The sequence below is a fragment of the Chenopodium quinoa genome, unplaced genomic scaffold, assembly GCF_001683475.1.
Source record: "Chenopodium quinoa cultivar QQ74 unplaced genomic scaffold, ASM168347v1, whole genome shotgun sequence".
In the NCBI taxonomy this organism is placed as follows: Eukaryota; Viridiplantae; Streptophyta; class Magnoliopsida; order Caryophyllales; family Amaranthaceae; genus Chenopodium; species Chenopodium quinoa.
The window spans coordinates 1,182,219-1,254,307 of NW_018745470.1; the positions used below are offsets into that span (position 1 = coordinate 1,182,219).

General features: G+C 33.8%; 6 protein-coding genes and 2 pseudogenes across 7 annotated transcripts in view; 3 read left to right on the forward strand and 5 right to left on the reverse strand.

Annotated features, from left to right (window-relative positions):
* Positions 1-8,270: 8,270 nt before the first annotated feature.
* Positions 8,271-11,243, reverse strand: LOC110715141 (annotated as a pseudogene).
* Positions 11,244-11,701: 458 nt separating this feature from the next.
* On the reverse strand, positions 11,702-17,237 carry LOC110715142 (annotated as a pseudogene).
* Positions 17,238-24,104: 6,867 nt separating this feature from the next.
* LOC110715143 (cellulose synthase-like protein E1) lies at positions 24,105-27,695 on the forward strand. Its single transcript, XM_021893714.1, has 8 exons — positions 24,105-24,347; positions 24,748-24,846; positions 25,180-25,320; positions 25,432-25,644; positions 25,838-25,943; positions 26,107-26,288; positions 26,603-26,950; positions 27,144-27,695. The coding sequence occupies exons 1-8, from the start codon at positions 24,105-24,107 to the stop codon at positions 27,693-27,695; spliced, it is 1,884 nt and encodes a 627-aa protein (XP_021749406.1).
* A 341-nt stretch (positions 27,696-28,036) lies between these two features.
* LOC110715078 (24-methylenesterol C-methyltransferase 2-like) lies at positions 28,037-29,735 on the forward strand. The gene has a single exon (XM_021893653.1). The coding sequence runs from the start codon at positions 28,575-28,577 to the stop codon at positions 29,664-29,666; it is 1,092 nt and encodes a 363-aa protein (XP_021749345.1). The 5' UTR covers positions 28,037-28,574; the 3' UTR covers positions 29,667-29,735.
* A 2,521-nt stretch (positions 29,736-32,256) lies between these two features.
* Positions 32,257-34,659, forward strand: LOC110715028 (50S ribosomal protein L34, chloroplastic). Its single transcript, XM_021893597.1, has 2 exons — positions 32,257-32,516; positions 34,218-34,659. Exons 1-2 carry the CDS (start codon positions 32,321-32,323, stop codon positions 34,478-34,480), a joined length of 459 nt encoding a protein of 152 aa, XP_021749289.1. The 5' UTR covers positions 32,257-32,320; the 3' UTR covers positions 34,481-34,659.
* A 382-nt stretch (positions 34,660-35,041) lies between these two features.
* On the reverse strand, positions 35,042-47,199 carry LOC110715027 (uncharacterized protein YNL011C-like). Of its 2 annotated transcripts, XM_021893595.1 has the most exons (14): positions 46,837-47,196; positions 44,371-44,487; positions 43,801-43,933; positions 43,316-43,412; positions 42,339-42,382; positions 41,292-41,448; positions 40,325-40,396; positions 39,474-39,557; positions 39,009-39,110; positions 38,220-38,267; positions 37,927-38,052; positions 36,813-36,905; positions 35,790-35,936; positions 35,042-35,677 (listed from the first exon to the last, which is right to left on the reverse strand). In XM_021893595.1, the coding sequence occupies exons 1-13, from the start codon at positions 47,066-47,068 to the stop codon at positions 35,844-35,846; spliced, it is 1,398 nt and encodes a 465-aa protein (XP_021749287.1). In that variant the 5' UTR covers positions 47,069-47,196; the 3' UTR covers positions 35,042-35,677; positions 35,790-35,843. The 2 variants fall into 2 exon arrangements, with proteins under 2 accessions (XP_021749287.1, XP_021749288.1); XM_021893596.1 differs by lacking the exon at positions 44,371-44,487 and having other exon boundaries at positions 46,837-47,199.
* Positions 47,200-49,501: 2,302 nt separating this feature from the next.
* On the reverse strand, positions 49,502-55,273 carry LOC110715069. The gene is made up of 2 exons (XM_021893644.1): positions 54,488-55,273; positions 49,502-50,556 (listed from the first exon to the last, which is right to left on the reverse strand). Exons 1-2 carry the CDS (start codon positions 55,006-55,008, stop codon positions 49,701-49,703), a joined length of 1,377 nt encoding a protein of 458 aa, XP_021749336.1. The 5' UTR covers positions 55,009-55,273; the 3' UTR covers positions 49,502-49,700.
* Positions 55,274-68,566: 13,293 nt separating this feature from the next.
* Positions 68,567-72,089, reverse strand: part of LOC110715052 (ubiquitin-like modifier-activating enzyme atg7) — a 6,084-nt gene continuing 2,561 nt past the window's right edge. Inside the window, exons 6-14 of the mRNA XM_021893625.1 lie at positions 72,077-72,089; positions 71,858-71,963; positions 71,598-71,742; positions 71,342-71,500; positions 71,022-71,210; positions 70,232-70,417; positions 70,008-70,123; positions 69,592-69,751; positions 68,567-69,015 (exon numbers count right to left, since the gene is read on the reverse strand). The exon at positions 72,077-72,089 is cut by the window's right edge and continues 174 nt beyond it. Coding sequence (XP_021749317.1) covers positions 68,842-69,015; positions 69,592-69,751; positions 70,008-70,123; positions 70,232-70,417; positions 71,022-71,210; positions 71,342-71,500; positions 71,598-71,742; positions 71,858-71,963; positions 72,077-72,089 — 1,248 coding nt within the window. The 3' untranslated portion in view covers positions 68,567-68,841. The remainder of the gene's footprint in view (positions 69,016-69,591; positions 69,752-70,007; positions 70,124-70,231; positions 70,418-71,021; positions 71,211-71,341; positions 71,501-71,597; positions 71,743-71,857; positions 71,964-72,076) is intronic.

Below are 72,089 nucleotides of genomic sequence, written 5' to 3' on the forward strand. Positions count from 1 at the left end.
TGACTGCGTGAAAGACTGAAAGTGTGAGGAGTGAGAAATTGAGAATGTGAGTCTAGGGTTTTTAGACAAAAGACCAGTAGACTACAAATTAGAATTAGTATTTTAATTTGAAAAAAAAACATAATTTGTTCATTTCAATCTAACTTTTACATAAAAAAGAATGTCTTAAATTTTACACATTACAAATATTAATTTTTTTTTCAACATTCATTACAAATATTAATTATGTTATTTGTGTAACAAGAACATAATTTTAAAATTGTGTAACTAAATTATTTTGTCATTATATATCATATTTGTCTAATATTCAATAATAATAATAATAATAATAATAATAATTGGTCTTATAAGTATGGAGTAATAGTCATTAGAGATTTAGATGTAAGTTTTAAGAATAGATCTCGTGAATCAAGGTAGTCCACATTGTTGAAAACTATCCTAATTAACTATAGATCGATAAACATTATGCTTCGTTGATTGAGTGATCGACTTTATAGATATAAAATAGAATTAGTAAAAAAAGTTTATATTTTTGACCGATTAACAATGTTTGTGTTATTGTAATTTACTGCGGTGTTAATTGTTTGGAATAAAGATCGATTAACATTATACTTCGCTGATTGAGTGATTGACTTTATAAATATAATAGTGAATTAATAGCTTTAACTATGTTTGTGTAACTATGAATTAGTAAAAAGTTTAGAATTTAGACCGACTAAGTGTGCTATTGACTTACTATGAATTATTAAAAAACTTAAAACATTTGATCAAGACTAAACTATGAATCAATTAACATTATATTCCATTGACTAAGTGATTGACTTTATAGATATAAAGTACAATTAATAATTATAAATAGTTTGTGTTAGTATGAATTAGTAAATGTTTAAAACTTTTGATCAAGAATTAACTATTGATTGGTCTCCGTCGATTGAGCACGTGATTGACTTTATAGTCTTATAGATATAAAGCTGAATTAATAGCTTTAACCATGTTTGTGTAACTGTGAATTAGTAAAAAGTTTAGAATTTAGACCGATTAAGTGTGCTATTGACTTATTATGAATTATTAAAAAAGTTTAAACATTTGATCAAGACTAAACTATGAATCGATTAACATTATATTCCATTGATGGAGTGATTGACTTTATAGATATAAAGTACAATTAATAATTATAAATAGTTTGTGTTACTATGAATTAGTAAATATTTAAAAATTTTGATCAAGAATTAACTATTGATTGGTATATGTTGATTAAGCACGTGATTGACTTTATAGATATAAAGCTGAATTAATAACTTTAAAGATATATGTTTATGTTTATGTTTTTGTGAATTAGTAAAAACTTAAAGTTTTAAATATTGATTTTTTTTTAAAAAAAAAAAAATTAAAATATAAGGGACACACCAGGAAATGACACGTGTCATTGTTAGTGTGTCTTTTAGTAAATATAGTATTGATTGATGATTGATGAATCATATAATGTGACGCAACTAAATTGTGTTTATACTGTTGATTCGTAACAATAAAGAGGTATTACAATAAATTAATTATATCCCTTCAAATATATATATATATATATTATAAATTAGAGTACACAATTACACAAATCCCAAAAAAAATTGTATATAAGTCAGAGTCTGAGTCGGATTACGGGTCGGATTATCTCGGAGTCGGAGATCCGCCGGTGTCGGATTTTTTTCTCGGATTTTTTGTAGGATCCGACTCCGATTCGGATTATTTTATCGGAGTCGAACTCGGATTAATTTTTCCTCGAACTCGGAGCGGATTTTTTGCCTCGGATCGGGGCGGAGTAGGGTCGGATCCGGATTGAATTGCCATCCTTAGTTATTGCTCATGAGTTGCATTGGGAATTGGGTAGGAAAGATTGGCTTAAAAACTTCCCTATTAATGTTGTTTCTACTTTGATATGGACCTTTTTTTTTTTATAATTATTGATTATTAATATTTGATGTATTAGAATAACCAAATATTCTTGTACTTGTATATGTTTCCAAAAAAAAATAAAATTATATCTTTTATTTTACGGAGTAGTTAGTTGTTGTAGACACCCATTTGTGTCTCCCCAAAACCAAACCCAGTGATGAGTACCTTTCACGTCGAATCATAACCGAATGAAGCGAAAGTGTGGAAAGTTTAGTGTTGCGGATAGTTTTAATTTATTTTCTCTTCTTTCTCTTTTTAAAAACTTATTTTAACAAAACAATCAATCCAATTTGATTTGGATTTATAACACATTATATTATAAATCCAAAAACAAAACTAACACCTAACGCCAAACATTGGCGCTTGGAGTTAGGCCTGGCGCTGGCATTGGCGCCAGCTCTGTTTTTGGTGCGCCAGATGCTCTGTTTTGATATTTTATCTTTTTGGCTGATTTTCTCTATAAATAACGTATTAAAAACTCCGTTTTCGATAACCAGGTTTCATCAACAATCAGTTTTCAATTATATTCACCTACAATCAGTTTTAACCAGATTTCATCAACAATTAGTTTTCAATTATATTCACCTACAACCAGTTTTCATTCACAATCATCAATTCTCTCTATCAATTCTCATAAATTCTTATTCTTTTCTAATTCACCAACTCTCATCAAGATTCTCTTGATTTCTCTCTCTCTCTCTTTTCTAAACTAGCCTTCTCACAAATATAAAAATCCTGCATTCATTAGATTTAGAAACACCTAGCCAAATTCGAAGTTGCCTTCGTCCTAGACGTGAAAGGTTTTAATTTCCGAGGGTTTGGTTCCAAATCTCTCTTTTAATAATTATTTAATTTAATTGTTGTTTATTATTTTCCTTGAAGTTACTAACGTGTGTATTTTGTTGTTAGAAAGGGATACGAGGCATCCAATTAAGTGCTTTAATTGATTTATTGTTATAATGATATAGAAATTATGTCTAGGTTGTTATTATGATTCCTAGCGTCATGTTAGGGCGTTTTGATCTTCCTAATATTATGTTTAGGGTAACAACTATACTTTCTAATATCAAATATGACAATTGTGTTTCCTACGATGCTTCCTATTTTCTTTCCTAATATTCATGTTAGTATCATGTTAGGGATAAAACTTTGATTTTTATTGCTTAGTGACATGCTAGGGTTTGTTATTAATCTTATTAGTATGATGCCTAGGATCTTGCTATTAATATTATGCTTTAACATGAATATTATGATTATTATTTTTATGATTATTATTATTATGTTGCTTGATATTTATTGTTATTGCTTGATTACGCCTTTTATGCATGATTAAAGGAAATTTGTACTTGTAATCACGCTTAATAAGATAATTAATAATCTTGTTTAGGGTTAATTTGATTATAATTCAAGTGATCGCCAATAATAGGTTTATTTGTGCATTAATATTCAACCAACATAGATAAACAGGTTTAGGGTTAATCCCATTGATTGCATGTTAATTAGAAAGCGCACATGAATACGATCTGAAAAAAGTAGAGGCCTATTATTAGGGCAGGTTCAATCCCTTTTAGGTTGGATTTGTACCTTCATCCCCGAACCCTTTTTTGGTTCTAGACCTTATGGAGTTGACGATCTCTTGGATCGTTAAGGGGTGTAACCTTCACCCTGAACGGTTTACAAGTTCCTAAAACTTGTTGGCGACTCTTTTGCTCTATCTTCTTCCCTTTTGGACGCCACCGTACTTTAGTGTATGATCACAGTGGGGTTCAAGCTAGAGGTTAACGCTTGAATATATTCCCTACAGTTGTGAATCTTGTGATACTTTGTTGGAATATATTTGCATATATTCTATAATTATTGTATATATCTAATATTGTTATAATATCTTGTCAAAAAAAAAAAATGTTATAATAGCTAACTAATAAAAAAAAAGTTTGACCACTACAGTTGGAATATACTAAAAAAAAAAGTTTGACCACTACAGTTGGAATATACTACAGTTGGAATATACTAAAAAGTTTGACCACTACAGTGATAACCTACTTGTTATCCTTAATTTTTTTTAGTATATACAAAAACCTACTTGTTATCCTTAATTTTTTTTTTTACAAAAATTTATCACTGTTATAATTACAAAAATTGTTGCTATTATGGAAATAAGGAGTATACTTTTATTATATCTAAGAGTATCTTCAATTTCCTTAAATAAAGAGCATATCCACATCTCCAATGGTGCATTATTTTTTATGACTGGAGAAATAAATCATTTTTTTATTAAAGGAATAAAGCAAATTTTGAAAAATTACAATTATTGATTATTTTTTACGGAGTAGTTTCCATCAAAATTAGTAAATTACTGCTTCTTTTATCTGAAATAATAATAACCAAAAAAAAATAAAATCAACTTAATTATTTTTAATTTTTTGAACAGAAAAAAGGCATCTTAATTTAACTATGATGAGTTCCAGAATGTTATACAAGTCATACGAATGCCTCAAAATAAATAAGAGTTAATTTAGGAGAAAAATAAATTAATTTATTTTGTCATATATTGCTTGATTGCTTCCCCTAAATAAGGCCTCTTCCAAAAAAGTTATTTATTTTTTATTTTATAATAAAATTGAATATATATTCTAATATGTTACCTAAAATTATGTTCTTACCTTAATTCACGATTATAATAGTTGTAAGCTCCATCTTTAACAATGGCATACTAATTTGAGAGCTTTAACATTCAACAATGGCAAGTACATAAAAATAGTCAATTCAATCAATACGAAACATGAAATCCTAAAATATAATACATTATTTTTTAAGAAAAAAATGTTTGTAAAGATAATCAAATTGATTAACAAATTGCTGAAGTTAATTTTCATTAAAAAAAATCCCCGAAATTAATTTATGTTTTCGTGTTTAATTAACTTAAAATTGAAGAATAATTATGAGGATTATATACTTAGGTAATTTAAGGATGACTTTTGAATGAAGGTTTAAGGTTGAAGATGAAGTGCACCAATGAATAAGGTTGAAGCTATCATGATTGAGATGAAGCTTTTAAAATGGCCGGGGTACATATGTGTGTGAGGAATATAGGAAAATATATTATTGTGATATATTTTCCATATATATCTTATGATATTATATTTAGGATAATAATATATCTTAGTGATATTTTAAGATAGATTTATGGAAGTTTATATGATAGAGTTTATATTGTGTAGGTTATCTTATGTAGGCTATAAATATTAGCCAAGATCATCAATACAATTCAAGCTATTCTCTCATAAATAATTTGTCAATGTGTGTGTGTGTTTTTTTTTAATTTATTTTGAACTTTTACCAATTTTATATTAAATTGGATTTTTATTTTCTATTTTATTATTTTTTTATAATATCATAAGTTGGAAAAAAAATTACCCTATAAAAGTAAGAAAACAAACAACATTTTACTGACTAGGCGCTGAGTGGTCATGACTTAAATGAGGTGTAAATTAGATTTTATAATTTTTTAAAAATGTAATATTCAAAGGCTAAGATTAAGCAACAAAACTAATAAACGGTTTAGATTTAATCTTTTAACGTAGTTGTCCTTAGTCGTCCATAGTCGTCCGTAGTCAACGACTACGGTAGAATCATCCTTTAATCAAGGGAATGACCATATATTGGTCCAAAATTATGCAATAATAGCACTATGTTTCTTTTAGAGGTGATCGTTTGCGCGCTTGGACGGGAAACGGGCCGGGCTTATACTTCATTTTTTGTCCAACGGGCTAATTGTAGCTAATCCGAGCCCTTTTATACGGGCTTGATAAATTGTCCAAGCCCGCTCTATTAACGGGCCGTGCTTGCCCGCGGGCTCACGGGCCTAAAATATTTGTTTTACATATATTTAACACTAATTATTTTTTTTATCATTTACATATGTTAATATTATTTTGATTTAGTTATCTTAAAAATTTCTTGATCACTAATGATACTAGAAAAAAACATATTTAACTTGTGACATATGTTAGTGAAAAAAGGAAAGAATGAACTTATTTAATACAAGTATAATGATTAAATATAAAATTGAAATAAATAGTTGTAGCTAATAATAGGTTAGAGTCCAATATAGTAACTTTGTATTTATTTTCTAAAATATACTACATACAATAATCAACTAACTAAAAAATCATTAAACTATTACTTTTTTAAATAAACGGGCCGGGCGGGCTAGCCCACGGTACATATTGTCTTGTACGTGTCCGCCCATTTATATTAATGGGCCGGGCCTAGCCCGCCCAAATTAACAATTTTTTCAAAATGGTTGTCCAAGCCCGCTTATTTTGCGGGCCGGGTTGGGCGGGTTTAGCGGGTTGACCCGTCCATGAACAGCTCTAGTTTATTTACAGTAAAATAAAGTACTTTCTCCGTTTCTTTTTAGTTGACATGTTTCCTTAGCGACGTTTGTCAATGCACAAATTTAATTATTAATATCTTTAATTACCGATAAGCAAAAATTATAAAAAGTTGATATTTTGAAAATATATATTATGACGAATCTAACAAGATCCCAATTGACTATATTTTTTCATCATGTATAAATCACAAAGCATGGTTAAAGGGACATATGTGAATAGTGCTAAAGTCAAAACATGTCAATTAATAAAAAACGGAGGTAACATGTACTTGTATTTTATTTTATTTATTTATTTTTTTTTTGGGTGGGGGGGGGTGGGGTGGGGGAGGAAGGTACAGTGTGTGTTTAAAGGCTATAATAGATTAATGGCGAGTTACAAAAGGGGTTGTTTCATTAGCACGTAGGATTGTTACAGTGGCGATTCCAGTATGGGTTCAGTGGGTTCAACTGAACCCATACTAGATTTGGAGAAAAACTAATTAGTTTTTAAAATAAATAAAACTAGTCAATTAGTTAAATAAAATAAAACGCAAAAATACTTGTTATCTGTTGCAGCAGCGTAGCGGTAGGAGCATTGTTTACTAAACTCACAGGTCGCGAGTTAGAATCCTGACAAGCTTTTTTTTTTTGGTTATTCTTCTTTAATGTTTCTATTTTTTTTTCTTACATAATATACCCAATCACCTATTTACCCAATGTTAACCTTTTGAAATTTGACAACATTCTAATAGAATCCATTCCTAACATCTCCTGCCTCTCTCTCTCTAATCTATTTTAAAAATTTATAACTTTTAGTCCATAAGTTTATAATTTTTGTTTAAAGAACTTCCATGATCGTCGTTGGCTTCAAATTATAATTTTTCTTAAATTGTATTTTTTTTCTTAACATGTGCACACCCGTATTTTTGGTTTGTATGTTAGATTATGCTACTGTATTAGATTTTACTACTATATATAATATATTTGTACATGTGTTTAGTGACTTCGAACCCATAACGAACAATTTCTGGAATCGCCACTGGATTGTTACAACATTGAAAGAAATATTAGAATTTACTCCCTTCGTTCCTTTTTGATAATCCATTATGGTGAAATTTCACGTCAATTAAGAAACTTAAATAAGAAGTATTAAAAGTAAATTGAAAAGTTAAATTTATATGAGGTATGTAAAAAAGGGGGGAGAGAGAGACTAATAAAGTATATTCAAATGCAAAATTTACATAGGGAAGCTAAGGACTTGTTTGACATTTTTTTTTTTTTTTTTTCAGTTTTTAGTTTTTTAAAAACAAAAAATAAAAAACAGGAAATAAGAAAAAGGTGTTTTCATTAGTCTGTTGTTAGTTTTCAAAATTATCACGATTTTAATAAGTGACTAATTTTTTTTATTCATTATATGACATATATCATACTTCATCCGTTTTTATTTTATTGCACCATTAAGATTTTTACACTATTCACTTAATGTTCTTTGACCATCATTTGAGATTTATCCATTTGAAAAAACATAGTCATGAGAAAATCTAGTTAGAGTCGTCTCGAAATCTTCTTTTCAAATAACAAATTTTTATAATTTTTACAAAAGTATAATAGAAGATATTAAAGGCTAAAGTAATGCATTACTTCCTTTGATCTATTGGAATATTATACTTATTCGAAGGACACTACTTCCTTAAGATTAATTATAATCTATGCACAAACTAGTTTCACAGCAAGTCTAAATTTGCAATACGGCAATTGATGCTAAGCCTTTGATCTTGAAGGCACATAACACCACTTTCCTGGCTTATCATCTAGAATGGTTCGTAAAAGTTCATTTATAACCAATCTAAAATAACTTAATTATAAATCACTGTTTTTCAGGATTATTGGTGGTACATAAATGAAGATAAAATGGCAAGCATAGTAGCATTAGTATCACTACGTACTAGTAAAGGTTGTGAGGAAGGCGATGTGTGAGGACAACCTCAAGTGGTGTGGCTTTCACATTGGTTAGTCCAAAACGCTCAGTCATGTCGACAGGTTCATCTGATGAAGTCGCGATCTCAAATCCATGGAGTAAACTAGCAAGCGTAAATTGCATTACCTGAAGAGCAAAGGATATACCAGGACACATCCTCCTACCACTTCCAAAAGGCAAATATTCATAACTTTGGCCTCTAACATCAAAATCCTTGAAAGTCGTTAGAAATCTTTCAGGCTCAAAGTGTAGAGGATGTTCCCACACTCGAGGGTCTCTGTGAATTTTGTAAAGATTAACGAAGGGATGAGTACTTGCTGGCACGTGGTAACCGTTCACGGTGCAGTCTGTGATGGCTCCTCTTGGGACTGAAAGCAACCCTGCAGGGTAAAGTCCAGTGGCGGAGCCAGGATTTGTAATCCGGGGGGACAATTTTTAGATGTTTAATAATCGACAATAATTATAAGAAAAAAGAAATTGATCACATAAATTGTTTAATATATATTTGAAATCGCTTATGAGATATGACAATTATTCTTATATGGTGAAAGAGGAGTTGTTAAAAAATTAATTGCATATTAAGAAATTTATTAACCAAATTTTTTTTTATGCTGGTAAACCCCAATTTTAAGGTATGTAATCCTTAATAATCGATAAATATGATTTATCAAATGATAAGCATTTACACAAATTGATAGTAGATGTAAAGGGATTTGGGTTACATTTTAAAAAAAAAAAAATAATAAATAAATAAACTTTCTTTGACTAAAAATAAAATTGGAAACTTAGTTCCAAACAAGCTAAAAAAAAAATAGAATTTAGGCACACATAATTAGAGAGATAAAAAAATACGGAGACATGTGTTCATTACAAATAGTTTAATAACACATTAGTAATCACTATCAACAAGGCGATACTTGATTAAACAGTTAAATGAGAGTAATTAGAGGTTTGAAGACTTATAATACTTTGTATATATAAATTACATACTATATAATGAAATTTAAAAACCAGTAAAAAAAAATGGCAAAATCCAAAAACAAGAAAAAGAAGTTAAATAGGAGCACTTTGTATAAACTATAAAATGAAATAAAAATAAAGTCCAAAAATAGCAAAAAGAAACAAAAAAAATGATCGGGTAAAGAATCGAACCTAGGATCAAAGAGAAATACAAGCTTTACTCAAGCCCATCAACCACCAGACCAAATGTTGTCTTTGTTATATAAGGTATACATGTAAGGTATTTATTCTTATTTACAGCATTTATTTAAGCTAACATAAATTAAATTTTTTTTTGGAAAAATGGGGGGACAACCGTCCCCCCTTGTTCCTACATGGCTCCGCCCCTGGTAAAGTCGCATTGTCTCTTTGAGGACTGCTTGTAAGTAGACTAAATTCTTGAGGTCTGATTCGTCGACTTGTCTTTCTTTACCCACCACATTGTCTAGTTCTGCTTGAGTTTTCCTCAGGACGTCTTTATTGTTGAGTAGCAATGACAGTGCCCATGTTAGTGTTACTGATGTCGAGTCTGATCCCGCTAAAATCAATGTCTAATCAGTCAAACAAAAACAAATTATGTTCTTACTCTGTTTCGCAAAAACATCAAATTTTAATTTATTAACTAATTAATCATATGAATATGAATGAAAAAGTTGTTACCATGGAAGCAGCTTTAATGATGGTATCTTCATCATATTCGGAGAGCTTTTCCTGTTGAGTCTCGGAAATTCCAAGCATCACATCTATAAAATCCTTTTCTTTAGCCACATTAGAGATCCTTGTCTTATGATCCTCCAACCACATTTGTGCTACTTGATCAATCTCTTTTGCAACCTTGTTCATTTTTTTTTGGTACCCTCCGATATCAAACCTTCTTAGAAAGGGAAGTGCATCAGCAGGAACAAATGCACCCGCCAATTCGAAGAAATCCCTGAATGCCTGACTACACTCATTGCATTTCTCAGCTTGGTAGAATTCCTTCAACAACTTCCCCGAAATCAGTCTTACCATAATGTTCAAGCTTATGTCGTTCAACCATAGATTCATTTCAACTAACGAACTTCCCTTGATCCTACAATCATCGAAGAGGACTTTTAAGGCTGATTGTATTACAGATATTCTGACATCTTTGAACATCTCAATCCGATGATTGGATTAGATCTCGATGGTGGTGATCTTACGCATCTCACGCCAGTACTGGCCATATGGGCTCATACCCCATATAGCCGATTTGTAACTCATGAGTTCAACAAAGATCTTCTGAGGCCGGCTTAAGAATACTTTGTCATTCGTACCTAAGCACTCTTTAGCCGTCTCTGCTGAACTCACAACCAAGGCTCGTGTGAAACCGAGCTTGATCATAAAGATTGGACCATATTTGTCAGCTAACTTTCCCAAGGTTACATGAGGAAGTTTTCCTAAAAGTAGTAAATGGCCAATAATAGGCCATGAACCTGATGGTTCAGGTGGATCAAATTTGGTATTGTTATCGTTGCATTTCCATCTTACTAGACAGTAAAGGACTAGTATGAACGCAAGCACGCCTGTGGCGGCTTCAACCGAGAACTTGATGGGGTTGTGAAACTCCATTCAGAGCTTATTTCTATTTGGTTAGTTGTCTGAAACTCTGAATTTAGATTTTGGTTGTCAATAGTTTTTTTCAGTCTTTAACAAAAATGTGCATTAACAACCACATAGCAAGAAATATCATATATACTTGGTTGCTGATATATTTTGAAGATTTTTCCTAGCTTATCTGTAATTTGCTGTTCTTTATATTATTTGATTTAATTGTTAGTGGGGTTATTTGTTGGTGATATAGTATAGTTTTCTGGAAAACATGACATGATTTTATTCACGTTTTTTGCAAGTAAAATTGAATAGCTAGAGGAAGTCACTTAATGGTTCGCCCTGCCGACATTTTGTCTACTATGCCATTGATCTAATAAGTAACTCAGATTATTTCCGTTAAAATATATGGACCAAATGTAACTTTTTCTATTTTACATAGGATTGATGTATGTAAAGGGACAATGATTTTGAATGCTCTTAAAACTTAAAAGTTTTATGTTCTATTCATAAACATTAAAGAAAAAAAAAACAAATCTGTAATCATAGAACCAACATTTCAAATAATTTATTCAAGGATGGCAATCTTAAAAGATCAAAAACATAAAAAAATAATTTATCAATAAAAATTATAAAGAACTGATACAGAGTATATACGTCATGGATATTAATTAAGGTGATTTTTGTTATTTTGTTAATTTTAGCCAAGGTCAATGAATTGAAGACATACTTTATTTTATATATTAACAATTCAATTTAAACACAATCCTATTGTAATTACATAAAATCAGATGACTAACTGATTTTATAAGAAACAATATGTAGCACATATACTCTATACTAAATTCATATTGCACTTCTAAATTCATATTGCAGAAAAACGAACATGAAATCCATCAGGAAACTGTAAGCCTGGAGTCCGAAGTATGTTCCCTCCTTTTATTTGTTGCCATCTGAAATTACAAACGCGTTATGGACCTTAAAACTTATAAATTATTCAATCAATCAAAGCCTTAATCCCATAAGTGGAGTCGGCTACCTTAAAACTTATAGAGACGAGTAATTTATATATACAAGTATAAGTTTGCCTTTACCTGCAGTTGGTAACTAAGTAGTGTAGAAACACGGCCATTTGCACCTTGCTAAAATCTGCGCCGATACAAAATCTCATACCTCCTCCAAAAGCCATGAAATGTTTAGATGCTCCATTTATTTCTCCTCCCTTTATGCCAATATAGTTGATGCTTTATTAATATTGTTATTAGCTTTCTAATAAATGACAGTAAGAAATTGGTACATGTATGGTACGTACCTCCCATCTCCATGGATTGAAATCGAGGGGTTTTTCGTAAATATCAGGATTTAAGTGTACTGCTGGGGGACAAACCATCACAGCCCAACCCGCCGGGATTGTACAGCCTAAGTTATGTAACAGGGTATTTCGATTAGCCTGTATTAGTACATTTATCTAATTACTAATGAAGGTTGGTAGATTTGAACGTGTGACCTATTATTTCTAGTGTTTTAGGGCGAATTTACATATTAGTCATGCAAATTAATTACTGACTTATAATCAATGTCACAAAATTTAATTGAACAATTACAAAACATTTCAGAAACATACCCTTGAAGCTCACATCTTTTAGAGCTTTTCTGAAAATTCCCGGTACTATGTTTCCATGCCTTACTGTTTCATTGATGAACTGCAAATAAAACATAAAATTCAGCCAATCTAATATAAAGTATGTTTTATTAGGCTTTCATGGAAATTAAAGCATGTTTCAAATAAAATTAAGAGGCCTTAACAAACCTTAAAAGTAAAAGTCATTGAAAGACATTTTCTTAGATAATTCCTCTAGGACAAAATCAAAGAAGTCCTTATTCTGTTTTCTTGGGTTCATCCTTCTTTCTTGAAGTAATTTTTTCAACATTTTCATTGCCTTTTTTCTTCCCTATAATATAAACATGTAAGTTTATTTTAAAGTTTGTAAATATTAATTATTTCTTTAATTAGTTGGAAGATTTATATGAAAGACATTTTGTGAAATGTAAAATTACTTGTAAGAACTTGTGGTATGCTGTGCCAGGAATGTTTATGGGAAAGGATACAATCCCTGCATAAAATCGACAAAGTTCTCCCTTAAATCCTCTGAAGAGCTTTCGGGATCATGATTGATTAGCTTCTCCGCTGTCAGATTAAATATCATCTGCATACATAATATAAAAACACAAACTTAAACTGATAAAGAATATCTATAGAATATTCTCCTCCTAAGTTTAGGATATATTTGGTTCAGTATTCACGTGCCAGTGTAGAGACTTGGAAGTGAGGAGCGAGGAATGTTACAAGATCCTCACCCCCCGAGTACTGTAGTTGGGATGATTCAACCTAGCTTGTGACCTCAAGGTTACAAAGAGAATTGTCAAGATAATCTCCAAATCTCTCTCTTCTCATTCATCCACAATCAAATATTTATACAAATATATTAGAGACCTAATTATCATAGGAATCTAATTAATCTTATCTTAGGAAATATTATCCTACCTAAAGATAACACAAGATAATCACAATGATATAACAAATATATTCCCTAAGATATACTATCTTATCTTAACATCCCCCCTCATGTTGGAGCATGTAGATCTCGAATGCCCAACTTGGAAAGTAACGTCTCAAACTGAGCCTTCCCCAAGGCTTTGGTAAAAATGTCTGCAAGTTGCTCCTTCGTGGGAACATACGAAGGTGAAATAATTCCCTCCTGAATCGCATCTCTAACAAAATGCAAATCAATTTCAATATGTTTCGTTCTTTCATGAAATACCGAATTTTTAGCAATGTACAAAGCTGACTGGCTATCACAAAATAACTTCATGCCCTACGGATGTTGTACACCCAAAGCTCTTAGTAGTTGTTTCAACCACTTTAATTCACATGTTGCAGCCGCCATTGACCTGTATTCCGCATCTGCAGATGATGTAGCAACCGTGGGTTGTTTCTTGGTCCTCCAAGATACTGGGGAAAAACCAAGCAACACAAACCAACCTGTCAAAGACCTCCTAGACAATGGGCAACTAGCCCAATCAGAGTCACACCAACCCTCAAGTTGCAATTCACTATCCGAGCGAAGAAGTATTCCTTGCCCTGGGTGTTTCTTCAAATAACGCACCACTCTAAGTGCGGCCTCCCAATGTGCTTCCTTCGGATTCTGCATAAACTGTGATAAAATATGAACAGAATATGCAAGATCCGGCCTAGTTACACATAAATAAATTAGACGGTCGACAAGTCGTCTATATTTCTCCACGTCCTCCAATACTCTGCCTTCCGCAAGAGCTAATTTATGATTTTGTTCCATCGGGAAATCTGCAGGCTTAGCTCCCAATAATCCAGTTTCAGAAATAATATCCAACGAATATTTTCGTTGACAAATATAAATTCCCTGCTTACTTCTTGCAACCTCGAGCCCTAGGAAGTATTTTAATACTCCCAAGTCCTTCATCTTAAAACAATCTCCCAAGTATGCCTTAAATTTTGATAAGGCTACTTTATTGTTCCCTGCAACAATCAAATCATCAACATATATCAACACATTCAACTGCAATGTTCCTTTGGTCAATGTGAACAAAGAATAATCCGAGTAGGATTGTTTAAATCCATATTTCTTCAAGGCTGCAGTTAATTTTGCAAACCAACATCTGGGAGCTTGTTTCAAACCATACAATGATTTCTTCATCCTGCACACATAATCAGAGTTATTTTTATTGAAACCTGGAGGAATTTTCATGTAAATTTCCTCCTCCAAGTCTCCATGTAAAAATGCATTGTGCACATCCATCTGATGTACTTCCCAATTCTTCACTGCTGCTACCGCGAGGAATGTCCGAACTGTAGTCATCTTTGCAACTGGCGCAAATGTCTCATTGTAATCAAGGCCTTCCACCTGATGATTGTCTAATATTACTAATCGTGCTTTCAATCTCAACAAGTTCCCGTGCTCATCACGTTTTTCTGTATACACCCACTTACTTCCCAAGGCTTTCTTCCCTGGGGGAAGTTTCTGAAGTACCCAAGTACCTTGTTCTTCTAAAGCTTTTATCTCTGCAGCCATTGCATCTCGCCAACCTTCATGTTTCATTGCCTCTTTGAAAGATCTAGGCTCATTCCCTGCCGTTATAGCTGCAATATACTTTTGATGTTTCTCAGAAAAACGTGAACAATCAAAAAAATATGTGAGAGGATACGGAGTACCTGAGGAAGATGATAATGTAGATGATGTGCGTGATGATGAACTGTATTTCCGTATAGTATGCGTCACAAAATCTCGATATTTTGTGTTCGGGATTTTTGGTCTTTTCCCTTTCCCGAACCCATATGCTTCTCCCTCATTCTCACACCTGGTCTGCTGAGTTGCAGCACTCCCCCCTGCATCCTCTAACACTGATGCGTCAGGCTGGGAAGTGCGCTGCTGCTGCTGTTCTTCTCGGCGCCCAGCACCGTGGTCAGGGGGTTGCTGCTGTTCAGCTCGGCACCCAGCATCCACCTGGTCCTCAGCGTGGTGGTCAGGGACAGCCTCGATGTGGGGTTGCAAAGCATCCCACTCCTCATCTTCGCCCCCAATAACCTCACTCAATCCCCATATACTCAGGTCCTCTGTCAAGGCTGTCTTGGATGCCTCATCAAACGGGAAAGTAGTCTCAAAAAATCTCACATCACGAGTGATGAATATTTCTTCGATGTCTAAATCTAGCACTCTCCATCCTTTCTTACCAAACGGGTATCCTAAAAACACACACCGTCTACTCTTACTAGTAAAAATGTCTGCAAGCACGGGGATGTTATTGTTGGATAATAGTTCTTCCCACCGGTGGGTTTAATATTCTAACACACCGGCAGGGGGGAAAATTTTGTGAACACTCCCAAAATCTAACCCGCTCTGATACCATGTCAAGATAATCTCCAAATCTCTCTCTTCTCATTCATCCACAATCAAATATTTATACACATATATTAGAGACCTAATTATCATAGGAATCTAATTAATCTTATCTTAGGAAATATTATCCTACCTAAAGATAACACAAGATAATCACAATGATATAACAAATATATTCCCTAAGATATACTATCTTATCTTAACAAGAATCCCGAACCAACTACACTAAGCTTGCTTGGTTATAATATCACAACTTAATTAATTAATTACCCTCGCAGTTGCATCTTTGAGTTCAACTGAGTCCATTCTGCACCTCTGATGCATATGTTTAAGTACTGCAACTTCGACTTCAGATATCATATTCTTTAAACTTTCTGTACCAAACAGACTCAGCACCATGTTTTTCAGATATTTGTACATAAATCCATCAAGGGAACCAATATTTTGGCGTCCGAAAATTTCATTAAATGTGTCTGGATACCAACTTTGGAAAGATCGACCTTCTTGCTGGAATATAATGTAGTTCAGCTCTTGATCTGCAGACACTATAAGTGGGTTACCCACTATACTGGTTTTGAATATAGGTCCATACCTGAATATGACATAGTTTAGTAATAAAATACAGAGGGAGTATGTCATTTAGCAAAGGATGCAATATTACTAGAACGGAGAAAGTATAATTAAGTTTAGTGTTTGCGTTGATATGTGTACCTGATCATCCGTTGTTTGACAAAAGGAGGTATGTCATAGGAAGAATCAGGGCTAAAAAATTGTAAACTTTCACCAATAAGAGGCCATCCCATCGAACCGGGTGGTAGATTGGGTTTGTGTTTTGGGTTCCACCATTTATATAGCAGCAGATTTGTGATGCTAATGATGATTACTGTCAACAGGCCAAGTGCAAACAGAGACATCAAGGAAGATTATTTCTTGTTGTTTCACTGTGAAACTTGAGAGCTTTAGATTTTTGGTGCTTTTTTTTTTTTTTTTTTTTTTTTTTTTTTTTTATTAAATTTATTGAGAGAGTGTAAACTAACAGAGAGTTCAATTCACCAAAAATACAAGCCTTATATATAAAGGATGCAAAGGCTTGTTGATAATGTTTATTGTTTTTTCTAGTTATTATCGGAGAAAAAATGGAATAATTTGAGGAAACATGAAATTTGTTCATTCATTGAAAGGTTGAGTTTAGAAGAGCAACTCCAAAGGCACCAAAACTACTGATAAAGGACCAAATTCAATTAAGAAAAAATTGTAACTTTGAGGTTGTAGTTTAAATAGTGAAAATTTTATAAAGGATAAAGATGATTATATCATCATTATCATTATTAGTTATTGTTTAGAATATGTAAATCCCTTGATTTACTCCTTAATTTTAATAGTCAAAGTATATCCCTTATAATTAGCTAACGTACCTAGTCACATATTGTATCTAGTCTTAGTTTGGTATGTTCAATGTTCTAATCTTGTACTATATATACTCGCGTATATTCATCAATATAATTAAGCTTTCCAACATTCTCTTTCTCATAACTCTATCATGGTATCATGAGCTTTTGATCCATATTTTCTTGCTTCCGCTACTACCATGGTTACACTATCAAAACCCTTTGTTGATGCCGACAAATGATGGTGGCCATATCAAACTTTCTTCTCGGAAAGCTTCAAACCAAAAACACACTTTTCGCTCAACTCTTTTGGCACCCCGTATTTCATATACCAAGAGATGCCATTGACATATATATATATATATATATTTTTCTCCAAACCCCTTACACGGAGAAATAAAGCTTTTTCGATATCCCGAATTTTACCTACCAAGTGTTACCATATACGAAATTCTCTCCAAAACCATTATGGAGAAACATAACATTATGTTCTAAACCACCATTACAATTTTTCTATTTCGCCTTCAATGGTGGTCAAGGAACCTCTATATTTTTTTCCCTTCCATTTGTTGCAAGCATACGCTAGCCAATTTGAAATTTCTTTATTTTTATTTTTTTTTGAATATTTACAATCAATGGTTCATGTGTTTAAAAACCGTGAAAAACACCCATTAAACAACTTCTTAATCTCTCTCTATATATACTATCTTTTAACTTCTTCACGCAACTCTTCCATCCAAAAAAAAAAAAAAAAAAAACAACTCCTTTAATACTCTTCCTTTTCTTTTTCTTCTTAGCAAAAAAAAAAAAAAAAAAAAAAAAAAAAAAAAAAAAAACCTACTATTGCTCCACTCCCTCTAGACCTTATTGGAGAATCGCAATGCAATGCAACCTTTCTCACCACCACTTCAATTCCTACATTGAACAAGATTTGATATCTTATATCCAAGATCGGTCTCTCGTTCCAAACGTCCGTCTACGGGGGCGTATAAAGGATAAAGATGATTATATCATCATTATCATTATTAGTTATTGTTTAGAATATGTAAATCCCTTGATTTACTCCTTAATTTTAATAGTCAAAGTATATCCCTTATAATTAGCTAACGTACCTAGTCACATATTGTATCTAGTCTTAGTTTGGTATGTTAATGTTCTAATCTTGTACTATATATACTCGTGTATATTCATCAATATAATTAAGCTTTCCAACATTCTCTTTCTCATAACTCTATCAAATTTTACAGTAGTCATTTGAAATATGACTAGCATAATGTTTTCATGATTACAAAGTTTATAATTGATATATTTTTTTTCAGATAATTAATTATTTTACTTAATTTTAGGTATAAAGTAGTATTATCAAACTTTTTTTTATTTATCAAATTTTTAGTAATATTTATGTAATTTTTATTCTTATTTTATAGTTTCTCGAAAAAAAAAATTATTATATATTGGATTAAAATTTTCAATAAATATATATGCATAGTAGATATAATAAGACTAATTGTGACCATTTTTTAAGGTGAAAAAAATAAACCAATGATATTGTATACTATTAAAATAATATGGTAGTCATTTTTCAAATGACTATTGTAAAATCATCCCTTAAACAGGCTATATACTAACTTGATTAAAGAATAACTGCACTTAGAGTGTGACATTATTTGTAACATAAAATTTATGTTATGAATTTTAAATTGTTGACATGCTACATTATCTAAAGCTTAAAATTAACATACTTTGTTCTAGGAATTATTTGTAATTTAAAAGGAAGATGCCTCAGTTTCTCATGGTGAGAAACAAATTTTGATTTCGTAAATAAATTAACAACTTTATTCAACTGTGGAGCCCACAATAATTAAAAAGTTGTTGATATATATTCACGAAAATGACCTCATGAGAAACAAATTTCATTTCGCACTGTGAGAAATAGGAAATTTCCCATTTAAAAGTAGACGGAGTAAGGTAAGCTACAATACCTTATAACTTACCGTTTATAATGTTTTAGTAATTAATTAAGTTCAATAAAAGAATAAGAAAAATTTATAAGCTCATATTGTGATTATTGTCCTATTATTTTTTCCCAAACTAGATCATTTGATAGTTGTGAATTGAGGCATATACACTAAAAGAATATGTAGTTAGTTGTAGTATAACTTCAAGTAAAATTGTTACCCCACAATTTTCTCATTCATTGGTTTCTCGCTTTGTTCAATTTTTGAGTAAGCGAAACGGAACTTACAAACAATTCCAACTAGGGGTGAGCAAGACCGGGTACCCGGTCATATTTGTAATACCCGGATCCGGAACCGGTTATAACCGGGTCCCAAGAATTGGAACTGGTCCCGGAACCGGTTAATACCGGATCCAAATTTTTTGGAACTGGTCCCGGACCCGGTAGGAACCGGTTCCAAGACCGGGTACCCGGTATTATTCAACGTAGTAAAATACTGTTTTTTTCTTTATAATTGTTATATAATATATTATTATATATAATGGAATTTTGCAGGCTAGTTATATTAACATAATAATATCCCTAAATTAGTTTTGGAGGCTAGCAAAATACAAATATTTCAAAATACAAATATTACAAACTAATAAGCCAAAAAAGTACCAATTCAACAACCTAAAATATCAGTACAACAAACTTCAACAATGCTGCAAAGTCCAAACATCCAAACATAACCAAAACAACTACTTAAATAAAAGTTCAGAAAAAAAAAGGGAAGAAAAGGAAGGGCAGCAACAGGCAGCAGCTGAGCACACCATCAGCAGGCAGCAGCTGAGCACACCATCAGCCAGCAACAAGACCAGCAGCAAGTCAGCAACCATCTAAGCAACGGAGAAAGACAGCATACAGCAGACAACAAAGCAAAGAGGCAGCAGCCAACAAGGAAGCACAAATTCCCTATAAACAAAAGCCAAAATGTCCTTAGAATATTTGTCATTTGATATCTTTTCATACAATATAATTAAGAATACAATTATACAAACCTTTGTCACATCAATTATTTCCAACAAATTCATTAACTTGTGTGATGCCAGTGTCACTACCATCCAATTCTAAAAAAAACAGTAAACAATATAAGTAATAAACTTAGAGAAATAAAATAGATAAATATACAAAATAATAGAAGTATTAGTGTATTACCTTCTTCATATTTTTGAACATCCTCAAGGAAGCGCTCAATATCAATGCATACATTTGACGCCCTTAACCAATCTTGAGTACAAACTAAAGCTTCCACCATATTTGGCCCCAAACTACTACGAAATTGATCAAGTATGCGACCCGATGTACTAAATGCGGATTCACTAGAAACCGTAGAAATTGGTATAGCCAAAATGTCCTTAGCCAATGTTGACAATACTTTGTATTTGTCACTTTTTTCTTTCCACCAACCCAAAATATCAAACATTTCCCCTTCAACCCTTCTCTCCCGAGCTTCTTCAAGATAATAATCCAATTCACTTTTTTCAACAATAAAATCACTTTCTTCCTCATCAAAATCATCATAAAACTTTTTCATTTGCTCACTATTTGAAGAGCTCAAGTTTTCAGAACCATTATCCACATTGGCAACATTAATATTACGATTATTCTTGGAAGAGGAAGAAGCAATAATAGCATCATAATGGTTAAATAACTTCTGAACATTGTCATACAAATTGTCACAAATAACATCGACTTTGGCAAAGTCGTTAGGATAAAGTTTTTTAAAAGAATACTTCAAAAACCTAAGCTTATATCGAGGATCTAAAACAACCGCAACTAACATCATGATATTAGTTTTACCGAGATCCCCATAATACTTATCAAACTTTTCCCTCATTTGTCTACCCATAATACGAATATCCATATTTGTAGAGTTTTCCCATTCTATCAAACAACTTAACACCTCCAAAACCTCGTGAAAATACAAGTTTGTAGTAACATATAAACTACCCGACATTTTCTTTGTAGACTCATAAAATAATTTCAAACACAAAGACAACACTTTAGCATTTACCCAATCTTCTTGTGTAGGTACTCCATCCTTGAGTTCCCTACTAAAATCAGGATCATCTTCCGCAAACCTATTAAAAGCTTTTTCAAATTTCAATGCGGTTTCAAGCATGAGAAAGGTAGAATTCCATCTAGTTGCCACATCAAGACAAACTGAACCTTTACAAGAAACTTTAACCAACATAGAAGAGTGTGCAAACAATTTAGCTCTAGAAGGTGAACTCCTCACATATCTAACAGCAGCACGAATTCGAGCAATCGAAGACTTCACACTAGATAAACCATCTTTCACAATCAAATTTAGAACATGACAAGCACATCTCATATGAAAAAATGAACCCTCCAAAACAAGTTTATCATGAAAATGTGTTTTCAAATATCCAACCGCCACATCATTTGAACTAGCATTATCAACAGTTAAAGAAAACAATCGATCCTCAATCTCCCATTTAAGAATACATGCCTCCACAACTTTTCCAATTTCCTTACCTTTATGACTATCCATTAATTGAAAATTTAAAATTCTTTTATGCAACTTCCAATTATCATCAATAAAATGAGCAGTCAAACAAAGATAATTAAAATTTTGAATGGAGGTCCAACAATCAGTTGTTAGTGACACTCTCGATTTCAAACACCCAATTAATTTCTTTAATTTTCCACTTTCACAAACAAATATATTCTTCACATCTCTTGCAACTGTAAAACGTGAAGGTATATGAAATTGAGGTACAGCAACACTACAAAAATACCTAAAACCTTCACGCTCAACAATAGAAAATGGTTGTTCATCAACAATAACCATTCTTGCCAAACCAAGTCTACAAGCAGTTTCATCAAATTTCCAATTAGAGACTATAGTAGCATCAGATTCAGGAGACTTGTAAACAGAAATGAGTTTTTGCTTTTTGTCTACATTTGGAGGGTATTTTGAACATGCACCAAGGTGTTTCTTTAATGAAGAAGTTCCATTATTAGTATTACCTGTTAGCATTTTCTCACAATATTTGCATTTGACTTGAACAATTTTTTTGGTTACTGGATCTCTAAAATCCCAAAAATGGTTCCAGTATTCAGACTTCCTCTTGTCACCAACCTTGGTTGATTTGGTTGTTGCATTCTCGTTTCCAACCTCACTTTCATCATCCATAGGGACTGACGAATTGTCGGTATTGCTCATAGTTCTGAAATAGGAACAAATTAAACTTTAATAAGACATAAACATTACACAAAGTACTATTCTCATTAATCTGCAAATTGGGCCTCATTAATCAACACACTAAGTCACTATTCTCACTAACACAGCAAGCAGTGCAAATTAACAAATATAACAGCAAACAAATTTAGTCCAATTCATACAAAGTACAAAGTCTACAAACCAATCCAAATCATACAAACTTAAGTTTTCAGTTTAAATAACAAACTAACAAAGTATCAAATCAAACCAATCAATCCATACAAACTCAAATTAAACAAGTTTTAACAGAACTACTTAAGTTAAACATAACATGATCAACATTCAGCAACATTACAGCCAGCAGAACAGCAGAACAATAGCAGCAGCCAGCAGAATAGATCAATCCAGCAGGCAGCAAAGCAGTAGCAACAGAACAGCAGAACAGTAGCAACAGAACAGCAGAACAGTAGCAGCAGCCAGCAGAACATCAAAACAGTAGGCCAGTAGCAGCAGATCAACACAGCAGTAGCAGCACAGAGCAATCACTCAAGTATTTCGACCACTTCATCAATTTTAGCATCACCAATTGCCATATTCTTCACAAATTAAAATGTAGCAAGTAAAATCGCAAGTTAAAATCGCAAATTAAAATCGCAATTCACAATTGAACATGCAGTAGCAACGATTAGTATTTAGTACTTTAGTAGGAGAAGACAGGAGAGAGCAAGTAAGTAGAGAAACGATTAAAATCGCAAATTGAATTCGCAAATTGCATATTTCATACCTTAATTAGTAGGAGAAGACAGGAGAGAGAGAAGCAGGTGGACCGTTGACGGTGGTCGCCTGGTGTCCTGGTGTACTGGACGGTGGTCGGAGACTCAGAGGAGACAGTCAGACGAGGGAGGACGAAAGAGTGGAGAAAGGCTGAGAGCGTGAGAGGTAGTGAGAGGATTAGAGGAATTAGGGTTTTTTTATTTTTTCATTATATACCTAGGGTATTTAGTTTTGGGCCAGATTGGGCTTATAATTCAGTTTGGTTCGGTTTTGTTCGGTTCCGGTTCCGGGTACCCGGATTGTCTGGATCCGGGACCGGGTACCCGAAACTGGAATTGGTTTAAACCGGGTACCCAGTGGGTACCGGGTCCGAAATTTTAGGACCCGGTCCCGGAACCGGTTACAACCGGGTCCGACATTTTGGACCCGGTCCCGGAACCGGTGGGACCAGTTCCGGGTCCGGACCCGGCGGATCCTAACCGGTTCCGGGTCCGGTACCGGGTACCCTGGGTCTTTGCTCACCCCTAATTCCAACACAAGATAAACATGATACTTGAAACGTGGAATAATTGTTACTTGAGTTCGTTCAACTTTCCAAAATTGTTTTGCTAATTAAGATGTTTTTATTTTATTTTTTATTTATTTTTAACTAGATAATCACAAAGTACTAAGTTGTTAACCTTGGAATAGTTCTTATTTATCCTTTTAGGTATTTTATCCTTATTATATCTTTATTAACTTTATTCAAGGAGCAAGCTAAGTACACTCATGTTCTTCATCCAATTTTAAAACCTAATCAAATGGCGAACACTCAAAATCACCCTCTTAACCAATGCCATGTTTACAAACTAAGGGCAATCCTTAATCGAACATATATCATTTTTCATATTATAGCCATAATATCCATTTTCTACTATAGAACAACTTTTTTTTCAACAAAATGGTGCACCAATGTTACCATGGACTGTTATATTTTCAGCCGAGGTTATGTTCTCATTCATGTGGATTCTCAGGCAACCCTTTTACTGGCGGCCAGTTACTCGAACGGTCTTTCCCGAGAAGGTGCCTAAGGATGAGGACTTACCTAGACTCGACGTGTTCATATGTACTGCTGATCATAATAGAGAGCCTACTTTTAAGGTTATGAACACCGTTGTATCAGCTATGTGCTTAGATTATCCTAGTGAAGAGTGTGTACTTGTCTGATGATGGAGGTGCATCTATTACTTTGAATGGTATGAAGGAGGCTTGGGTTTTCGCGACTTGGTGGCTACCATTTTGTAAGAGGTATAATGTTAAGCAAATATGTCCTCAAGCTTATTTTGAGGATTCACAAGAATTAAGTCTAAGTAAGGAGTTTATTGAAGATAGAAATTTAATTAAGTTTAGTTCTTTATTTTAGGGTTAATTATAATTTTAAGTTTTCTTCACTAATAAAAAAGAATTATATTATTATATATGATGATGATGATGATGAGAGTGAAGGAGAGCACAAGTGATTAGAGTTCCCCTTTTAGTTTTTGGTGATCATGGGATTGATTATAATATGACGTTGATTATTATTATGATATGATGATCTGATATGTATATGTAGGATAAATATGAGAGTTTCAAGCAGCGAGTGGTCAACTGGAAGGAAAGAGGTGACAATGATGCTAAGGGAAATGCATTCGATCATCCAGCCGTTATACAGGTTTTAATTTATCGTCTTTTCATTTAAATCATTTAGCCCTTATATATATATATATATATATATATATATATATATATATATATATATATATATATATATATATATATTTCGCAAATATAATGTATGAACATCAAGTCTAAAACTAAAGAACATAAGGTTTACAAAAAAAAATCCAATGAACATAAGAGTAATAGCGTAGCTAAGATTATGATATGTTCATTGGAGTTTATGTTGTACATGTTCATTAGATGTGCATTGTGCTTTAAACATGGACCGTCTCAAAATTATACGAAGTAAATCTTAATTTGGAGAAAAATTCGAATTACATGTCAGGTAATAAATGAGAACATCTTAGAAGATGATGCAGCAACGATAAATCCAGAAAGTATACGCATGCCTCTACTTGTTTACCTTGCTCGAGAAAAAAGACCAACTCAACCACATCACTTCAAAGCTGGAGCTCTTAATTCTCTGGTAAAATAGCATTATAGTTGCTTATTGAATTGTTACTTGCATTATTATAATAACAATCATATATATCAATGCAATTTACACAATTTTTTTGTGTTTGTGCATGAATTAAAGCTAAGGGTTTCAAGCACATTGAGTAATTCTCCCTACATCTTGGTTCTAGACTGTGACATGTACTGCAATGACCCGATTTCGGCCCGCCAAGCAATGTGTTTTCACCTTGATCCTAAGAGTTCTTCTTGGTTAGGTTGGGTTCAATACCCTCAAAAATTCCATAATATAAGTCAGAGTGACATCTATGACAGTCAGATGAGAGTAGCATGGCCGGTAAGTAGATCGATCTAAATTTACCTTTTAATTGCTCCCTTGATTTTTTTGGTTATGTAGATCACTTACAATTCATGGAGTCAAATTTATGACCATATTTTGTAATTTACATATTGTATGCCAGTATTATGTAAGATCTTGTTAGATTGATCCATTTAAATTTAATCGAGCTCAATGGTATATTATATTATAGGTACTTTGGTCAGGGATGGATGGACTTCAAGGGCCAACTCTATCTGGTTCAAATTTTTACATTAAGAGGAAGGCCTTGTTTGGCGATGACATTAACGTAATACATGGTGTGTTTGTTTTTTAATTTCTTCATCTTTGTCAAAATTCATGATATTGTTTACCATTATAAGAATACCTATCTACAAGGTGGTTTTATGATGATAAGACAGTCTTATTTAAAATTTGTACATTATTGTTCAAAAACATGACAATATTGTTTATTTCTTAAAGGTAATGACATCAAAGAATTGAAAGCGATTTTTGGTCCTTCAAATGAGTTCCTTAAATCTCTTGGAAAAAACTGCAAGCCAAATGCAATCAAAGAAAAGAAGCAAATTTCCTCTGTTTTTCTGCAAGAAGCTCAATCCTTAGCCTCTTGCTCTTATGAAGAGAGCACACAATGGGGTAAAAAGGCAAGTTATGTCACCATAAAATGTAAAACTTAAAAAGTATACAACTTTTTATTTTACTCCGATCCTATTACTCCATTTTTACATCTTACATCTATTCAGAATTAGTTGTCACATTGTCCAACTTGATTATGATATGCCAATTTTTCACAAAAATGACACTCTTTTTTTAATTGTATATAATACTCCATAGTTGTGATAGATGTAATGATTTCTTTCCTTAATGTTACATACATGTGGAAAATCAGGTAACATAATTAAGTTCAATCATTCATTGACAAAACTATGCTATTTGGCTTTATTATTGCCGTGTGCAGATTGGGTTTAACTATGAGTCAGTAGTAGAAGATGTGATGACTTCTTTTATGCTACAAAGCAAAGGATGGAGGTCTGTTTACTTGAATCCATCAAGGCCTCAGTTCTTAGGTTCCGCTACAACGAATCTAGATCAAGCACTCATTCAACTCTCCAGATGGACTGCAGGGCTTCTTCAACTTGGTCTGTCCAAGTATTGTCCTCTTTTTTACAGTACATCAAGAATGCAAATTTTTCAGCAGATGCTGTACTCGTCGATTTCATTCTTGTCCCTTGAATTTCTGCCGGTTTTATGTTTTGCTATCGTTCCCCCTACTTGTCTCTTCTATGAAATCCCTTTATACCCTAAGGTAATTTAGCAGTCAAATTAAATTTAACAGCCTACCTCAATTTCATATTATTTGCAACGATTTAACATAAAGTGTGTGTAACAAATATGTCTAATCGTTGCAAATAATAAGAAAAAGAGGTATATTACTAAATATCTTAGGTAGAACACACCAATATACTCATTTTGATTGCTCATATCATATGTGAATGTAGGTTTCAGATCCATTCTTTGTAGCGTTTGCTTATGTATTCATATCATCACAACTGAAGCACCTATATGAGGCTATTATCCTTAGCAGAGGCTCAATAAGCTCTTGGCTCAACGAGCAAAGGATATCGATTATAAAAGATGTAACAAGCTATGCTTACGGAACTCTAGAGTGTGTCATGGCAAAGTTGGGAATCCGAGAGGCAAGTTTTATACCTACAAATAAAGTTGAAGATGATGATACAACTAAATGGTATCAACTCGGCAAGTATGACTTTCGTACATCATACGTGTTTCTTGTCCCGATTGTGACCTTAGTTACATTAAATCTCTTCTGCTTTGTTGGTGGACTAGCAAGAGTCATTGTTGCTCGAAGTTGGGATGCATTGTTTGGTCAAGTGTTTTTCTCATTGTACGTGTTGATCATGAGTTTTCCGGTGATTGAGGGTATGTTGTTAAGGATGGACAATGCTAGTGTTCCTATATCGGCTACTTTGATATCAACTTCATTGTCTTCGATTGTCTTGAGTTTAGGATGCTTCATTTTTTTGCATTAGAAGGATGGACTTTAGCTGTTGATACGGCCTCTTTTAATAGGTCTGATTTGTTGAAGCTTTTCTTGAAATTTGTTTTGTTATTAGTCTTAATTAGGATGGTAATGTAACGTAGGTCCGTCATCACTAACTACAAACTTTGTACATTGAGTAAATTGAGTTTTCTTGAATTTGTGTACAACCTTGTTTAATCATTTATTAGCATGGAGATCCTTTAATATTGTATGATTGATTTTGAGGATGAAAATAAAAATTTGAGGTGATTTTGAGGGTGAAATAAAAGGAATATGGGTGATTTTGGAGGTAGGGGATTGTATTTAGGGTGGTTTCGGGTCATAATTAACCCTAATGATTGAGTAATTTAATAATTATTAATCATTAAAGGTATATGGTAATTTTTTGTGAAAACTCGGGAATATATGATAGAATTTTAAAAAGGTTAGGGGTATATGATGAATAAATAAATAAAAAAAACTCAAGATATATTGGTGAAAAATCCGTACAAACAGTCTCGAGCTAGCTGAATTTGCTCTAAAAAAATATTAATCAAGCATATCATGTTTAAATTTCATAGTCAAACCATATTTTAAAAAATTAAAGTAAATATAAGAAATGATAACCAAATCAATCTTTATCTTTCATAATTTCATGGACATCAAACAAACATATTTACAAGATTAATCCTACAAAATTGAAAGGCTAAGATTTACCCCTATAACAATGGCTACATTTTGTAACGGTTGACTTTTTACTCTTTACTAAGTCATAACCAAACCCATATTTTACTCTCCCTAAACTCTTCTTATTCTCACATACGGAGTAGAACACTCCATATCTCAATTTTCCTCTCATTCACTCTATTATCTCTACAAAAACACCACCATGGATTCCACAACACTACTTTGCACAGCCGGGCTCGTCTTCGGAGCACTCTACTGGTTCATACACATCCATGGAGCAGCTGAACAGAAAGGCAAACGACTCATCCATCTAACCGGCGGCGCTATCTCTGGAGAAAAGATCCAAGAGAAGTACCGCCAATACTGGTCTTTCTTCCGCTCTCCTAAGGAGATCGATACGGTTGAAAAGGTTCCTGACTTTGTCGACACGTTCTACAACCTCGTAACGGATATTTACGAGTGGGGTTGGGGACAGAGTTTCCATTTCTCTCCTTCCATCCCCGGAAAGTCTCACAGGGAAGCCACTAGGGTACATGAAGAGATGGCTGTGGATCTAATCAAGGTTTCCCCTGGGAAAAAGATCCTTGATGTTGGGTGCGGGGTGGGCGGACCTATGCGGGCGATAGCCGCCCACTCCCGCACTAATGTGGTTGGGATAACTATTAATGAGTATCAAGTTAATCGTGCTAAAATGCACAATAAAAAAGCCGGACTAGACTCACTTTGTGAGGTAGTCCTTGGCAATTTCTTAGAAATGCCTTTTAACGATAATAGCTTCGATGGAGCATACTCTATCGAAGCTACATGTCACGCACCAAAATTAGAAGACGTGTACGCTGAGGTATTACGGGTGTTAAAACCCGGATCCCTCTACGTGTCGTATGAGTGGGTCACAACTAAAAAATTCAATGCTAACAATAGTGAACACCGTGACATTATCCAAGGGATCGAGAGAGGTGACGCGTTGCCGGGGCTTAGGAGCTACACTGACATCGCGGCTATAGCGAAAAAGGTGGGGTTCGAGGTGGTGGACGAAAGAGATTTGGCAACAAAGCACCCGTGGTGGAACCGGCTTAAAATGGGTCGGATCGCGTATTGGAGGAACCATATTATGGTAACGGTTCTTGCTGCCCTAGGAGTAGCACCAAAAGGAACGGTGGATGTGCATGATATGTTGTGTAAGACCGCTGATTATCTTACACGTGGCGGCGAGGCTGGTATATTTAGTCCCATGCATATGATCTTATGCAGAAAACCTATTGATGCTAATTGTGTGGACAAGTCGGATGCTTGATTAATGTACTAGTATGTTTGATTTCATTTTTGTTTATGATCGGTAGATTAATTCAAATAATAAGGCTTTTAGGTGGCTAAGTTAGCTATGTTAAAGTTGTTTAATTTAATTATTAAAGTTGTTTTTAAATTGTTCTTTAAATTAGTTTAATTTGAGTTTAATTTATATCTTTAGCGTGATTGATTAATTCCATATCTGCATAATATTTTGGTATTATATGAAGAAATTGACTGTATTTTAAATTTTAGAATGGCAATAGTCTTCTTAAAATTTGATGTTGATTCCTCAATTTTAGGATCTTTTCATTGAAGCTGTTTGTGAGTTGTTAAATTGCTACACCGGTAAAATCTCGTTGTGAATTTATTTATTTATTTATTTATTTTTACGAGTAATAAAATCCATCAAGTTAGATACAAATTATTTACGGTGTGTTTGGTTTGAAGGAAATGGAGGGAAAGAAAGAGAAGAGAAATGGAGAGATGAAATATCTTTCATTTGGATAACAAATGAGGTAGGAAGGGAATCGAAGGGGAGGAAAATAGAGGGATTAAATTGTAGGAAATGAAATTAATCCCACTATCAATGGAGAGATTTGGAAGGAAAACTCACTATTCTCCCCTCCTCTTCTCCTCCCTCCCTTTCTTTACCTTCCCATTTCTTTATCCAAACACACTGTTAACTGATTGGGAGTTGGTTGGGGAGGGGGGGGGAGGGGGGAGAGAGGACTATTTTATGAAAGCACGTGAGGTGGTCAACCTTAGAAATAGGGTCAAGTGCTCGGAGCCTCGGAATTCGGCCTAAGGTGTAATCTTGCAATAAATATTAACTAAAGTGCACAAAAATAATATGGAGTAATAATTTAAAAGGTGGTTTCTAGCAAATTTTCCATTTTACTAAAAATTATAAAAAAGTTGTCATTTTGAATAGAGCTGTTAAAAGCTGACCCGACCCAAAATACCAACCCAAACCTTATTATTAACCGACCCGTCTGAACCCGAAAAAATGGTGACCCGAAATCTGATCTGACCCGATTTGAAACCAACCCTAGAACCAAGTTAACTCGAGTATCGGAGACCCGAATCCGAACATGAACCAACCTAGAGATGACCCGACCCGAATATAACCCGTAAATTATTGGCCTGAACCGAATCTGACCTGAACCGAAATTGACCCAAACCCGTTTTAACCCGTCAAAACCCGAAATTTAACCATGCCTGTTCCTAACCCGTTCTGAATTTAATCCGACCTGTTACTGACCCGACTCGAAATTCAATCCGACCTGTTATAAACCCGAGTCGAAATCAACACGACTTGTTATTGGCTTGATCCAAAATCAACTTGACTTATTATTTTATACATCTTTATTATTGTAGATATTGATTAGCTATATAAAGATATATGCAATATATATTGTAATCTACTTGTAAAGTCATTACTTCGTAAGGCTAAAACTACTCTATAATTATTTTGAAAGTATTTTGTCTTTACCTGAATCGACCTTGCAAATTATTGACTTGAAATGAACCCGACTTGAACCTAAGAATGATCCGACTTGAATATAACCTGCAAATTGTCGACTTGAACCGAACCTAATTTAAACCCGAGAATGATTCGACCTCATTATAACTCGCAAATTATTTACTTGAACCGAACCTGACTCGAACCCAAGAATGACCCTAATCTATTTTAACGCGTGAAAACCCGAATTAAACCCGACCTATTATTTACCTGACTCGAATGTAACCCGACCTAAACCCGACCCAAACCCAATAAGATATATGACTTGACTCAAGCGTGACTCAACCCAAACCCGAACCCGAACTGCATAAGTTACGATATTACCCTGAGTTGGCCCGACCTATTTACCTGAATTGACAACTCTAATTTTAAAAGGTACATTTTGAGAAAAATCTAAACAATATCCCAATTGATTAGTATATTTTGTCCAACGTATAAATCACTAAGCTGATTAAAATATTAAGTGAATAGTGTAAAACTCTAAACATTGTGATTAAAAAAGAACATAAATAGTATATTACTTTATAAAGGTAAAGTCGGATTTGAATCCTAAGTAGAATCCGAGTCCGAGCCTTCTTCAAATTGGAGTTGGATTCAGATTATTTTTTCTCTGATTTGATTGGAATATTTTCTTCATATCAGATCAAACTATGATGCATATTTGATGTTTGTGAATGTAGAAAGGAAAACTTTTGTATAAATCCGGTTTTCATTAATTTACTGTACATCGAGCACACTTTTGTCAGATTTAGTGTCACTTTTGTCAAATTTAGTGTCACTTTTGTCAAATTTATCAATGAAGCATAAATAACTCTTATATATGTCAGGGTAACTTTTGTGCGTTTTAGTGTAACTTTTGCACATTTTATTATCACTTTATAACGGATGTTCAGTAATTTACTGAACATCCGTTTTATTTAAAAGTTTGTCATGTGGAAATTATACCAACATTGAGGTCATAGACTATACATCTCATGTACCTCAATATCAAAATTGGCCCAATTTATGAGAATTGAAAACACAAAACTTGACTAACCCAAATATTAAAGCCCACCTATAATAAACTCGATAAGGTTCCCTCTTCTCATCCATTCTTACAAAGATAAGAAACATTTCAATAACAAGAAAAAGCAAAAATGGCGACGCTTTCATTGCTATCAACTAGTGCAGGAGCAGCCATAACCAAGCGTAGTCCTTCAGCTTCCCTCACTTTTCTCACTGGTTCAAGAACACCCACAAAAGCTGTTTCCTTTAATGGCGGTTCAACTCGTTCTGGGTCACTCCATTGCTCCTTTTTGGCTCCTTCATCTTCACTCTCTTCCTCCTTCTCAGGTGTTTTTACTTGCCTTTTTCTGTAATATTTCACATTTTTAACTATAATTTGTTTCAATTAACCAAGAATTTGTTAAATGTGGGTGTGTAAATTTAATTTGGGTTCTTTTGTTTGTGGATTAGGAATTGTGGGTAAATTTTGATGTATTGTTAAATTGATATCTGCTAGCATAGATTGTATAATCTAGGCCTTTAAGGTAGTATCCAGGATTGAATTCCGTCTACATCATTGTCGTTTGTGACTCTCTAATACTCCAACAAAAGGTGTTAATATATGTGTGTTAGCAGGTTTGGCCTAAAATGTAGTAGCGGAAATGTGACTTTGTTTTGAATTTTTGGGTACTTTAAAACCCTGAATTTTATTATTGCATTTTTTAGCCTTGCAAATGATTGTTGTCTCACTTATATGTGTTGAAAGATGGAGGTTTAAGAGTTTCTTTGCATATTATAAACTACACTCTGGCTACAAGCTAAAATTGCAATGTCACTAATTTATACCTGTTGCCTTTAAGTCAAGAGTGTGAACTGGTGGTTAGGTTTAGGAGAAAGAGCGCGAGATTATGGGTATTGATAGGAGGATGGATAGAGCATGGCCGTCTTCTTGGATCAATTTGAATTGTTTGAGTGTCATATGATAAGTTTGAGAGGTTTGGGGGTTATTGAAACAGGTTGCAATTAAGAAATCAAATAACAATGCAATTCTTTAGAAGTGTAAACTATTCTTGAAGTCTTTTGTTCAACAATTTACAGGCTTGTTTGATAATACTATATTCTTGAAAGAGGTGGTGAGAATCTCACTTTCTTACTAGTTTCCCCAGCTGATTAATATTCTTGGATGAACATCGGTATTATAGCATAATCGATTGACATCCTGTTTTTAATGGGACACTAATGTGGTGAGGTCCATGATGGATGCCTCAGTCGGCCAGGAACAAGTACATTTGGATTATTTGGGAGGGTTTCCTCATTTTGTCACCCCTCAATCAAATGCAGGGTTATTTCTCTTTTTTGGGTTGTGTCTCAAGAGCGCTCATGTCTCATACTAAAATCAAAACGTCTTCTTCAAATCAATTCATTCATAGAGCAATAAATATGTGATCACTAATTTTATCAAAAAAAAAAAAAATTTTGATCACTAAATGAATGTTGAAGTATGTAAGGATTGGCTTTTTAGTGGATCGTATTCAAATAATTTTGATTTGTTTGTTTACTGAACAAATGTCTCCTACTTACCGCCAGAGATGGCTTAGTACCAACCTCACAGGCAGCAAACTAAAAAGTTTAGCTATGCCTGACAAATCTTCTGCATTCCCTACATAGAAAAAGGTTGTCTGTGGAAAAAACTTAGTATCCATTTATATAAAAAGATCCATCTTCTCTTCCAATGGATCAATTACTGGTGTGTTGTTTCAGACAGGATTAAAATCCATGGCCATCATTTTATTAAGAAGTTTCACTTGGGACATTAGGAAAGTTAAAGCAGCCTTCAAAAGCTAGAGCTATCTAGTCTGCTTTCGCCATTTGGAACTGTCTAGTTGTTGTGGCACATTGCTTAGCTTCTCTGGTTTGTTCAAAATTTCAATTGACCAAAATGTGCTTAGAATTACACTTTTAATGTCAATTTTTTGAGTTAATGCACATCCATGATTTGCCTGCATTCAATGTGATGATTAACTATGAAAGGCTTTTTGCTAATTACAGGATTGTCCTTGGGATTGGACTTAGCATCAAACACTGGAGTCGGTACTGATAGATGCCGCAGATTCGTGGTGAGAGCTGGGAAGGCAGCTCTTTGTCAAACCAAGAGGAACAGATCCAGGAAGTCATTGGCTCGGACACATGGTTTTCGACTGCGAATGAGCACTACTAGTGGAAGAGCTATTCTAAAGCGTAGACGTGCCAAGGGACGCAAAATTCTCTGCACCAAGACAAACCCAAGCAGCGGGAAACGAGTCAGTACTTAAATATAAGAACTGAAGGATGTAAATTTTTGTGCCTGTAAACTTTTCTCAAATTATTTCTTGTAAACTTGTCCTTTGAATATGAAGCCTTTTGTTTTCCTTCCTTGTAAGTTCATGCTTCCCTTATTCTTAGAATCGTGTTAATTTTTATAAAAAACAAATTAAAATTCAATTAGCGCTTTACACCTCGATGTTTATTACTGTTAACCATAAATCTCTTCTTTGTTTAATCCAAAAAAAAAAAAAAAAAAAAAAAAAAAAAAAAAAAAAAAAAAAAACTCTACCTTGTCACACAATTAGTATAGATGAAGTAAAGATATATCACATGTATTAACATGTGATATATCTTATATTTAGTGGCAATTTTATAAATAAATCAACAAAATTCACAATCAACACAATATTTTCGTCAATAAATTTACATTTATAGGAACTCTATTTAATAAAAGTTGTTGACTTATTTAAAATGTTCTTGATAAACATCTATTTTGTTTATCATAAAGATCAACTTGCATTTTCTCTGGGTATTTTGGTAAAATTTTGCATATGTTAAAAAAAAAAAAATTGTAATTATTTACAAGTTTGTCATTGAATACGTAAAGTACAACTACATAAATTTGAGTTATATTCTAGGATTTTCTCGACATCGAATGCAAATATATAAACAATGTTTTATTACAATGCTCAAACTCCAACATTCTTTCTAGTCTTGGGCCCTTGGCAGTTGGCACCATCATACTAAATCAACTAATTCGAGTAACAAGCAAAGGACAATCACCTATCACTGAATTGAGCACTTATTATGCAAATAAATATACCAAGTACTCTGTAAAAATTATCAAGCAAACAAATAGCTTGCATCAAGAATTCAAAGGTAAAGGGAGATGATCATTACATACAAGAATGAACATCCTAATTACAACAAATGGTACTTTATAAAGTTGCACTTTTCCATGGGATAGCCTATATGGCGTTGCAGATTTACTGGCTCACTGCTTGCGAAGTTGCGATCTAGCTTGCCAGTTGCTCAGATGGTCCCTGATTAGCTGTTATCCGTACGATTTAATAGCTGGGAGGCCTGGAAAAAAAAAATGTATTCTTCTCTAAAAGCTTCTCACTTAAATGCATACCAAAAAATAAAGTCCCCGCCTCTGAATGCCAAAATATAGCAACTTGTAGCTCAAACAATGCCATTGCAACCTGTATATTAGTCATGATCAAAGATATATCAGCAGAGTTACTGAACAGGAAATGAGCAAACTAATTTTCATGGACTTAATAAAACTAAACCTCGTTGATGAATGATGCATACCTCAGTAAGCCCTCCAACTAACGGGGTTAAATGTTACTTCTTATAACATTTGATCTAGGGCCTAAGTACATCAGCCAATGTTTGAATTAATGAGTTGGGGTCAAAGGTTATACCAACTTTTGGATCCTCCAATGAATCAACGGTGACCTGCCAAAAATACAAGAATAAAAACCTAATCTAGGATTGCACAAGAGATCTTAAGGTAAACATATTCCAGCAATAGCCAATAACAGATATGAGTAATTGGCATGCTTAAAGCTACCCTTGACTCGAACCCTCAACTTTGCAAGACGGAATGATGAATGTACAGTTAATATACCAGTGCACTAGCAGAAGCACTTTGGATGCCATGAGCCAACAAAGGCCACATACCACTTCAAAAAAAAATTAACAACTGCTCCACACGTAGTAACATTTTCCTCATGATTAAAGATCCAGCATAAACCTGCACCATTAAGGCAACTTTTGCAAGATAGAAGTCGCCTGCTATAGAATTATGATAAACAATGTATTGTGGATTTGTGATGGATCCTCATATACTCGGAATCAATTTTACAAAATAATTCTATTCAATTTAGTGGCACATTACCCCTTTACTCATACTCCGTCCCTTTTTGTTTGCCTTGCTTTCTTTTCTGGACCATCCCTTTTGAGTTTTCCCGATACTCCTATCACTTTAACTAAAAAGGTAAAATAACTTTGACGATAAGTTTCCACTATGTGATGACACACAGGCCTAACTAATAATCTAGATCAATGAATTTGTCAAATCTTGGAAATCTCTCAGATAAATAAGCTAATACTCTGGGGCAGCTTCTTCATATGTGTGCAAGATTTTGAAGCACCATCATCTTTTGTAGAGTGGGGGGGGGGGGGGGGGGGCAGGGAGAGTTAGGAGGAGAGGGAGAGGGAAAAATATCAATTAGAAACCAGTACATTGCAAGTGAGCCTACTGTAAATGCTATAATCTGCTTAGTGCTCACTGCTCACTGCAAGATGCTTTAATAATATATAATAACTCACCACATTTAATATTCCTTGGTCCTTCAAGGCATTTAAATCCACTGGAATTTTACCATTTCTGGGCACCAAAATTGTATTTACATATGCACTTGGCTGCACAAAAGAAACAATGTACCAATTTTGAAATCTAATTAGTACAAGGGAGTACTTTCAAGGGAATTTGACCATATATTACATAAATATTTGTAGGTTATTATAGATCAAGTAGTCACCTTTGAACCAAAAACATCATATTTGTGTTTATTTTAACGTCCAGCAAAAATGAACTTTCAGATACCATATATGATTCCAATAAAGCAGGACTGAACAAGAAATTCTAAAAGAAATATTAAATAATTTCTTTTTGTTCACAAATTCATATTATTATTTCATATTTCTTCAACCAACACAGATACGGTATGGAAATGATACTGCACACTCATAGGGAACATTCTTTTCTATACTTATCTCACTGAGAGAGAAAGTTGTTCAAGAAAAGGTTTAGAACTTCATATCAATGAAAAGACTACACAAATGTTCCTTCAAGTTGAGGGAAACATGGTTGGTCAAGATGAGGTGCGACAACGGTCTGCACAACAATTGTTTCAATTCTCAAATAGTCATGTCACAGTCATCTTATCGAAACAACCTTGTAGAATATTCAAGACTTACCATATAAGAGAAAGTTTGTTACATGCATATGCTCAATCATGTATTTGAAAAATTCTCAGTATGGAAGTTTTGATGATATTTATCATATTATTTGGTCTTAGCTTAAGTCAAAACAATGAAACCTAAGAGAAATCTCCTATTATTCTGTAAAATCCCACATAGTCCTATGATATGATATTTGTATCAAACTTCTCCTAATTAATCAGTTCTTGAAAATATTAAGTTTTAGTGGCAACTCTAGTTATTCTGTAATGCCCTACCTAATCCCATGATTGAAACCTAAAAGGTAGACATATGCAAACCGAAAAGGTTGAACAACTTAATTTTAAACCTATTGACAGAGCTTGTACTGACGCCACAAAATAATTAAGGAACAACAATAATACGTAATGTTGATCCTTTTGACTTTCACCAAACTATGACTAAGCAATAAAAGAGAAGTATACCCCATTCACTCACTTACAAGATTATCAAGACTATATTTGGAATTTCCATGAGTTCTATTAAGAGCATCAGTGATTGCAGTCACAAAGCATGAAGCTGAGAATCCACTTGTTTCTCGGTCATGTGTCCCATTTAAAAAAAGTATCTGCACACAAATAACAAAATTCAGCACCTAAAATAAAATGTACAGCCAGCATCAACAGTTGATCAATCCAATAGACCAATACTCCCACGGGGGCGGACACCGCAATTGCTCTAATTTCTTACATTACTGCATGTTGTTAGAGGTATCAATTTTGAGATGAATCATACCTTAGGACAAGCCCTTGAGGAAATGATTTCTCCTATCCCATTTAAAACCTACATAAAGCAATGCCTGATATAAGAGAAGAGATCAGAAATCTGACACCAAAAGTGAAAATAAACTCCTCAACAGCATATAAGAAAATAACCATGTAGAATATTGCTTCTTTTTCTGGCATTTTCATTGATGCACGAAATTATTGTATATACTGGACTTTTAGTGTCCTTTTTACCAAGACAAGACTACATGTTTAATATTAAAAAATCAGTATCATCAGTCAGTTCATTAACAGTACCAAAGGACACTACAATATATAGCTGACTGTCACCATCATAGCCACCATCCCAATTTATAAAAAAAAAAGATGGAAAATGCAACACGAATTTCATGTACTTGGAAATTGGAACCAAATAAAAAGCAGAAGAAATGAGCCAAAATACCACCACGTTTAGTGGAAGCTTGATGATAACATCATGTAAGAACTGACAATAACAATAAAACAATCAGACATTCTTTTGGTTCAAGGCACAATTTTTTAGCATCATATAAGCTCAGACATGGTGACCAATAGGAAACATATCAGCAAAAACTAGCAAAAGGTTCTTAATAGGCAACATACAGCAGATTCTCCATGTTCTGGCTTACTCCATGCTATGCATTTAATAATACTGAATAAGAAACTTGGAACGCATGACACCACAAACTGACAGCAGTAAAATGCAATTGTATGTGTATATTAGTTATTAACATGGACATCAAATATCACAAACAAGCTGAAGCTTATGTAAATAATTTACCAATGAAGGGCAGATTGATGTAAAAAGGGATCCCATGGCATAAACGATGCAATTAACACTGCGTAACTGAGCGAGGACAGCTGGATTTGGTGGAGGGAAGACCTGCCCTATACCAAGTAAATATCATTACAATAGTACCTTGCACTTCCATGACTCAAAAGATATGCATGAGCCACTTATAATAAAATTTACTGGATAAAAAAAAATTAAAATTCATTTCCATTTCTGCAAATAGTTGAATATCAAAAGTTAACAGCAAAGTAGTTGAATCTTCTGGTCAAAATAATGTAAAACCGGGAAAATTGAATGACGACAACAGTATCAATCACAGATGGAAGAATCTATGGGAAATTTTAAGAAAAGATAGCACAAAGTTTATCATATGGAAATTGGAAACCAATCACTGAACCGACATAAAATCCCCTTCATAAGCAGGCAGTGTAGTATAATAAGAGTAGCAGTTACCTCATGCAACAAATTTTGCCCCTCACTTGACATGTAGAATACCCGCTTTATTTTTGATGGAAGTGCTTGAGCAGAGCAGTAATTCTATACACAAATAACAATAGTTGACAAAAATAAGTTTTAGACAGTCTTCCATAGCATAAAAGTAATCATGACTATTTACAGAAGTATTTTCAGCAGCTTTCTCTGTTTAAGTATTTTATATATCAAGTCTAGTGCTAACAGACATCAAGATTACTGCCTTATTTGGCGTAATGTATCAAACCAAGATCGCAAATTAACTAAACCTCACCTATTTGACATTGTATGTCTTCTGTTTATTCTTAAGATATTCTGTCTAGGGATTCAGGTCAATCTTTTTATAATATCCGTTAACTAGAAAAAACGCTAAAATTGGTTAAAGTGCAGAGAACTGAGAAACAAAGAAATCTCTGGCATATACATTTCATTTATGATGCGACAAGCATTTGATAAGAGCCAATCCGCATCTAAGCATTGAATCAAAAGACATGTTAACAAACTAGACAGTCCTGCTTCTTAAGTTTATGCAACTAAAGCTTTTTCTGTTTTCGAACTACTTGTACAAGGGATGGAAATAAAAGTAAGGCAAAAAATCTAACTAAATCAAATATAAAGCAAAAATTCATATTCATATGACCACCAATATAAGGTTGGTACTTGGTAGGTTAACAATTTTGTTTTCATCTTTTTTCTTTTTTTCTTTGAAGGAGGCAAGGTTGAAACATTATATTGATCAATCACTGAGCATTAAGCATTTTACATACATTAATTAAGCACACATCTACTTCCAAAAACAAAAGAAACGGTTTACCACCAATAACATTGTATACCTTATTTACAGGATCCATTAGTCCATTGGTTGGATGAGATATTTCATTTTGACCACGAATCGTTCTTCCATCCTTGTAACAAACATGAGAAAAAGTGAGAGCCATAGAACAAAATTATGTTAAAAAGGACCAACACCTTATAGGTTAATGCATACATATTACAGCATCAAATCTGTTTCAAATAATCAATTTAATGCCTTGTTTAACTTACCTCCAACAAATTAGTAGATATCACTTTAAAGTAGTATTTAAAATGTTCTATCAGACTAGCCAGTCACTTTCTTACTTTCACTACTTTGACATACAAACATATCAAAGTGCCAGTGAATTCTGTCACAATCCAAATACAAGCATATGCCTGCCCCCGTACTAAGCAAAAAGGAAGGCCAAAGACTCAAAAAGGGTGGGAAGACATAATATAAGACCATATGAGATATAACTTTACAACTTGATTCAACAGGTATAGGATATACTATCTCCATTAAATGTTATGTGCAACTTTGGGGTATTATTTGTGAGATATAAAATATTCCAAAGTTGCACATAACATTTAACGGAGGTAGTAAGATATAAGGGTGGCTCTTATAATGGTATTATATTATGTCTGCCCACCATTATCCGCATCTAATCATTGAATCAACATATCCAACTTGATCTTCATCAAAAAAAAAAAAATTAAAAATTAAAAAAAAAAAAAAAATCCAACTTGATCAACAGGTATAGGATATAACTTTTTTAGGTTTCAATTATCTTGAGTTCTCTCTTCAGGAATTAGGATTCCGTGTATAATTAATATTTTGTACCCTTAGACAATCGCATGCTCAAATTTACAAGGCCGACCAAAAATGAAAGTAGAATTTCTCAATTCATGTGACAAATCCAACAGAGAGGAGATCCCCGCTACAAAATGAGGAAATCATATAACCCAAACTAGGAAAAACAAACCAAGCATTTTTTATGATCATACCCACAGCTCACAGCCCAGTGTCAATCTGTCATTGGTGGATATGACAGGGAGAACAAGACTTTCTTTAGGAATCTCTGAAACACGGGAAAACAAAAATATCGCTGACTCTAGCGACTGGAAGAATATCCGGGCTCCAGCGAAGAAAAAATTTCCAATGCTGCAGCAAAAAAAAATCAGCTGAGTAAGATATCATATGGATCAACTTAAACATAAACCATCAGTTGCCATGTTGTAAAACAACAATCAAACTGTACGGAGCTATATATCCGACAAAAAATTAATCAACCAAAGGTATAGTATAAACTGTCAACATTCAATCTCTTGTTGAGAATTTAATATTTTTGGCAGAATTCTGAATTTCAAATTCACCAAAATAATGACCCGATAGATACCGTTAAATGTACAAAGCATACCATATATATATTGCTCTAGTCAACAAATGTTGTCTATGTTACAACATCAAAGTGGCAACACATAGATTGAAACCCCCCACCCCCCAAAAAAAAATCAAAAAAAATTATCAAAACAGGAGATATAGAAAACTGAGAAATAGGATGCTTTCGTATATGTCTCAAGGAATAAAAAACATCAATGATCAAACATGCTTGCCAAAAAAACAGATTGGAAGAAATAAACAGAACATAACTTTACAACCACAAGTGATTCAAGTAATTGTACAGCAAAAGTCATGACTTACATAGTTACATGTTAATTCTAATTCCGAATAAGGGGAGGGGACTTATAAATGAGGCAGAATTGCAGAAATGAGAATCTGGGATAGATGTCACATAAACATGGACAAAGATTAGAAAGATTCCTTGAACACAAACATTTGGTATACCTTTTTTTTTTTTTTTTTTTTTTTCTGTGTAGGTCTACAAGGAACACTTAATATCTGATCATGATTTTGTTTTAACAAGAAGAAAGAAGCTTCCTCAGTTGCACTTTCAGTGAAATTGCATATTTATTGATTTATTCCCTTATGCCACAGATACTAAGCAGAAAAAAGCTTTAAAATCTATGTCACTACTAAAGGAAAACTCGTACCTCCCATTGCTGAAACAGAATTTCGCTTCAGATCTCATGAGAATCTGCAAACATATTTTAAGAAATTTGAAACTGTATCGTCATTAAAATATGAATGAATAACTTCATCAATGTGTGTCATTGGAAAACTTTGACAAACCAGTACAGGTGCTACAGAGATATCAAACAAATCAAATGTAATATCCACATATTTACCAACGGTAGGGATATGCAGTAGCATGAATAATACATTATTTCAACAGACAAAAAAATTTTCACACACTAGATATCGTGTTAAAGAAACTCTAAGTACTGCTATGTTTACTCTTATACATGATTGGTGTTCTTACTATTAACATCATTTTTGTTGGAATAGATGAAGAAAGAGAAATATATGAAAAAAAAATACATAAATTAACAAATTAAGGAAATTCATAGAAGATAGTAGTATTGATGCATCTAAATCATCAAACCAACATTATGTTATTTATTTTCTCATAGATCATTTTAGTAACGTCCCTTAAGATGTTATTATACTCTTTTACCAAAAAAGAAAATACAATGGGATCATTTCTATTATAATAGTCAATTCAATAATATCAAAACAAAGAAAATTGTATTTCATTCGAATATTATACAGACAAATTCAATTTCAAAATATCCACAATTCGGAAAATGAGTTTCTAGATGAACCATTGTGTTCTAACAGATAAAATAAAATTAACTCTGTAGAAGAGTTTCTCCTGGTGATATATTATACCACATGCAATGTCCTGTATGTATTTTATATCTATAACACTAATACTTCGCCTTCACACTTCAATATTATATACATTCCTTGTTACTGACAGCATGGAAAGTGAAATGGATCATGAGAAATTGTGAATTGTAAGAGGTGGAGCACCGTGCGGGGGCTGCCAACAGGATTGGAGGCAATTACCAACCTCAGTTATGAGCTAAATTCTCAATAAGGTTGTGTAGATAAGCATTCATTCTACCTGTTGCTGAAAGTAAATTAGAAAGGCTCGAATTGTTTCCCTATATGGTACCGATACTTCCTCCCATAGTGAATGCTCCCCTTCAACAATGTCATACCTGTCAAATACTTCAATTAGCATACTGATTGCTCCTATTATAGAAGTTCCAAGAAAATAATTGAGATCGACTTCAAAATAAAACAAGAGACCCTGTGTATACTAGACAGCCACTCAATAGCAGAATACTAGGAAACATTAAAATCAGGTTGCAGAAGACAAAACATAGAAAATATAACGAATTAAAGGATTTATTCTAAAAAAAACCATAGATGTTCAATTTATCAGCTATCACAATATGAAGCAATTGGCGTAAATCAAAGGCTTAGGATTTTCAACAATCGACTCTTTATGAATAAATATCAGTAATAACTGAATAAAAAGAAATGCATTAGCAAGAGAAATAACATGCATCACAGCTGATGATTCTACTGAAAAACTATCCATACCATTCTGATTTTGCATCTTTAGCATGTAGAGGTAAACGGTGACCTAATAATTGTCTAACAGCAAGAGCCTCTGCAGTACTTTCATCAGAGAGCCTCAAACATCTTGATCTTATGTCTCCAACGGCTGGACCACCTACATTACATTTTTTATCTTAACATAAGAGAGATAATGATCTGACAAGTATAAATTTAATTTCATCATTATACAGCAACCATTACCTAACATCAACTCATTTTACTTATCGCATACATGTATACACTGCTGATCACAAAAAAGAAAATGCATATGGACATGTTGAGAATTTACTGATCTTTCTTTGACCTCAAATCCTGATAATAAAAACCGATCAGAACCTTTTTTCTCCATGGAAATTAATAGGACTTTTTACTTGATCTTGTAAGTTAATTAGCATAAGTTACTGTTTCACAAACAAATGGTAACCACAAGCTGAACCTCAAGATTCTAGATTGAGTCTAATGTATTAGATATTCACTTTGCAAGTAAAAATCTCATTTGAAATAGGAATATAACAACTTGGAATAATTGCAGCTATGAGCTGAATACCATACCAAGCACACGGACAATCTCAGCTGTACTTCCTCCATCATCAGAAACAGGAAGAACGTGTACAACACAAGTTGTCAGCTTTTTCAGCTCCTCCACTACCCCATTAAAGGCAGTGCCCCCTACAGCATTTCAAAAGACAATAAAGAAAAAAAAAACGACATTTAAGAAGAAGCAGACATTTAACAGATAAACATGTGCACATCAAATATGTACACAAGCTAGGGTAGGATAAGGTTGTTAAGATGTACACAAGCTAAACCCCTACAATTGCAAGTAAGTTCTTTAACATTCACCTTATATATAAAATAATAAAGAGCATAATTCCATAAAACTGTTGATTTACAAGACGATCTTCGTATTATATCACAAAAATTAAATTGAGTGGCGGCTTAGAAGGATATTTTGATAATGACTTTTACTGTCCAAAGTTGAAAAACTATCAACTCAGACTCCTTTCAATTATGTGGAAGATGGGCAGGCAAAAGATGAATTGTATTGGCCACAAATGTCTTGATATAAAATAGTTGATAATGTGACTTGCTAGAAAATAGATAGATAGCCAACTGCATTAGAAACTGGAAACACTGCAATAGAACTAACACTAAAGAGCAAGAACCCTCAAAATCAGTAGAAAAAGCTCGACTTTATACCATTAGCCATGTCCAGACAAATACTAACATTCAACAGTCAAGTCATTCATAAACTTGTTTACGTGCAAGATCTAAACTAGGTGTAGTTGTATAATTGTGATTCAAAAAATCCCTAAAAGTCTTTCAGCCACATAAATTACAATGATATCAAAAAGCTCACACATCTATAGTTTTGAACTTTTGACTAGACAAGATAATAAAATCATATACTAATGCCGTGGTCCGAACACTTACAATAAAATAAGGCCAAACCTAAGCGCATTTCATTATCAATATCAGCGCATTTCATATACTAATGCCGTGGTCCGAACACTTACAATCAAATAAGACCAAACCTAAGCGCATTTCATTATCAATATCATTCTAATTAAAAAGTGTTTACTTGATATGCAGCTACTTCCATGGCACCTTGGACATCAATTCACTATTGTGGACAAAAAATCCACAAAATGCTTTTTTTTTTTCATTAAATCTCACTTCAACTGATCCAATAATACATTTTGCCACTAGATACCAGAGAAGAACACCCAGATGGTGGATTGAAGGGTAAAGGGTAAAGGTTAAGCTGATGAAGATTGTGGAGAGGCAAAGTTAGACTAGTTGCTAGGAGGAAAAGGGGGGTGGACTGTGGACATAAAAGATTATCACAGTTTTTGTTTTTACCTATACGATAAGAAATTTTATTGCTCTAGGTTTTGTAACAGCAGGAAGTTGCATCAGTACGACATATCAAAGCCGTTAAGTATGCCAACCTCCGAAAATTTTTAATCTAGCCAGCAAGGTATAATCTTCAGACAGTGTTTTAGCAAATTACAAAATAAGGTGATGCATTAAAGTCCTTGGATATCAACAATCAAGAAAAGACTACTAGGCAGTGTTAACTAGCTTTGCCGTTAATAAATAAAATTGGCCCAGTTTGGCAATTAGTATTAGCTGATTATGTTAGTTGTTTGTGCAAAAGGGTTGGGTTAATAGATGTACTTTGATAATAACTTTATTGTGTAAAATGGCCAACAATCCTCTCTCCCAATCCTCTCTCAACCAAATACCCCTATTAAAGGCTTGGACTAGTGAAACTTCTCTTTTGTCTCAGAACCTCTAATGTTGCCCCAAACCTCTTTCTGTTCACCACTAATAATTGCCAGGATTTGGGAGAACTTCATTACTTCCTTAGTAACACTCCTTAGAAAATTAGTCTTGCCTAGAGATGTTAACAATTCACAATACTCCTCCATTCATCTTAAGACTAGGCAAACCATTCGAAAGTTGCACTGAAAATTTTAACTTTCAAGTGACTAATGATACATAATTAGAAAACTCAATGAAGCGGATAGATAGTATGGGTGTATTCTTTTCCTCAATCAACCCAACACCATTACACCAACAACAAACAATCAACCAAAGTGGTAAAATTAGGAATGTTACGAATCAATCCTTGGCTATAAAAGCATGCAACAAAACCCTTGAGAAGCTAAATTTTCTCAAAATTCAGTACATATACAAATTCATACAGCACTAGTGAGGCTCCTAGCTCCTTCTAAATTCCAATACTATGAAAATGGGTCATACATCAATGAGAATAATCACACAAATCCCAAAAAATTTCATGGTAAATTACAATCCTAAATCAAATCACTCATAACATCAACTGTATTAAAGCAAAATAACATTACAAAGCGCAATAACTATATACTCCATAAATCAATCCAAATATAATTGTCGCATTACTAGTTCATATAACACGATCAATGTATCTATAAATCCCATAAAAGGGAGTAATCAATAAATTACGAAGAGAAAAGGGGAGAGAATTCTTACCAGAAAAAACAAGTAGAGAAGGTTGAGAAGTGGTAGAAGATTGGGAAGGAGAAGGAGAGGTTGAGGAGGAAGCCATTAATGGAGAAGATTGAGAATTACAAGAGAAAGTGCATTTGAATCTAATGGGATTGCTAGAAATGGTGGATTTGAAGTGGAAGGAAGAAGGTAGGAAAGGTAAAGGATTGCAAAGGAGAGAGAATGAAGGGGAGGGTCCTAACAAAGTGTCCGCCATTTTTATGTGAAAATTAAAGAATGGTTGTTAGTTCACTTGAATAGTTTTGCATACCCCAACTATTTGGGAGCTTGGATAACGCTCTTGTCCTATACTTTCTCGTTTAGGGTCATGTATTTTGAGAAAAGCGATGTTAAAAATGGACTCGACTTAATAATCTGAGTAATCTCAACAACGATGTATTCGGCACATGCTTGATTAATGGGTGGATGAAATTGGCGACATGTATTCTAAATCGAATCCAACCCAATACTAATCAGTAATTACTTAAACCTGATAGTCTGATACCCTATGATTAACGTGCAGCCGACCTTGAGTTAAAAGACAATTGATTTGATCAAACCTGTTTTGGTTGTTGTTTCAATTAATTTGACATATAAACATTATGAATCAGTCGGGAAAGGTTGGATTCAATTGATTTTTTTTAGGAAAAATTAGAAAAAATAATCCCAACTTTGTCTAATTTATGTAGAATAATCCCAACTTTCGTTAATACTGGATTATCCGAACTTTGGGGAGTCTTCTTTTTCTTCAATCCCAAATACCGGTTACCGGTTGAATGGGTTAATTTTATTTTATTTTGTTAAAGTGACACGTGTCACAATTTAATTGGTTAAAAATAAATTAAAAAAACATAAATTAAAAAATACAAACCCCACCAGCCAAACCCCAACCACCCTGCCAATCCGATTCCGACTACCCGCCCAGCCCAACCACCTCCCTCGTCGGACGACCGAAATTCCCCCACCACTGGAGTCCCCGTCCCCGAAACTCCCACGCCACCAACCAAACCCAAAAGCCACCACCACCGCGACACCTTTCCTCCACCATTGCAGTCCCCGTCCCCGAAAGTCTCACGCCACTACTCTCGAAAACCCCAAAACCACCAGCCCCAATCTCGAAAATCCCTCCAAAGCCACAAGCCCCACTCGAAAATTGGCTGCGATTTCGTTGGCTCCGGTTTCGTGGCTACGGCTTCGTGGCTACGATTCCGTGGCTGCGATTTCGTGGCTGCGCCTCCGTGGCTGCGATTGTGGGGTTACGGTGGTTGGGGGTCTCAGTGGTTGCGTCGGGTTTTGGGGAGAGGGGAAAATGGCGACTCAATGGGTGGGGGAGACGCGGCGGGCTGGGTTGTGATGGTGGAGGTTAGGGTGTAAGATGGGGTGCGGGCGGGCTGTGGTGGTGGAGGTTAGGGTGTAAGATGGGGTACGGGCGGGCTGTGGTGGTGGAGGTTAGGGTGGATCGGTTGGGGAAGGGGGAGCTAGGTGGTTTTTTTTTTTTTAATATTTGGACCAATCAGGTTTGACACGTGTCAAGTGACCTGATATAATAGGTCATTGACTTTTGTTGACCGGTTTGGGATTGAAGAAAAAGAAGACCCCCCAAAGTTCGGATTATTCCAGTATTAACGAAAGTTGGGATTATTCTACATAAATTAGACAAAGTTGGGATTATTTTTTCTAATTTTTCCTTTTTTTTATATATGCTATTTAAAGATTAGAGTGTTGGTTGAATTCAACTCTAATTAACATAAGGTCATGCGTTTTTTTCTTGAAAGAAAGCAAGGGAGAGCTCAACAAGGTTGAGGACACCCATGTATAGATTCAGTGTGGTTGCCAGTTTTTTTTTCCTCCTTTCTCTCTCCAAAACCCTAGCCCCAATCCTGTTTCTTTATTGTTTTTTTAGGTTTATAATAATGTTTCCTCCTTTTGGGAGGAACTTTTCTCCCTCGAAAGAAAGGGTTTCCGATCTCCTTCGAAAGACAAGAGTTTTTCGACCTCCTTTGAAAGACAAGGTATATCTCCTCTTTTCGTGGGAGAAATTTCTTAGTTTTGAATCCATGGTAGCAGATCTAATGGATTATGGTGAAATTATTTCGTTGGTGAAAAAGTTATCAAGTTTTCGAATACGAACAGATGAATCAGAAGGAAAACATCCTCACGGCTACAAAGGATCGTTAGATTGTCTCTCCAATAAGGCTGTAATTTTTAGCGATATAAGCGAGAGATGCTCTGCAATGCAAGATCTACTCGACGATCGTAGTTTATATGAAGGAAAATTCTATTTGATTCAATATCTTATGTATTTGTTAATGTTGAATATTTATTGTAGATGTCGTATGACTTTTAATCAATGAAATTTTTTTGCTATTCAAAAAAAAAAAAAAAAGGTTGAGGACACCTACAAGGTCATGTGTTTAATGATTAATGCTCATAATTGTTAATTTTTTGTGAGAAAATAATACGCGTGATCAATAATACGATGACATAGTACCACATCGTAATAACGACAGGTGGCAGGATGAATTAAGAATAGTATAGATAATGCTTTGCATAATCAAAGTTAATTCATAAATAGTAAAAGTTCCACATGTTGCAATCAACATATATAGAATGAATTGAAGAAAACATATTTATTTTTTTTATTTTTTTTTATCATATAAACAATTCAAATTTACAGCCAAAGTAATACACAAGTCCTCTTCAATACAAATTAAACTATAACCTCTGCCCTGTATTAAGTTTCTCTAAGCAAGAGAAACAAACTGAGGTTTTAAAAACTATGTGCAAATTGAGCCATTCTTGAATCCCAAAATTTCATACTAAAAACTCTTTGAAAATTAATCTCTTAATCAATAAGGCAAGCTCTTAGAACTTGAACTAATGACTAAGGACTTAAGCTTATAAGTCTCCCCTGTAGCATTTGCTCTTCTAGTAATCACCTCCATATTTTTATGTAAGCTTTGTTGTACCATCTTCTTCATCAACCTCTTCCCTTCACTCGTTTCGCCTTCACTCATAGGCGATCCCGGTGTAACGAACCTTGTTTGTGGCCCGGAGTGCGGTCCAACCCTAACTTGTCTCTCATCTTTGAACCATTGTAACAATTTTAGGGCTCTTTTTTGAGCTAAAGGGCTCCCCAACAAGGCAAGTTCTAGTAAAGTATGTACAATTCCTGATTTCGCCATCTTGTCTCTTTGTTTCGAGCTTTGGTGAGCTAAGATCATTAATAAATATGCTGAGAGCTCTTGACATTTAGGCATGTTATCCCATGTTAGTATCTCTATCAAACTCTCTGGCATCATCGCGCTATCTTCTAAGGCCTTTTTTCCCATCATAGTTACCACTAAGTTTCCCATTGTTGCTAGAGCTTGCTCCGAAATAATTTCCCTAGATGAGGATAGTAGGCTTAAGAGAATGTCCACAACTCGATTTGAGATCAATGGTCCTGAGTTCTCCAACATGGTTGAGAGATTGTGTAGGGTGCCAAGGCATGCTTCTTTCGAATTTTCGGAGGTTATCTTTGATTGAAGAACGTTTAGTAAGAACGAAAAAAGTGTGGATTGGTTGAAAGGGAATTGAGAGTTTAGTAGTGAGGATATGGACAAGAGTAGTAGGGAAAAACCATGGCTAAATTGTTCATCTATTTCTTCAATATTTGATGGTAGTTTTGTTAAGATTCCAGCCTCTAATATCAGAGCTTTGTTCCTGCAAATACAACTCAAATTCGTTAGCATGCATGCAAAAGAATAGGTCATTTGACCTTTAAACCCAATATATATATGCCGCCCTAGCTTATTACTTGCTTACCATACTTCTCAAAAATTCTACAATATGTTGGACAGTTGATAAAGAAAAAAAGATTATCAATTAAGTATGACTTGTAAAGATGTATAGGAAAAATGTTTGTATGTTTAATGTTTTTATTTGAGGGGTTTGGATTGGGGTTATTCGAGGGCTTCACTCGATTAAAGATTACTCAGTCAGGGGTTACTTGAGTTTCTCTATCAAGCCACATATAAAATACTATGACTCGAGTAACCCCTGACCGAAAAACTCGAGTAACCCCTGACATATCAATCTCAAGTAATCCCGGAAACTCAAGTAATCCCTGACCAAGAAAATCAAGTAACCTCGGAAAACTCAAGTAACGTAACCCCTTACCGAGAAACTCAAGTAATCCCGGCTGAAAAATTCAATTAACCCCTACCGCACGGTACAACACACCGCATATAAAAATTTGTGTTTCTTGTATTTGTCTTATGCATACATATTTTTGTTTAGTGTTTGTGCATACATATTATTTATGTCATGATCATCATTTAAAAAGTTAAGGGTGATAAAAAAAAATTGTTTATTATTATATTGAAATTTCAAATATTAGTTGATTATTATATAACAAAAAAAAAATTAAAAAAAAAAAAAAGGGATATTTGTATTTTGGTTTGAGCTCGTTTTGGAACAAAGGAAGCAAGGATGGAAATAACTTGTCTTCAATGAAATTAAAAATAAATCCAAGCACAAGAGACAAAATTTAAATCCAAAAGCATTAAACACCACAAACTACAAAAGTGAATAAAAAGATGGATCTATACCCTACATTAATCTACTACATTCAATTAATATTTTAATACAATATTATCAACTTACATAATTGAAATGAACCATTAAGTCCACAACCATTATATTGGTGTGGAATAATATAAGGTCATGTGTCACAGTTAAATAGTATGATCTTTCTTGGAATTATATATATTTTGATCAATAAGTCAACTAAATGCCCACAAAAAAATGACTTTAAGAGATCAAGATCAGAAAATTCATGTACACAAATGACCCGTCATCAGATCATATGATAAAGTTATTAATGATTAAATTAATTAGTGCCCTAACTTAATGATACTAGTTAAGTATGAATGATAGATATAATTATGTATGTGCTTATTGGAGTGTGCAAATGTCAGCCTGGTGGGTGTCATTCCACCACCCCAACTATTCCAACCAAATTAGGTCCTGGTGGACAGCAGCCGCACCTTCCGGTTCCTGTCATTATTCTTAACTATTTCATCTCATTCTCTCTTTAAATCTTGGTGGCATCAAAGCCGACAATGTAGACGAAATTCAATCACTAATTTTGAATACTTCATATCAACTAATTAAGGTAGTTAACATTCACATATTAATAACTTCAATTCACGGGCTTAGATACTTTATTTATACTTTATAGTTTTTAATACAACAATATAGCCTATTTATTGAAATTAGATAATACTCCATAGCAACTAAATTTTGCTTACAGTTTTATTTTCAATTAAAACATGCATCATATCAAAACTAATGAACACCGATACACTTTCATTATTACTATCTTTGTGCATGCACAAATCAGATTTAAAATATCAATTATTTATTTATTTATTTCAGGTAAGGGACCCTTAGTGGGGCTTGAATTTATGACAAGGTGAGTTCCCCACAATTTCACCAAGCAAAGCTTGGTTTTAACCATATTGTACATAATATCAATAATTATTTCAAATTCAACTCATATATATGACAATTATATCGATGTATTATACTTGGAAAAACAGATAAATCTCAATTAATTGAAAAGAATGAATTGAACTAAATCATCTTTCACCATCAATTATGCAATTTGTACGTTAGTGGTACAAAATTCTTTGTGATATCAACATCATTTATCGACCATTACTAAACATATGGAAAAGGAAGTCAAACGAAGTGTCTTTGAATTTCATTATATTAACTAGTGCTTTGTTTATCATCAGTTTATATCTTGACAACCTAGCAAAAATGTGTTTCGTACGTCGGTGCTACAAATTTCCACTTTAAAAAAACTTTGATTTTCGTACCTCTTAATTGAAGCCCTAATTAATTTAAACTCTAAATTACTGTCATTACCTAACTTGTCAGTAATTTTGGTGATTATAAGGTGGAGTATAATAGTATATGGTGGATTTGTTCTTTAATTAATTTTGTTTAATACTAACATCACCTACTCATAGTACCTAAAAGATAGTATTAGTAGAAAATTAACCAATTATTAGGCAATTCTATTTCAATATAGAATTATAGACTATATAGTTCTCATATTTGATTTTGATTGTTAAGTTGCTAATGATTAGGTGGATTTCCACTATATCATCTAATGCGATATTCACCAATAAGATTAGAATTTTGAATGTGTCAAATTAGTGTTTGATAATGAAACCTAATCACATAATCGAAGGAATATCCCCAAAATTGAGTTTTTATTGGGTAATCTTATAACACCTTTTGTGAGACTTGGATGTACATCGATTTGACTTTAATGCTTGTCTTTGGGTTATGTAGTTTTTTTTTTTTTTTTTTATTTATTTAAAAAAAAAAAAAAAACAACAACATTTAAACCTTTGAGGAGCCCTAAACATTTAAACATTTGCAGACTGAACTTCAACTGTCTTTAAACTAAATATTACTCCTATATTTAGGGTGAAGAGGCCTTTGAGGAGCTTTCATATTATTTTGACAATAGTTTCTATTTTTAGAATTAATTTTTTATGGGTAATTTCTGTAACAAGTAACGTCTTACCTTTATACTTTACAAGTGATTTTTAATGAGTGCAGTTTTGTAAAGAGAGCAACCTTTATCAATGAATAGTTAAATAACTTATATTTTGGCCGAGTGACTTTTGATCATAGTTAAAGTAAATTTACAAATTACACCCATCTTATCTGAAAGATGTGATCTTACACAGAGTAATATTATGAAATTAGCATCAAATTTCAAGAGATAGAGGGAATATTAATAGATTAAGACCTTTATTGTTGTGGATAATGTCTCTCCAAAAAATTTGCAATTTCTATTTGTTATTAAAAAAAATGAAATTAAATTCTCTTGGAGTCTTGATAGCATCTATTATCCTCTTAAAAGTGCAATTTAATAAAAATAGCATTCAAAGCAAATTGTATATAACCCCACATCATAATTATAATTTGTTTACATAAAAAAGAACTACTAAAAGCCAATGACCCACTTTCTTCTTGAAACAAATAATGGAAAGGGAAATAAAACAACAAGCCAAATAGAGCAAGCGCACTACCATGCCTTATTGCTCACTACAATGTCATATTCTCAAGCTACACAACTTGCTCCAACTTTGGATATTTTCATTTTTCATTAGGAGGATAAAAACCCAATTTGTGTAATAAGTTAATCAAACTAATTTAGTTTTTTTTTGTCATAATATACGATAGATAGTGGATAGATGGATGTCATCTAGTTTAGTTTTTCGAATGTGGATGTCATCTACGATAATATCATTTGTGGCCATATATACACACAACATACTAAAATTCTAATTATTTTCAAATCATCTCATAACTAATCACAACTCGAGTTTTGGTATTAGACAAATATATCAACGGACATGTTACATGATAAAATACCCGAAAGTAACGTACAAAATTTAAGTATTTCACTAAGAATTAAGAAGAAGATAAATATCATGTGTAAGTTAATAAATCAATTAAGTTATAGCGTCCAAATTATCATGAAAATAATATCTATGTTACAGGTAATAAAAACCGGAAAATGATATATGCAACTCTAAGGGAAGAAATGAAAGCGAAGAAGACTTACGTAAAAGTGCCATCAGCAAGGTGAGTCAAGGCTTGAACAGCCAACAAGCGTCGAGAAATAACGTCAGAACCAACCATAGAAACCAAAGGAGAAATAACACCCAACTCAGCTAAACACTTTCTCATCTTAACACTTTCCGACGCCAAACACTTTATCTTTTTAACGGCGCTTTCTTTTTCCTCCCACTTTCCGAACAATAGCTCCTTCACCGCCCTTTGCAACACCGCGCTTTCGGCCCGATCATCATCATCCTTTTCTACTTCCATCACAACCTCCTCTGTTTCCACCGCTTTCACTTCTAATAACAATTCGTCATTTGTATTAGTAGGCTTATCAAAATCACAAGCGAAAGCCGGTTTCTTGGTGGGTTTTTTTGGTTGAGTGAAAAACCGACGCATTTTGAGAAAATAACGGAGTTTCGATGAATAAATTATGACCCATTTAGTTGAAGAAGAAGAGGGTTTCATTTTTTCTTGCATGTTTTCGTTCTTTTTATTTACTTTTGTGGGTTTTTCTGGCATGTTTGAAAGTTTGAATTGAATTAAAGTTAGGTGATATATATATAGTGAGGAAATTGGGAAATAAATAAGTGTCGAAAATAATAGAAATAAGGGAAGGTGGGGGAATTAATTTGAGGGGCACATGCAAGGGAACAACAGTGTCGCAATCTGAATCGATGAAAGTGTGACATTGAAGGATTTTTAATAATTAATCTATTTTTAAATTTTTTTTAATTTGATTAATCTATTTAATTATAAAGAATTATTCAGAATTGGAAGTTATAGCTCGTTTTTCGGTATTGCCTCACGTGGAATTCCATTGTATTTCAATTTTGTTTCGTCAGATGTTGATACTTCTTTCTGGATTGTTGATTCTCATAATCACTTACTTAATGTCATATTAATTAACCAATAATTTATAGTTATCGTATATAACTTCTCTTAGAGCCTGTTGTCATACAATTATTTTTAGTTCAGTTTAGCTCTAATAAATTCAATTTAGTTCAGCTCCTAATTTCTTTCTCTTATAAAATATTCAGTTTAGTTTAGCTCAGTTCAGGTCTAATAAGTTCAGTTCAATTCACTTCATCTATTCAGTCAATGAGAACAAACCCTTATTTGAACTTATTTGGCTAAATATATATGAAGTCTTGTTTGATTGATCTAAACTTATTTTGTTAGAAGTTATTAGATGTAGAATATAAGTGAATAAAGTGTGGTAAATGAAGCTCTGAACTTATAATTCCTAAACATTCCTATACATTTTAGCTATATACTAGGGGCTGTTTGGTTCGCGGGGGTATCGGAATGGAATGAACAAAGGGAATGTAGGAGAATGGAATGAAACCCTTTCCAAGTACTATGTTGTTTGGTTTTCAATAAACAAAGGGAATCACCACCACCACCACACATCCCCTTTCTTCACTTTTCCAGCCACCAGGAGCCACCCCACCGCCCAGCCACAATGTCGACGGGAATCGGCAGCCCTGGGCGCACCTCCCCCACAACGCCGCTAGGGTTTCGAGGGTGGGGGGAAGGTCGACCGGCGTTTTAAAGGGGAGGGATGGTGTTTTCTAGGGTTTTTGCGTGGTGGTGGAAGTTTTCCCGGGGAGGGGAGGTATTTTCGAGGGGAGAGGTGCGCGGGCTCCGGCGAGTTGTGGGGGAAGTGCGGCGAGTCCGGCGGTGGGGACTGGGTCCGTGGCGAGGTGGTTGGGCTAGTTCCGGCAAGTACAACGGTGGTGGGTATGATGGCTAGGGAAAGGGAATGGGAAAGTCTAGGGAGGGTGGGGAATCAATGTAGACTAAAAATGGGTGAACTTAAAAATAAAAATGGGTAGAGGGAATCAAAAAAGTGACAAACAAACAACAACAAAGGGAATGATATCAGTTCATTCCGATTCCCTTTGATTATTAACCCCAACCAAACGGCCCCTTAGTATACTCTATATATAAGCTAAAGAGAACAAGACCTTAACTGAGTAATTTGGCTGGCAAAAGCCGAGTAAAGTATCGTATTCGATACGAAGTGGGCAGGGAGTTAGCTGTGCAGACTGGATGGAAGAGCCTACAGTGTAATGAGTGTATCCTCAAGATATATAGTGGCAGCAAACAACCTGGCAACACTTACTAAGCTGTGTAACTTGAATCTCCTTATTAAATTCTCGTATCTTTGATTAGCTTATGTTTAACTATCGTAATAATCCTGACTTTATAGTTCCTTTAAACTCTAAAATAATGGATGCATAATGCAACTTTTATTTTATTTATTTATTTATTTATTTATTTGACACAGATAGATGCAATTTTTAGCACCAGTATGATTCATGCCTAATCTAAAATAAAAGGGTGTGTTGTGTGTTTAATGTTGTGAATTAATTTATAAGAACTATTAATAGAGAGAGATAGGGACATGGCCTGGTCTCTATTGGGGGAAATTCCATGTTTCTTATATTGAGAAACGATTTGATTTTCGTTAGGGGTATTTTCGTAAATAATTCAATAATTTTTACATTGTCGTGGACTCCACAATTGAATAAAGTTAAATAAAGTTGTTGGTTTATTTACGAAAATTTTATGAAATTGGACATCCTCCTCTATTAGATAAGTTTACAAGGCCAATTTTATAACCTATCAATTTTGTAGAAAAAAGTAGTCTAGATTATTATGCCCATTTAGGTTTGCACAAAAATTACATATATACCTATTTTTCGTTCTCATTTAGTTATTATATTTTAATTGGAAAGGTACATGAATCTAAATGACCTCTACACCAGAGATATCTCATTTAGTTAATATAATCCATCTTTAAGGAATGAGAATAGAGAAGATTTTGTGTGAATCCGTTTCACGTGAGTCTGGTTTAGAAAGCATACCCCCATCCTCTACACACTGTCACTGCCCAACCCCTGCCGGCGGCTGGCAACCTTCTCCCTCCCATTCCTTGGTGTCGGCGACCCTCCCCCACCCATCCCCGAGCCACGACGAGTGCGAGGTGCCCAGGTGGAGGACAGAGAGAGCGAGTGCGACGCCATAGCAAGGTCGGTGAAGCCGAGTTCGCTGCCAAGGATTTTGGTGATGGAGTAGATAGGAGAGAGAAAATCAGGCAAACGCAGAGCTTCGGAGGAAGAGTACGGAAATGGCGGCGGAGGAGAGGCGGTCGAGGAAGGTGAAGGTGAGGTTGAGATGAAGACAATGTGAAGGTTGATGTTGATGACTGAGCATCAATGGCGGCAGGGAGGACTGAAAATGAGGTAAAAATAACCATGGAAATGATGGCAATAAGGTGAGGTAGAGACACCATTGTTTAATATATATATATATATATATATATATATATATATATATATATATATATAGGAGAGGGATCCGGTGAGAATAGGTCCATATGTGAGAATTCATACTTATATGAGAACTGATTTAAAATTTAGAACATGTGGGTAAAAATTTAGAACATACGAGTTAAAATTTAGAACATGTGACTCAAATTAAAATTTTGAACATATGAGTAATAATTTAGAATATTTATGTGAGTAATATGTTAGAACATCTGATTTAAGAATTAGAACAAGTGATTAAAAATTTATAAAATTTGCTTTATGAAATTTTAAACATATGAGTAACATTTAGAACACTTGATTTAAGATTATGAACATGTGAATAAAAATTTAGAACAAACTGATATTGAATATAGAAAGTGTGAGTAAAGAATTTAGAACATACGAGTAAAAAAAATAGAACATACGCTTTGAAATCTGGAACATATAATTAAAAAATCATAGAAAATCTGGAACATATAATTAAAAATCTTAGAACACACGTTTTAAAATTTAGAACATAAAAGTTAAAAGTTTGGAACAAGTTATTTAAAATTTATGACATCAAGCTTAGCTAATTTATGGTTTAGAACATGTGAGTAATAAATTAGAACATTTGATTTAATTTAGAACACCTAAAAAAAGTTTAGAGCATCAGATTTAAAATTTAGAACATACGAGTAAAAATTTAGAACATAAAGAGTGTTCTCACATAAGAAAAATTCTCATATAAGAAAAATTCTCACGAGAGCCTTCCCCTATATATATATATATATACTAGTGTTGTGCCCGTGCGATGCCCGGGTTGTTTATTGAATTTTAAGATAAATTTTTAATCTATATGTCAAATTTTAAAACATATCATTGATACAAAATTAGTTAGAATTGATGTGTTTTTGTGACGATTTAAACTATGTAGTAGGCATGTAATGACTAATAATAATATTGGTGAAAAACATTTCTTGACCCGTAACTTGAAATAATGAGTTAATGACCCTGTCCAAAATGACTTGTGACCTGACCCGATTGAACAAAGCAATTGTTTTAAATGTGGTATATTTTGAACTAATTCCTTCGTTTTAAAAAAAATATTATGATGATACAAAAAATAAATTTATATTATAATTTATGAGTATTATAATCTAATTATTTTTTGAATAGAATTATAATTCAATTTGTAAATATGAAATATTGGTAGTTTATTGAAAAAAAAACTCTAAATTAACAATTTTATCCTAAAATTCTATTCAACTTTGATTGTAAATAGAATTCTAAATTAACTTTTTTATCCTACAAATTGAGTTCTATATAACTCTATCCTACGTGGCGCGACACTTGGCAAAAAGTTGGAACGCCAAGTGTCGCTATCTCGTCGTCTGGCTAAAAGTTTAGCTTTATATATCAGTTATATGATATATATATATATATATATATATATATATATATATATAACCTATTTTCTGACAATTATAATGTAATATCTGATATTTATAATCTAATATCTGACCATTATAATCTAATTTTTGACAATTAAGACCTAATATCTAACAATTATAATCTAATACCTGATAAGCATAATCTAATATCTAACCATTATTATCTAATTTCTGACACTTATAATCTAATATGATATTTATAATCTAAAATTTTTATTTTTGAGGAATATAATCTAATATTTGATTATTATAATCTAATTTCTGACAATTAAGATTTTTTTTTTCCTCTTAAAAAATTTACTTGTTTTTTTTTTTTTTGTATGACCGGACTCGCGTGAGTTCGTTCTAAACAATACTTTTTTATGAGGAATTGTATGTGTATTGTACAATAAATTAGTGATAAAACTATTTTGGTCCCCTTATTGGAAAATAGTTAACTTTTTGAGGTGGTATAGGCCGACTGACTGAGTGAGCATTGCAAATTTACTTGTTAAAGATACTCGTATTAAGCTAAAGACAACAATAAATAACATTAAGCTAAAGAGAAAGCAATAGAGCAGTGCAAAATTTTCTCATTTATTTATGCAAAAGTGGAATATGTACATCAGCAAAGTTTGAGCAATGTTTTGAAACTTCTTTCATAAATCTGCTCGTATACAAATGTACACTCATTCATGTATGAATACACCAACGAATTGTTTGATTACTAGTTAGGCTCGTGTGGTGCACGAATTTAACAATTATTTACGATTTTAACAATATTTTTTAGCTTATTTGTGTGTAATATGCATATTAGAAATAATTTAAGAAAAATATAATAAATTGATAAATTAATAAAGAATAGACACCTCAATTCATATAATCTGTATAAAATATACGGAGTAGGAGAAAAATATAATGTTTATAAGAAAATGAAATAGTCTGACCATTCTTTAATTCTCCAATGGAAATTGCATAATTAGTCAATTTAAATATAAAATTTATTAGAAAAATATATAATTAATTTAGCATTTTCAAATTTTTATTTATGTTAAAAAGAAAATTAATGATGTCATCAATAGTTTTGGAGGGAAATTTTTTTACAAGAAGTTGACAAGTAGAAAGTTATAACATCAGCGGTAATTACTTTAGTTATATTTATAGATATGGATGATGAACTACTCATTTTTTTACTATTTTGATACAAAGCACTTCGTCTTATATACACTTTTTGATTAAATATCATTACTTGTATAACATACTAAACTAATTGAGATAACTATGAGTTGAGCTTGCTTGAAAGCTTGAGGTCATTCTTGAACATGGCTAAATTAAAAGAGCATAAACGTTAACTACAAGATAATACTTGACTAGTTGATTTATATTAGCTCATCTTGTATACTCCCCTATTAAAAGTTTTAGCTTTATTAGTTAGCAAATTGAACTCCAATAGTCCAATATAATCCAAACACGGACCAAATATGGAAATGACATTATCTTATTGAAATATCAATCTCCACTTCTTAGTGCTCTCACTCACCTCACACAAATCATCATAATCTATCCTACAAACCAAAGTTACCAAACTTCCATAAAATTCAAGAGTTACTAAATGCCACCAAAAAAATTACTTAAATCACCATATTGCATGACCAAAACACCTTTACCTAACGCCGCCTATCTTAACAAAACTGCCGCCTCACACCCTCGATTGGTCACCGAACCACCACTTCCCCCACCTCCGTGACTCCGTCATTGTTGCAACAAGCCAGGGAGATGGCATGAGTATTTTTTTGATGGCAAATAACAATCACATAAAGTAGACCGTAGAAGCTAAGATTCACGTGGGAATATAACTGTAATGTCACGATAAAGTTGGATATCTTTTGCAACGATAGATGATGCCATCATATTGCTGTCGACGTTAACTTGTCTTTTTTGTTGCCCATAATTTTATATGACAATGCACTTGCATAATGCATAGTGCTAATATGAGGTGTGCCATAGTTCTATAACTGTTGTGATGCACAAGACCTTGTAAAACAAGAGTAAATGTTTAATGTATCGGATTTTATATTGTTTCCTAATTACAACTAGTTTATCAATACAATTAGTGGGCAAAAAAATACTATTTTCCTAAATACAACTAATTAATCAATACAATCAGTACCATTGCCATTGGTGTATTAATAAGAGATTATACAATTATGAGATACAAGTCATACATGAGTTTTTTTTACCACAACTAGAAGATATATTAGATTAAAAGGCTAAAGCCTTAGTATTTACATAATACATCCAAAACATTGTACACTGAAAATTGATGTACTTACAAAAGTTGCCAGTATAATTGGCTAACCATAGCACAGAACTAACTCTCCTAATGAGAGAAATATATACATCATAAGGTAACCCAAAAGCTATTAACATCCATGCCTTGTAACCAAAAGCTGCTAACATCCATTACTAAGACAACCTTAACATCAGTTTTGTTGATTAGTACCTGCTGCAACACGAGCCTTCTCGGCTTCATAAAGATCTGAAACACAATCTGGAACAAGATAATGAGTCTTGTAACCAACCGCCATCTCTCTACCATGAATAGCCAATCTGTGAGCCAACTCATTTTTCTCTCTTGGAATATGGGTAACCACGGCCACATCAAAGTTAGATAAAACAGCAGCAACATCGCAAATAGCTGCAGCAAGTTCATGATGAGGATTCGGACCAGCAGTCAGAAGCATATCACGAAGAACCTTTGCATCAGTTTCCACAATAACCTTTTTTAACCTCAAATCTTCCGCAATAGATTATCCATCATTTATGGCATATAATTCAGCCAATAATGGAGAAACAGCATCATACTTGCAGGAGAATCCAACATACCAAGAGCCATCAGAACGCCTTATCACCCCTCCTCCCGATGAAACAGCAGAATTTAACCAAGCACCATCTGAATTAATTTTGAAGTAGCCTTCCTTTGGAGGCTCCCACTGAGAGCCTGAAGAAACTTTGTCCTTCCCTTTCCTGTTCCTTGTTTCCTGTAAGATTGAGTTTGAAATTTTAAAGTCAAAGAAGAATTTAGTGAAGAGAGAATCTGGACCTATTTGTTTTCCATCAAAGATCGTGGAATTTCTATGTAGCCAAAGATGCCACAAGGCTGTAACAAAAATCAATTTCCATTCTTTATCCAAACCAAGATTATAATTTATCCATATCTTCCACGAAGAATTTTTAAAAATATTGAAATCAAATTTTTTTGGAAGATAAACCTTTGCAAATATATCATTCCATAAGATCGAAGAGGAGAAGCAATCTCTAAAGATATGAATGTGAGATTCCGAATAAAGATTGCATCTAGAGCATATGGGAGAAATCAAAGGCATAAAATTGGCTAGAGTTTCAGCTACTGGCAGAATAGTATGAGCACAATTCCACAAGAACATTCTATATTTGAAAGGAACATGAATCTTCCAAATACTTTTCCAGGAATTTATGTTAGAGGAAACAATACATTTTCCTTTCAAGAGGAAGTGATAAGCTGATTTAACATTGAAAATACCATCCTTGCTTAAATCCCAAGTAATAAAATCTTCCATATCACTATATTTAGGCAAGGGAGTAGCCTTGATCATATTGATCACATAGTGAGGAAGAAGGTGCTCAATATCCTTTAAATACCAAGCCCTATTCCTTATTATATTTGGAACCATCCAGTGATTCATATGAGGTGGTATAGAACAATTAATTACATCTTTCAATGGAGAACTTCCAACCCAATGATGATGCCATAGCAAAGTAGAAATTCCATTTCCTATACCCACCCTTAGACCCGAGGCTAATAATTATCTCCCCTTCAAAATATCCTTCCAAATTTGAGAATGATTAGGACTAGCATGACATTCAAAAAGACCTTTCCTCTTTAAATATTTTTCATTAAAAATTCTTACCCATAACTTATTTGGCTTAGTGAGAATATTCCATCCTAACTTAGCCATAAAAGCTATGTTCCACAATTTTAATCTCCTTATCCCTAGCCCTCCAATTTCCATAGGCTTAGTTATATGACTCCAACCTAACCTAGATGAATATTTGGTTTTATCAACTTTATTCCACAAAAATTTACGACAATTTCTCTCAATATCCTCACAAATCGACATAGGAAGGATGCTAGTCTGCATTAAATAAACAGGGAAGGAAGATAGCACAGATTTAACCAAAGTACATCTTCCTGCCATATTCAATAGCTTGGATTGCCAACCTTTAATCCGATTAAAAGTTTTATCAAGCAACCCAAAATAATCACATTTTTTTAATTTATTGGGATGAATTTCAACTCCTAAATATTTACCAAAGAAAGTAGTGGAAGTGAAATCAAACTCTGTAATTAAATCTTTTCTTATATTATGACTCATTTTCTTAGGGAATATAACAGTAGATTTATTTTGATTGACTCTTAAACCCGAGATATCCCCAAACTCCTGTAAAACTTGCATGATGATTTTAATATTATTCTTAGAAGCTTGGCCAAAAAGGAACACATCATCCGCATAAAAAATATGAGACAAAGAGATGGATTTAGTTACCTTAATTGGCTTCCAGAGTTTCCGATTAACTTTGTCTTCTATCATAAGAGATAATCTTTCTAAGCACAAAACAAAGATATAAGATGACATAGGGCCACCTTGTCTAATCCCCCTTGATGGCTTGAACTCTGTAGTTATTTCCCCATTCCATAAAACCGAAATTTGTGGCGAAGTGATGCAAAACATAATCAACTTAACAAAATTAGTAGGGAAATTAAACCCGATGAGGGTTTCTTCAATGAAATTCCATTCAAGGCTATCATAAGCCTTAGTTAAATCAAGTTTGAGAGCCATAATATTCTTCCCTACCCTAGCCTTATGGAACATATGAGATATTTCTTTAATAATGATAACATTATCCTCAATCCCCCTCCCTTGAATAAAACTTGATTGTAAGGGACTAATTAAATTATTCAAAAAAAATCTAAGCTTTGTGGAAATAAGCTTAGTAATCAATTTATAAATTGTATTACACAGCCCTATTGGCCTAAATTGAGTTAAATTTTCTGGATTTTCAACTTTTGGAATTAAAGATATGTATGACCTATTAATATCCGAATTAAAAGAACTATTAACAAAACTATCAGCACAGACCTTGTGTAAAATTTTATCTAAAGACACCCAGTTAGCTTGAAAAAACCTAGGTTGCACTCCATCCGGACCCGGACATTTCATAGGTTCCATATTAAATAAGCAAGTCCTAACCTCCTCTATATTAGGGATAAAGGTAGCTAACAAAATATTTTCACAATTCGAGAGCTTATTAATAGGAACAAAATTACCAGAACCTCCTTTATTAAGAATTTTCAATTGAAAAATATTTTTGTAAAATTCTGTTGCCATATTATTTAAAATTGAATCATCTGTAATCCAATTATCATTAGAGTCCTTAAGGCATAAAATTTTACCTCTACTTTTTTTAATTTTGGCAACAATGTGAAAATATTTAGTATTAAGGTCACCATATTTGCGCCAATTAAGACCTGCCTTTTGAGCCCAAATAATACGCTCCTTATCATAAATATCTTTTAATTCCTTCAAAAGATCCTTTTCTAAATTAATCAAAAAACTCGAATGATTTTTAGCCAAAAATTTTTGTATTCCTCCTATTCTAGATAAAAGTCTATCTTTTTTATACTTAAGATTCCCAAAAATATTATGATTCCAATCTTTTATTTTATTTTGAAAATTATGCATTCCTATCATATAATCATCATAAGGAGCAGTCCAATTGGTAACAAAAAAATCCTTAAAATTAGGATGAGATAACCAAACCTCCTTACATCGAAGGGGAAAAAGGCCATTCAATCTAGGGTTGGAGCAATCAATTAAAATAGGAGAGTGATCTGAATAAGTAAACAGTAAATGGAATACCTTAGTGTGCGGAAATTGCTCCACCCAAGCAGCATTACCTAGAGCTTGATCAAGACGCTGCTTGATTAGAGTTGCACCATCTCTCGCATTACTCCAAGTGAAAGGGTTACCATTGTACCCCATATCAAACAGCACAGCAGCATTTGTAAAATTATTCATATCTCTGCATTGAGCATGTCTAAAACCACGCCCTCCAAACTTTTCATTTTGTGAAGTTACCTCATTCAAATCCCCAAATAGAAGCCAAGGAGTAATAGGAGGAGGAAGGTCTGATTGCATGTCTCTCCACATTTCATGTCTTTCCTTAGGAGAAGCCGGAGCATGCATTCCGGTGATCAACGCTTCTCTGTTCATATTTTTAAAATGGAACAAAGCGTGAAAAAAGGAAAAATCCTCTTTAAAATCAGCAACATCAACCACATTCTTCCAGAAAAGCCATATTCCACCCCTTTTATCATTGGCTTCAATAGCTTTGAAATCATGAAACCTAATTGTAACATAACTTGCCTAGCTCTCATATCATCAGATTTCGTTTCAAGAAAAACAAAAACCGCAGGCCAATGGAGATTAACTAAATGACGAGCATGTGGAATGAATTCATCTCGACAAGCTCCCCTAACATTCCAAAGAATAAACTTCATTTTCAAATTAGGTAACGGTCGTTGCAAAGAAACAGAAGGACGATCAGTCGGCTGTGGATTTGGGGGCAGATAATACACTTCCCAATCCCTCCAAAACGCACTCATCCCTATCGGCAGCACATCCTCTAGAGACAATGGGGTCATCTGAGCAACAATCTCCCTCGGCCCCTGCAGGAATCGGTAAAATCTGATTTGCAATTGCATTCCCACCACCACTTCCTGAGAGATGAAGGTTGCGATAAGGCGATCTGCCATGTTTTGACCTCTGGTTTCTAACCGCAAGTGAAATACAGGGATTCTTCTTGGAATTTGAAAGGGGAATGTACGATCCCTTTCCTCCGCTCTTAGAATTGACAGAGCTTCCTGCCTCCTTTTCAGAGCATCCAACAGTCTCACCGCTCCTGTGAGTTCCGTTGGAGATCCCGGCCTTTTCTTGATCAGCAGAGTTTTTATCATCGGTGAAGTTGGAAATAATTGCAACGTTTTCAACTTCGACCCCGATCCCTGTTGTAATTCGTGAACTGGAATACCTTGAAGAAACGGCTCCTTCCCTCGATCCTGAGAGTTGAATTCTTGATCCGTTATCTTCCTTCTCTGATAAGTTATTATGGGTAACCTTTGTGGAGATGGAGATTGGTTCTGTTCTTGCATGGCTAGAATTTGAAAAGTCTGAATTGTTTAATTGACAAGCGGAATTGATATCTAATATAGTAGAAATAGAGGAGTTATTCTCTATGACAGCCTCACTGTTAGACTTTAGAGGAGTGGAAATCAACGGATCTGGTATTACATCTAATTGCATATCCTCCATGTGTCCTTTTGAAATTGACACATGAGCATTAATGCCAATTGTTGTATCCAAAGCCACGCTTGAAGATTCATCCACCATCATTACCTCTAACTCTTGATTATCTTTAATATTCTCCTCCAAACTTAAATTTGGATCAATTTCAATAACCCTTTTCTCCCCACTAATTAGATCATTATCAGGCCTAGGAGAATTATTAATCACCTTATTAGGGAACAAAACAAGATTATCCTTTATAAAAGTAGAATTAGAAATATCAGTACTAATACATTCCTTTTTTTTATAAACAAGATTATTATTATTTTTTTTATAAAATAATTCCTTCTTATTATTGTTATTATCAACTACAGATTGCTTATTATATTTTTGGTTGTTATTATCAACCTTATTATTAGAACTAAACTTATTATTACCCTTCCTAATATTATTATCAACGGGTTTAGAAAACTGTTTCCTTTTATTAGTAACTAAAGTCCATGGGCCAAAATCCCCATGAGACTCATTTTCAGCCAACAACTGAAATGGGTTGGACTTAGAAGAAGATCCAACCAATTTGATGGGCTTTAACCCACTGGGTTCATTGATTTGAGGTCCACCATCAGAAGAAGAGGAGTTCAAATTGAATTTACCCTTCTCCATATCTTGCTGTCCAAAAGAGGCTGACTTAAGTTCCACCTCATTCGATTTATTCAACATGCACTGAGATTGAATATGCCCCACCTTGCCACATGTAAAACACAAGGTAGTGATGTTTTCATAGGAGATTTATTGCCACGCGCCACCAATCCAGACCTTAGTCACTAGAGGTTTGGTTAAGTCAATCTCAATGCACACCCTTGCGTACCTCCCTCTAGTAAGTCTATCCGTTGCATAATCCACCCGAATCGGTGTTCCAGCCAGCTTTGCTATTTCAAACAAAGCCGATTTGTCAAAATATTCAACTGGTAATTCTGTAAATCTAATCCACACAGTCATTTTATCAAACGGATTTTCGAAAGCTCTGAAATTTGGCCTCCATTTAGTCATCATTAAATAATGATCGAAAACAAACCAAGGACCTCCAAACAAGGCTCTTTCATAATCATCCTCCATTGTAAATCGAAATAAAAAAACATTATGACCTAAATCAATTGCTTCTAGACCACCTCTAACTTTCCACATAAGTTTTGCTCGATTGAGCATGAAAGCAGGACGAATTGTTGTTCCTAAACATTTACCCATTAGAGTTAAACCCCATGGTTTTCGCAATCGATCCAGAGTTATCTTATCAAACTTGACAGACAAGCTTGAATCAGGTCCTAAATCCTCCTCTTGAGTCCATTCAGTTGAAGTAGCCACAATCTTCCTTGCCTCCTCAAACCACTGAGAAGAACTAGCAACAACCTCTCGAAAACTCACTACCGGAGAAGTCTTATGGATGGAATCAACCATTTCTTGATCAAGCAGATGGGGTGGATCAGGCGGATCTGAAGAATCCACCATGCTTGAGAATTAAAAAGGATTTTCACTTCTTTTCTAGAGAGAGATAAGAAGAAGTCTTTTCTAGAGAGAGATTTATAAGAAATTACCCCCCTCTCTTTTTTCGTTTGCCTCAAGTCATACATGAGTTATTTGTTAAAATTGTAGCTTTATGAATACTAAAGTAAGCAATAATAATGCAGAGAAATTAATGCACACAAGAAACAACAAAAATATACAAGTTAAGTGAGGTTCCATCTTAAAATCATGTCGTTAGAAAAAACAATCCACAAATCTTATAGACTAGTCGCCTTTGTACCACTCAGGCAATGAGGGACAATTGCTTTCCACACAGACGTGGTAAATTCCTATTACTCCGTATTCTCCTCGAGATAGATGTAAGAAATGGGAGAAATGCAGACGGAAAGATGTATGATTTCAATAGGACATTAGACAGGGGTGAGGAGGGTCTATCTCTATAAAATTTAAGAGAAAGGAAGTTGTAACAGTTTTTTTTTCCCAAAAAATCCAAATTAGTATAAATGACCAATATTTGCAGATGGAAAGAGATTTGTACAGGTTATTTTCGTTTCTTTACAACATTTGCTAAGAAAACAAATAAAACTTGGGGTCGACATTGACAATCAAGCAACATTAACATCCTTTTCATAAAGGGTAGTGCTTTGTACTTCCTTTAAAATTTACAGAGAATACAAACTACACTGCTAAAGTAAACCAAAAGAAGTGGGGATTTCAACTTCAGATTTCTACACAATCATCATCATCAATTTCATCTTCAATGTCCCAGTCTACATCAAATGAGTTAGCCGACTTTTGTAACTCTGTTAGTCCAGTGAGATCTTCCAAATATGTGGGGTGGTTAATAGCCTTCAAAATGAAATCCATTCCATTCTTCTGGAATTCTGATACTATCTGAAAATTTCAATTTACAGAAAGAAGATTCAGATTAGCAAAATATAAACACACGGATACTTCCTGTTATGATAATTAAGATTCAGAGACTGTTTGCTGTAGATGATAATGCTAGTTTCCAGTACAGAAAAAATTAGAGAATTTTTATAATAGAAATTCTAATTTAGATGATTAAAGGTAACCTTAAGGACCATCTGTGAAATAACTTTTGGGTTGATCAATGGGATCACTTGACAAAGGTAAGGAAAGGTCCAAGTTATTCTACCATAATGTTATATAACACTCTCAAATATGGAAGCACAAGTAATAAAAAATACATAGTAGTTCTAAACACTTTTCCAAAGAGCAGGAGGATTGGTTTCAGAATTCAGAAAGGTCTTAGACATTCAAGGGGAAAAAATGGCTTTCTAATATTAACTCAAGCAGTCAACTTTAGATAGAAATAACTTGATGAATATCATCAATCCACATTCCTAACCTCAGTGGATAAGATAATTTTTTAGGGAAAACAAACCACCCAGGCAAACAAGGGGAGTAAGATGGGAAAGCACATTGTATGAGTCAGTCACAACTTACAATTCTACTACAAGCTGTGCAGCTACTCGAAGCATGACCAACTAGTGTCATCTGCGAAAATTGAGAGAGCGAGCCTCGAATTTGGTGTGGAATTATACCAAGAGGTTGCTCACTGCTTCCACTAGCATTTAAGCCTGAATTTTCAACAGGTGCATAAATCCTGTGGAAATTCATTCATTACATACCATAAATTAAATCCCAATATGCAGTAAAAAGAAGTCCTTTCCAATAAAGTTAAACATAATTTAATCATATAATCATATGCATAGGGGGACATGAAATTGAAGAAAGGGCAGGAAAAAAAAAAAAAAAATTCTCGACAAAACAGAGATCTCAGTCATCTCACATACTGTGCTATTTACAAGTTCTCATTCTATAATTCATAAAAGAGCATTTCTGGAAACATAAAGATTTACCCAAGAGGATGATGGAGAAGTCCCACTAGAAGCTCAACTGCAAGTGCTGAAGCAATTGGAGCAAGACCTGGACGTGTGACTGTACATTGCTGATCCAGAGTGCGGTTAGAAGTTGACTGCAAAACAGAAGGCATTAACAAAAATGCAATACAAAAGGTATTGATACAAACAAAGCATAAAATAAAGGAAAAAGATTCCAATACTACATAAGAGAAGAAAATTACATCAATTGGTGCAACCACATCGTTGCAGAAATAGCAGCCCAATCTAGTACCCTTATCTTCATCCCCTATAGATAAGTTCCCCATGCCAGATGACAAAGCATGAGCCACTTTAGAAGAACTGACAGCACCAGCTCCATGGCGCATAACCAAGAAGCTCTCAAACCCCAATGCAGCATTCACAGTAATCTGAATTCACATAATTTTTATAAACAGTTCAAACCAAGCAAAAATTAGCTAATGCATCAGATTGGTTCTTCAACTGCACAGGACAAAAAATCTCTCTGAGAAAAAAAAACAGCAAATCATGCATCATTTGATTCTAGAAACAAAGCTGTTCATGTTCTCACCCATAGGCATATAAATATACTAGAAAAGTTACATGTAATGATGTAAAGCAGAGAATAAGAGAGCATCGATGATAACAATTCTAAATCAGCTATTTTCTATGCACTATGAACCCACCTTTCCCCTTATATATATTAATACAATTACAAAGATATAAACACTTATCCTGTTGTTTGACTCACAGATAAGCAATTAGGATATTATTGATAGATAAATGTCCTTCTACTTGGGAACTTCTCAGGATTACAACCAAATATATCTGCATGCTTTAACTTTTATACATGTTTTTTAAGATAGTTATACACAGTTCATTTATGGAGAATGAAAAGGAAGCAATTAGAAGTATACAAGAAATCATAGACAAATGTTTATGACTTTATAACAACAACAAATGATCAAAATGTCAGAAAAGAAGAAGAAATAAGTATGTATATAAGCTAACAACCTTGTTAGAATTGGTGCTGAGAAGCGTTGGAAGCCATCGACTTTCCCTTGTATCAGTTAATAAGAAAATTACATCATGGGAATCAATTAATTCCTGCAGTTGTCTGCAATCATCCAGCACCTTGCTCTCTTCCTGAGTAGAAACTGGATGCCCAGGCATTGGAATGGCCATCACAACCCCTTTTGCATCCTACAACATGCAGGAAAAGACCAGACATGCACCAAATTAAGGGAAGAATCCAATCATGCAGCCAATATGACATCATTGACAAAAATGAGTATAGTACAAAGTCATTTTTACAAAAGTTCAACATTGTATACCACTGCTGGGAATATGGACTTGAGACTTCTCTCTGCAGCCATGGCTTTATATTGACCACCATTGAGACAATCTTCCAATGTATACAATGATTGCCTTAATGGATTAGACATGGCCACCTTGCCACTGTCTAACAGTGTAATCTTCCGCACACCCCAAGCCTGTAAAGATACTATAAATACATTAACTAAAAGAAAAAAAGTGAATACAAGGCATACAGATCCAGTGATCCAAATTCCAAACATAATAGGCACTTACCATCAGTGTTCGAGCAACTTGGCAACCTAGAGTGCCTGCCCCAAGAAGAAGACACCTAGTAGCAGATAAAAGACCCAAGTCCAGAGAAGGTAAAGCCCGCCATCTCATCAACTTCAAATTCAAATCAGCAGCAGATTCAGCCAACCTGTGAATGTTGACAGGGAAAAAAAAATCATGATATGAATCACATGATGACATGATAACTACAAGTATAAAAGCAATATATATGGAGTATGGACATGAGTTTATTGACATCATACCTAGTAGGATCCATAGATGTAGCAAGGTTAACGGATCTTGTTAATTTTTTCTCTCTATCAAGTTCCCATCCAACAGCTTTAGGCACATGAGCCTGATCCTTCCATCCTACAAAACTAATTTTTAGATGGATACTAGCATATAACGAAGCCTATACATGTGAGGGAGGGGCGGGGATAGAGAGAGAATAAAAAGAAATGTTACTCATTTTCTTCCACTACCTTGTGGAGATAT

Coding starts and splice junctions, on each gene's coding strand:
- LOC110715143 (XM_021893714.1), top strand. CDS start 24,105: ATGTTACCATGGACTGTTATATTTTCAGCCGAGGTTATGTTCTCATTC. Junction 24,348..24,747: donor ATTATCCTAGTGAAGAGTGT/GTACTTGTCTGA, acceptor ATGTATATGTAG/GATAAATATGAGAGTTTCAA. Junction 26,951..27,143: donor AAATCCCTTTATACCCTAAG/GTAATTTAGCAG, acceptor ATGTGAATGTAG/GTTTCAGATCCATTCTTTGT.
- LOC110715078 (XM_021893653.1), top strand. CDS start 28,575: ATGGATTCCACAACACTACTTTGCACAGCCGGGCTCGTCTTCGGAGCA.
- LOC110715028 (XM_021893597.1), top strand. CDS start 32,321: ATGGCGACGCTTTCATTGCTATCAACTAGTGCAGGAGCAGCCATAACC. Junction 32,517..34,217: donor ACTCTCTTCCTCCTTCTCAG/GTGTTTTTACTT, acceptor TGCTAATTACAG/GATTGTCCTTGGGATTGGAC.
- LOC110715027 (XM_021893595.1), bottom strand. CDS start 47,068: ATGGCGGACACTTTGTTAGGACCCTCCCCTTCATTCTCTCTCCTTTGC. Junction 40,397..41,291: donor CACTGGGCTGTGAGCTGTGG/GTATGATCATAA, acceptor GTTTGTTACAAG/GATGGAAGAACGATTCGTGG. Junction 38,268..39,008: donor CATCAATCTGCCCTTCATTG/GTAAATTATTTA, acceptor TGCTTTATGTAG/GTTTTAAATGGGATAGGAGA.
- LOC110715069 (XM_021893644.1), bottom strand. CDS start 55,008: ATGCCAGAAAAACCCACAAAAGTAAATAAAAAGAACGAAAACATGCAA. Junction 50,557..54,487: donor CTTGCTGATGGCACTTTTAC/GTAAGTCTTCTT, acceptor TTGTATTTGCAG/GAACAAAGCTCTGATATTAG.